Source organism: Oryx dammah, unplaced genomic scaffold (genome assembly GCF_014754425.2).
Source record: "Oryx dammah isolate SB20612 unplaced genomic scaffold, SCBI_Odam_1.1 HiC_scaffold_7, whole genome shotgun sequence".
Classification (NCBI taxonomy): Eukaryota; Metazoa; Chordata; class Mammalia; order Artiodactyla; family Bovidae; genus Oryx; species Oryx dammah.
The window spans coordinates 19,320,411-19,392,499 of record NW_024070191.1 but is presented as its reverse complement, the minus strand read 5'-3'; positions in this window follow the sequence as shown (position 1 = coordinate 19,392,499).

The window sequence follows — 72,089 nt, the reverse complement described above, 5'->3', positions numbered from 1 at the left end:
CCTATCAGTAAGATAAATGGTTTAAGCAGAGATCAATTAAGAGCTATGTAGAGTATTTAGTGCTCAGAACAAGTGTCTGGGAATAGGCTGGTAGACAGATAAAGCTATGAAAAGTGCCAGGAAAAAGCCAATAGGTTGTCAAACAAGAAACCAGTATTGAGAAAATCTGAATATTTATGCTAGTGATAGAATATCTAATTGAACTATAGAATTTGTACTTCTTTTAGCACTTTTTCTCAGTGCTTGTTTCTACTCATGTGGACTAAAGGGGAGGCAGACATGCACCTGAGAAAAGGTTAATAGGATCTTGGGAGAAGGTGATGGGAAGAGGGGCCATATACATATAGTTTGAAAAAACATTTGAACTACTATTTTAGAAATATAAAATATAGAATGAAAAGATCTACAAAACACTGCAGACTTTTGAGAATAGATGAAAAATATTTAAAATTATTGCAAAACAATGGGATACCACTAAAACTATTAGAGTGTCCAAAATCTGAAGCACTAAAATCACCAAATATGGCAAAGATATGCAGTAAGTTTCATTCATTGTTGATGGGAGTGCAAAATGGTACAGCCAGTTTGGAAAACAGTTTGCAAGTTTTTACAAAACTAAACATATGGTAACATACAATCTAGAAACCGTTCTCATTAGTTACCCAAAAAAGAGCTGAAATTTTCTTTTCATGCACAAACCAGCCTATAGATGTTTACAGCAGCTTTATTCATAATTGACAAAACTCACTTTGGAACACATATAAGGCTGGCTTCAGGGAAGGAAGATATTAGCACCTACTAACTCATCATCTACAGCTGGGTATTGTTTTTGCTTTGGTTCCATCCCTTCATTCTTTCTAGAGTTATTTCTCCACTGATCTCCAGTAGCATATTGGGCACCTACTGACCTGAGGAGTTCCTCATTCAGTATCCTATTATTTTGCCTTTTCATACTGTTCATGGGGTTCTCAAGGCAAGAATGCTGAAGCGGTTTGCCATTCCCTTCTCCAGTGGACCACATTCTGTCAGACCTCTCCACCATGACCCGCCCGTCCTGGGTTGCCTTAGTTTCATTGAGTTAGACAAGGCTGTGGTCCTAGTGTGATTAGATTGACTAGTTTTCTGTGAGTATGGTTTCAGTGTGTCTGCCCTCTGATGCCCTCTTGCAACACCTACCATCTTACTTGGGTTTCTCTTACCTTGGGCGTGAGGTATCTCTTCACGGCTGCTCCAGCAAAGCACAGCTGCTGCTCCTTACCACCGCCTTTCCTGACCTTCAACGTGGGATAGCTCCTCTAGGCCCTTCTGCACCAGCGCTCCTTGGATGTGGGTTGCTCTACCCAGCGGCCGCCCCTGGCCTGGGGCGTGGGTTTGCTCCTCCCGGCTGCCGTCCCTGGCCTCAGACGCGGGGTGGCTCCTCTCGGCTGTTCCTGCCCCGTCACAGCTGGGCACTCTCGGCCGCTGCCCCTGACCTCAGATGTGGAGTAGCTCCTCTCGGCCACTTGTGCTTAGTGCACTGGCCGTTGCAGCTGCTTGCGCTCAGCAGTGGCCACAGGAGTGGAAAAGGTCAGTTTTCATTCCAATCCAAAAAAAAGGCAATGCCAAAGAATGCTCAAACTACCGCACAATTGAACTCATCTCACATGCTAGTAAAGTAATGCTCAAAATTCTCCAAGCCAGGCTTCAGCAATATGTGAACCGTGAACTTCCTGAAGTTCAAGCTGGTTTTAGAAAAGGCAGAGGAACCAGAGATCAAATTGCTAACATCCGCTGGATCACGGGGAAAGCAAGAGAGTTCCAGAAAAACATCTATTTCTGCTTTATTGATTATGCCAAAGCCTTTGACTGTGTGGATCACAATAAACTGTGGAAAATTCTTCAAGAGATGGGAATACCAGACCACCTGACCTGCCTCTTCAGAAACCTGTATGCAGGTCAGGAAGCAACAGTTAGAACTGGACATGGAACAACAGACTGGTTCCAAATAGGAAAAGGAGTATGTCAAGGCTGTATATTGTCACCCTGTTATTTCACTTATATGCACAGTACATCATGAGAAACGCTGGACTGGAAGAAACACAAGTTGGAATCAAGATTGCTGGCAGAAATATCAATAACCTCAGATATACACATGACACCACCCTTATGGCAGAAAGTGAAGAGGAACTAAAAAGCCTCTTGATGAAAGTGAAAGAGGAGAGTGAAAAAGTGGCCTTAAAGCTCAACATTCAGAAAATGAAGATCATGGCATCTGGTCCCATCACTTCATGGGAAATAGATGGGGAAACAGTGGAAACAGTGTCAGACTTAAGTTTTGGGGGCTCCAAAATCACTGCAGATGGTGACTGCAGCCATGAAATTAAAAGACGCTTACACCTTAAAAGGAAAGTTATGACCAACCTAGATAGCATATTCAAAAGCAGAGACATTACTTTGCCGACTAAGGTCCGTCTAGTCAAGGCTATGGTTTTTCCTGTGGTCATGTATGGATGTGAGAGTTGGACTGTGAAGAAAGCTGAGCGCTGAAGAATTGATGCTTTTGAACTGTGGTGTTGGAGAAGACTCTTGAGAGTCCCTTGGACTGCAAGGAGATCCATCCAGTCCATTCTGAAGGAGATCAGCCCTGGGATTTCTTTGGAAGGAATGATGCTAAAGCTGAAACTCCAGTACTTTGGCCACCTCATGCGAAGAGTTGACTCATTGGGAAAGACTCTGATGCTGGGAGGGATTGGGGGCAGGAGGAGAAGGGGACGACAGAGGATGAGATGGCTGGATGGCATCACGGACTCGATGGACGTGAGTCTGAGTGAACTCCGGGAGTTGGTGATGGACAGGGAGGCCTGGCGTGCTGCGATTCATGGGGTCGCAAAGAGTCGGACACGACTGAGTGACTGAACTGAACTGAACTGATCATCATGCCATAAATTGAAATCTGACAAACTGACTGTTACTGACAAAGATATATCCATTCCTACTACTCTCATTGTATAAAATCCTTATTGCCCACAGAACAATAACCAACTCTGGCTACACATGTGAAATATTGCTTTGATTCTAATTTTAAATTTGTTTTTATAATTGGAACAGAAGTTCAATAACCAAAAATACATTTATTTCTAAACAAAACATGCAATATAATCCATAATAGTTTGATATTTTTGAGAATTATTATTGCCATGTTAAAAGGAAATGCCCTTTTAATGCACTAGTAGAAAAGGTTATTTTCTACAATATAAGCTAAACAACGATAGAATGAACTCATCTTCCATAGATATCTGAGCATTTTAAAGTTTCTTTCATACAACAGAAAGTCAAAAGATTATTTTCTTTATATTATTCCTTAATTGTATTATTGTTTCCCATTTAAATATATATATATATAGTGCTGGAAAGCAATATTAAAATACAAGATCTTTAAAACATTTCTCCATATATCTACTTCAAATTCCTGTGAAACATTATTTTTCATATATATTCCTAAGTACATTTATTCCATTTTTTTCTCAGAAAAATGCTGTATCTTTCAATGTTTCACAACCAGTTAGATTTATTTAGTGTCTTTTCTCTAAAGAATTCCAGTATCCTTACTCTTGTAGATTTAACTCAAAAAAATTCGCAACTAATCACTGGATGCAATGAGATATATTCTATTTTATTTTTCTTTTTATATATTATTTAGAGTTTTGAATTTTTCATCCAGCAAAGTTCTGCCTGGCCGCCTTGTTGATTATAAATCAGATCCCTTCAAATAGAGCATTGCTCTGATGAGAACTTGAGAGTACTTGTAGTTGTATTACTTACTGAATTGCACTCCCATATCCTGACAGAACAAAACACTGGGAAGCACACCATAATTTACCATAAAGAAATAACTCCAGCAATAAACCCTATTTAGTGGTGGAAAAGAAGAGAATAACAGGGCAAACCAAATAAACATCATCACAACACAGCACATTAAGTGACATTTTTACAGCAATGTATAAAAACGTATAAAAATGACTTTGTAGATTCCTGATAGGGACTTCCAGCAAAAGTTTCTTCTGTGAGCATAAAACCATCTTGCTATCGTGAAAAGCTATGGCTGTTCTCAGCAAAGTTGCTTTTTGAGGAACAATATTATTCTGTTCGAATATGGATGTAAATATTTTAATTAAAACACATTTATAGAATAAGTAGGTCATAATCAATGTAATTAAGCTGATTAATGGATGATGAATTAAATCATTAATGAAATTTAATGGCAGAATAATTTTATTTAAGTTCTTATACTGATTTACATGATTGAATGAATGGATTTAATGGAATGATATTCAAGTGTAATTTAATCATCTATAACTAACAGCAAGAAGGAAAAATAAGTATCTAACACAGATTTTATCAGTGAAAACAAAGGACATTCTTGTAGAGTAACTCCACTTGAAGGTAAAAAATATATACAGGCTGGAAAAAATTTAAATGCATCATTAAGCTAGAGACTGTGAGGAAACTGCAGTGGACTAAAATAAGGAATTAGAAAGCAAAGTGATTGTATCAAATCCAGCTTTCATTCTGAAGACTTCTGCCAAATTTTGAGAGACTTTGAAGTTTCTCCTTCCCTTTAGACTGCATGGGTTAGAAAAAAAGATAAAAGATTTTAATGTGTCATAAGGAGTTTAATATGACATGCCTGATGAATTTGGAACCTCAAAGGGCTATATTTTTTTAAATTTAAAAACACATCATTTTCTTTCACGACAACTTTTTTATTCTTTTTATTATTGAAGTATAGTTAATTTGCATTGTATTTGTTTCAGGTGTACAGCAAAGTGATTCAGATATATATATTATTTTTTTCAGATTCTAAATATAGTTCCCTGTGCTATATAATAGGTCCTTTTTGGTTTATCTATTTTATATATAGTTGTATATATTTATTAATCCCAAACTCCTAATTTATACCTCACCCAACCTTCCCTCTTTGTTAACTATGTGTGGTAACCTTTAGTTTGTGAGTCTATTTCTGTTTTGTAAATAGGTTTATTTGTATAAGTTTTCTTAGACTTCGCTTATAACTAATATTATATATTTTTCTTTCTCCATCTGACTTCATTTAGTATGATAATTTCTAGGTGCATGTATGTTGATGAAAATAACAATATTTCATTCTTTTCTATACCTGTGTAATATTCCATTCATATATACATATATGTGTGTGTGTATGTGTGTGCCTGTGCATGTATACATCACATCTTCTTTATCCATTCATGTGTTGATAGACAAGATTGCTCCCATGCCTTGGCTGCTGTAAATAGTACTGTGTACTGCTATGAACACTGAGGTGCATGTATCTTTTTGAATTAGTTTTCATCTTTATCAGATACCTGCCCAGGAGTGTGACTGCTGGATTATTATGGTAACTCTACTTTTAGCTTTTTAAGGAACCTCATACTGTTCTCCATAGTGGTTATACCAATTTACATTCCCACTAATACTGTAGAAAGTTTCCTCAGCAAGTGGTGTTAGGAGAGGTCAATCTGTTCAGTTCAGTTGAGTCGCTCAGTCGTGTCCGACTCTTTGCGACCCCATGAATCACAGCATGCCAGGCCTCCCTGTCCATCACCAACTCCCGGAGTTCACTCAGACTCACGTCCATCGAGTCCGTGATGCCATCCAGCCATCTCATCCTCTGTCGTCCCCTTCTCCTCCTGCCCCCAATCCCTCCCAGCATCAGAGTTTTTCCTAATGAGTCAACTCTTCGCATGAGGTGGCCAAAGTATTGGAGTTTCAGCTTTAGCATCATTCCTTCCAAAGAACACCCAGGACTGATCTCCTTTAGAATGAACTGGTTGGATCTCCTTGCAGTCCAAGGGACTCTCAAGAGTCTTCTCCAACACCACAGTTCAAAAGCATCAATTCTTCAGCGCTCAGCTTTCTTCACAGTCCAACTTTCACATCCATATATGACTACTGGAAAAACCATAGCCTTGACTAGACGGAGCTTTGCTGGCAAAGTAATGTCTCTGCTTTTGAATATTCTATCTAGGTTGGTCATAACTTTTCTTCTAAGGTGTAAGCGTCTTTTAATTTCATGGCTGCAGTCACCATCTGCAGTGATTTTGGAGCCCCCAAAAATAAAGTCTGACACTGTTTCCACTGTTTCTCCATCTATTTCCCATGAAGTGACAATAGCCACACGTAAGTCAAAGAAATTAGAACACTCCCTCACATCCTATACAAAAAATCAACTCCAAATGGCTTAAAGACTTAAATATAAGACATCACTTATATTACTTAAAACTCCTAGAAGAAAACATAGACAAAACATTCTGACATAAATCATAAGTCATAGCAATACTTTTCTTAGATCAGTCTCACAAGGCAAAAGAAATAAAAGCAAAAGCAAAAATAAACAAATGGAACATAATCAAACTTATTAGTTTTGCATAGCAAAGGAAACCATAAACAAAATGAAAAGACAATCTATGGTCTGGGAGAAAATAATTGCAAATGATGCAGCTGACAAGAAATTAATTTCCAAACTATACAAATAGCTCATACAGCTCAGTATTGAAACCATAAACAACTCAATCCAAAAAAAAAATGGGCAGAAGACATAAATAGATAGTCACCCAAAAATATACAGATGGTCAACAGGCGCATGAAAGATGCTCAACAATGCTAACTTTTAGAGAAATGCAGATCAAAACTACAGTGAAGTATCACCTCACAACAATCAGAACAATCATCAAAAAGTCTATAAAGAACAAATGCTGAAGAGGATATGAATAAAAGAGCTATACTTTTGAGTTTTATAAAAATAAAATGAATGAAAGGCAAACTCTTTACATGCAAGAGACCATAAAAAAATACATATCCACTTTAAACTTAGAACTAGATAGAAAAAGAATTCGCCTGTGAGAATTTTTAATCATAAACTGGATATCACATGGATTTTTGCTTGAATTTATGCTCGTCATGTATTCAAAAGTAACACATCATTTATAAAGTATGCTTTATTAAAAGTAACACATTTAATTTATAAAGTATGCTTTGGTTTGCAGTGCTCCTTGATGACTGACAGAAGAAAATATAATCATCTCAAGAGAAGTACATCATCAGCTCAAAAATAAAAAAATTTCCTAGCTATAAAGTTACAGGGGAAATGAGCAGTTTATGGTCAAAGTTTCAAAAGAAACAATGCATTACAATAAGAATGAGAAAAAAAAATATGACAGGAAATATATGAAGAATGTTAATATCATAATTATCAGACTTTTTCACACATCTAAAGAAAGCAAACAGAATGAGCCTATAGAAAATAACTAAATTGGGGAAAGAATAACTGAGTTTTTATACAGAAAACTTGAAATTTAATACTTAAAACACAGGTAATATAAAAATAACAACATATATAATTTAATTAATGAGCTGGAAGACAGATGTAAAGAAATGATTTACAGGAGTAATGACTTTGAAAAAAATTCAGATTAAACATGGACTTCCAGCATTGTATTGTTATTCAGTCACTAAGTCATGTCCATCTCTTTGTGACCCCATGGACTGCAGCACGCCAGGCTTCCCTGTCTTTCACTACTTCATGGAGTTTGTTCAGATTCATGTCCATTGAGCTGGTGATGCTACCTAACAATCTCATCCTCTGCCACCTTCTTCTCCTTTTTCTTTCAGTCTTTCCCAGCATCAGGGTCTTTTCCAATGAGTCGGCTCTTCACATCAGTTGGCCAAAGTATTGGCACTTCAGCTTCAGCATCAGTCCTTCCAATGAATATTCAGGACTGATTTCCTTTAGGATGGACTGGTTGGATCTCCTTGCAGTCCACGGGACTCTGAAGTCTTTTCCGGCACAATTCAAAAGCATCAATTCTTCAGCACTCATCCCTTCCTTATGACGAAATTCTCTTATCTGTACATGACTAAAGGAAAAACCACAGGACTTTTGTCAGCAAAGTGATGTCTCTGCTTTTTAATATGCTGACTAGGTTTATCATATCTTTTCTTCCAAGGAGTGTCATTTAATTTCATAGTTGCAGTCACCATCTGTAGCGATTTTGGACCTCCCCACCCAAAAAAAATCCACCACTGCTTCCACTTTTTCCCTTCTATTTACCATGAAGTGATAGGACAAGCTGCCAAGATCTTAGTTTCTTTAATGTTGAGTTTTAAGCCAGTCTTTTCTGGCATGTTTGCCTGTTTTTGTCTCTCCACTAGAATATAACCTCCAGGATGGCAAAAGAACTCCATCTCTGTGGCTCATTAATGTACTGCCAGCACACAGCACAGTCCATACATAGCACATGCTGCTGCTGCTGCTGCTAAGTCGCTTCAGTTGTGTCCGACTCTATTTGACCCCATAGACGGCAGCCCACCAGGCTCCCCCGTCTCTGAGATTCTCCAGGCAAGAACACTGGAGTGGGTTACCATTTCCTTCTCCAAGGCATGAAAGTGAAAACTGAAAGTGAAGTCGCTCTGTCGTGTCCGACCCTTAGCGACCCCATAGACTGCAGCCCACCAGGCTCCTCTGTCCATGGGATTTTCCAGGCAAGAGTACTGGAGTGGGGTACCATTGCCTTCTCCACACAGCACATGTAGATACAGATACTCAAAAACATTCATTTGATCAATTAATAAATTAAAAAGTGTAAAGACCTCCAGTAAGCTTTTGGCTTTCTGACTGAGCAGATAAGCCATGATCGTATAACAGAAGGACAATATGTTGTGATAAAAAATCAAAACGACAAGGAATCAATGCAAGGAGATCTAATTAAGTCTGAGCGGTCCATCTAACATTTAGCTATGGAAGAAGGACCTAGAATTGAGACTAAAAAGCAAATTCAATATTGGAATCATCACCTTTTTGACAGGGTTAAAACTGTGGGAACAGATGAGAAAGCAAGATGTAATAATACAGAAACAAAAAACAAGGAAACACAAAATGAAATCAATTTCTGAGAATATGAAAAGTGATCAGAGAACTAGAAGTAGAACCACAGCCAAGGAATTATATTGTTTCAAAAAGAAGCAACTGGTGTAGTCAGATAAGAGCAGGAGAGATCTGAAAAATGACCATTGGACTTCACAATTTAGCAGTCCTTATGACTTCAGAGAGTGAGTAGTTTAATGGCATTGTGGGAGTAGAAGCCTGATTTTAGAGAGCTGTGCAATAAAGGGAAGGTCAGCAAATAAAAGGGTAAATAAAACCACTCTTTCAAAATGACTGATTGTGTAGTGAATAAGAAAATCAAAGCAGGAAGGAATTCAAGGACAAGAAGGTGTGTTCTTTGTATTTAGATGCAATAGATTTCTACATGCTTATCAGCTAAGGGAAAGAGCCACTGGTGAAGAAAACATTGAAAATATAAAGGAAATAGGGGATATTCAAAGGATTCCTTATCTGAGACCTTGAAAAAAAACTGAATGAATATGCATGGATAAATGCAAACACAAAGGGAGCATTAGGTATCATCGGGGAGGCACAGGCATCTCCTTTTGAGGGACTTTCAATGACGCACAGAGATTGTTTTTAATGATAAAGGTTTAAAGGAATTTATGTCAGAAAGAGAGGATTTATCATAGTCAAGTAAATGTATTCTTCAAAAGTGTGGAGACTCCCTTGATCTTGGAGACCACTTACAAACCATGGCAAAATGAGAAAAACAATGCTTATCTATGGACAGTCTCTCTCACTGTTCAGTTCTCTAGGTAGAAGATAGCATAAAGAGACAAAAAGATGAATCTGGGGCTGAAAAAGTCAGGAAGGAAGACGTAGAAGAGTGATGTGAGAAAGGAGAAGTAAAGGATGCTATTTTTATAAAGACAGAAGGATAACTAGTCATGCAATGTGATGGGATTTACCCAAAATGAAGACACAATGGGAAAAACTATGAAAGAAGCAGATCTGAGAGGGAGGATAAAGGCCAGTTTGGGATTTGCTGAATAGAGAGAGGCCCAGTATCTATCCATCTCAAATACATTTGGGGTACATAAGTATATAAGCAATGCCAAAGAATGCTCAAACTACTACACAATTGCACTCATCTCACACGCTAGTAAAGTAATGCTCAAAATTCTCCAAGCCAGGCTTCAGCAATACGTGAACCATGAACTTCCACATGTTCAAGCTCGTTTTAGAAAAGACAGGATCAAATTGCCAACATCCGCTAGATCATGGAAAAAGCAAGAGAGTTCCAGAAAAATATCTATTTCTGCTTTATTGACTATGCCAAAGCCTTTGACTATGTGGATCACAATAAACTGTGGAAAATTCTGAGAGAGATGGGAATACCAGACCACCTGAGCTGCCTCTTGAGAAACCTATATGCAAGTCAGGAAGCAACAGTTAGAACTGGACATGGAACAACAGACTGGTTCCAAATAGGAAAAGGAGTACATCAAGGCTGTATATTGTCACCCTGCTTATTTAACTTATATGCACAATACATTATGAGAAACGCTGGGCTGAAAGAAGCACAAGCTGGAATGAAGATTGCCGGGAGAAATATCAATAACCTCAGATATGCAGATGACACCACCCTTATGGCAGAAAGTGAAGAGGAACTAAAAAGTCTCTTGATGAAAGTGAAAGAGGAGAGTGAAAAAGTGGGCTTCAAGCTCAACATTTAGAAAACGAAGATCATGGCATCCGGTCCCATCACTTCATGGGAAATAGATGGGGAAACAGTGGAAACAGTGTCAGACTTTATTTTGGGGGGCTCCAAAATCACTGCAGATGGTGACTGCAGCCATGAAATTAAAAGACACTTACTCCTAGGAAGAAAAGTTATGACCAACCTAGATAGCATATTCAAAAGCAGAGACATTACTTTGCCAGCAAAGGTCCATCTAGTCAAGGCTATGGTTTTGCCAGTAGTCATGTATGGATGTGAGAGTTGGACTATAAAGAAAGCTGAGCACCGAAGAATTGATGCTTTTGAACTGTGGTATTGGAGAAGACTCTTGAGAGTCCCTTGGACTGCAAGGAGAGCCAACCAGTCCATTCTGAAGGAGATCAACCCTGGGATTTCTTTGGAGGGAATGATGCTGAAGCTGAAACTCCAGTACTTTGGCCACCTCATGCGAAGAGTTGACTCATTGGAAAAGACTCTGATGCTGGGAGGGATTGGGAGCAGGAGGAGAAGGGGACAACAGAGGATGAGATGGCTGGATGACATCACTGACTTGATGGACGTGAGTCTGAATGAACTCCAGGAGTTGGTGATGGACACAGAGGCCTGGGGTGCTGCAATTCATGGGGTCGCAAAGAGTCGGACACAACTGAGCATCTGAACTGAACTGAACTGAAGTCTGGCTTCAAGGAAGAAGTAGCAACTGGAGTCCAGATTTGGATTCATCAGAATTAAATATTATTAAAATATATCAGCATGTTGTGATTATTTAGGGAGTGAACAAATACAGCCAAAGGCTGAACCGTGGGGTCCTGGAGCACTGAGAGTTTGTAAAGATGAGAAAGGTTCGGAGAAGGGGACTTAGCAGGTGTGTGGTAGATGGAATTCTATGAGGACCCCCAAATCCCTGCTCCCTGATGTACACAATTTGCATAATCCACCCTCTTTGGTTGTGGGTGAGACTTCTCAATGTGATAAAATCTTACTCCCATGATTAGATTACATCATAAGTCAAAGGCAAAGGGATTTTACAGGTATAGGCAAGGTCCTTAATTAGGAAACTGAAAGGTAATCAAAAGGGAAATGACTCCCTGTGGCCTAACCTAATGAGTCAACCACTTTGATTGGGAGTCCAAGCCAACTTTGATGGAAACTGTTCAAGGAGAGACTCAAAGTGTGAGAATCTCTGGTTAGAAGAGAAGAAATCCACAGTCATGTTCAGAGGGGGTGTGTGAGAGAGCCATGTGGCAAGGACCCCAACAAACCCTAGGAGAAATAGTAATCCCAAGCTGACAGCCAGTAAAAAGGGACCTGTTCACATGCCATAAGGAATGAGCTCTGACAACATAAATAAACATGGAAGTGGATTCTTCCCCAGTCAAACCTCCAGATGAGAATGCAGCCTAGCCAGCCAACACTAGTTTCAGCCTTAAGAGACCCTGAGCTAGACTTCTAATCAAAAGCAACTGTAAGATAATAAGGGGCGTTATTTTAAGGCACTAAGTGTGTGATAATTTGTTGTGTAGCAACAAAACAAAAATGAAGGGAGTAATCAGTGACTACTGGAAAATTATAAGCAAGTTGTTGTGGAGGCCAGATGATTAAAGAAGGATGATTAACTGACTATATCAAATGCTACTCACAAATGCAATGCAATGACACCTGAATATTGATTAGTAGGTTTATTAAAGAGGAATTTCTAGAATTTTTATATAATTCAAGGAAAAGTTTGTGATTGAAGCATAGAAGTGAAGCTCATGGGAGACAAAAGTGTGAAGGGTTAATAAATGAAAGTTTTCAAATGAATAAAATTAAAGTTAATAAATGAATAAAATGAAATTTTCTCATCTTGACTGAGTAGCGTGGTGTATGTTTTTTGACTAAGTAGCATGGTACATGTTTCTGGAGTGTGGACATGTCTGACTAAAGGTAAATTTTTGTGCTTTGGGTTGTTTTTTGTCTTCAAAGGATGATGTCATCTTTGATTATTATCTAAAATAAATAATTAAAAGGACACTCTTGCTCTTGCAGTATGTCCAAAATTACATTAAAAACAGTGGAGCATCTGACCAATAAAATATACACAAATAAAATTTTCCATATAATTAATATTTTGTGTGCTTTACAAACTCTCTCCAAAATATACACACACACTTTTAAATTCTTTCTTTATCAAGTCTAATTACTCTGCATAGGAGTTATGAGGTCTAGAGATTTAAAATACAGAAAATACCTTGCTGAGGAAGAAAAAAGAAACCTATCTGTTCAAATTAAGGAGTAATGTATTATCTTTACATGCAAAATTTAGCATATAGCAAGTTTCACACATACACACACACACACACACAAATGCAAGCATAAGGTAAAACAGATTCACTACAAAGACAAACAATAAGCTGCACCCATGTAGTTAAAGAAATGTCACTGTGGAGTCACTAACTGGGCTGATGCTAATGTGTGTTTTTTTGAAGCAAAAATACTTTACTGTCAAGCTTGGAGAAAAACACAGAGTAAAGCTAGTAACTCACCACTCCTTTGCTGATTTCTTTTGAAGATTGATAAAAGTTTGGCAATACTGATTTTATCCTCTAATAATCATCCTGTAAGCAGTATTTTAGAATGTCATTACAACCCCAGGAAAAGAGAGCGAGAACAAGTTTAATGCTCTGTGTACCCATTTGTGTGGCACTAGTGGTAACAATTTCTGATAATGCGCCTACATTTATAGAGCAGTCATTTGAGTTTTCAGCATGGCTGGAGTAATTTTTTAGTTTACAAGAAGGCAGTACCAATGCCTTTCAGAAAGGATATGCGTTAATGTGAATCTATCCTGGAAGAGCAAACACGGCTCATCCACAGGAGGCTGGTGTTTAATCTAAAAAGAGAAGCAAATGGTATCTCAGTTCTGAGAACTGTTTCTCACATAAAATTGTGTTCCCTGGAAAATAATGAAAGTCATTTTTGGGAATCTATTCCTGTGAATCAGTAAAGTACATACTTTATCTTCTCATCATAAAAGATGTAAACAACACTCTTCTGTGAGTTTGCAGGCTATTGAGGGGAAGACATCATTGGAGCGGAATTTATGTTAAAGTGTATCTCCCCATTCTCTTATTCAGCAACCCACCAATGTAAGAGGGAGTCTGCGCTAGTTGCAGAATAAGTACATTTAAATAGAGGTTATATAAAATAAGTTCTTTCCTTTCATTTACTTTTTGGATGATTGTCATCTCTCCTTGGAAGAACATAATATACTTTTTGTCTTGCTGTTGGCTCATAGAAAGAAAGCACTGACATGTGTTAAGTTAGTATCATGGTGAATAGGGAAAAAAAATACCTTTTTTTTTTCCTTTTAAATCCTAAGACTAGTACCATAAATTTTCATAATACATAAGATGATATAAGAGTAGTATTTGGATTTTCATGCAGTAGATTACAACACTGAAATTTAAAATAATTAGAGATTAAAAAAGCTCTGTCACTGAAAAAACATTTACAGGCAGCTGTATGAGTCAGGGTTCTACTAAGGAGCAGGGTGAATTAAGGTTTCCTTGATTGTGGGGCTGGCAAATCTGAAATCTGTAAAGCACATTTCTCTCTGGCTACAGATGATCCTGCAGCCCACAACACTGAGGATATCTTCTTCCTTGAGGGAGCCTCAGTTTTGCTCTTACAGCCTTTCAACTGATTAGATGAGACTCAGCCAGAAAGCCAAGGATCATCTTCTTTACTAAAAGTCTACTGATGGTATATGCTAACCACACCTTAAAACATCTTCACAGCAACAAGTGTTTGACAGAAGAGTTGGGCACTGTAGTCTAGCCAAGTTGACACTTAAAACTGACCATCACAACACAATGACCTGAAAGCACAAGCAAGTCTAGCACAGGCAAGTCTAGACTGAGTTAGCCATTCAGGGTTTCACAGTCTAACAGAGAGAACTACATTTAGAAAAGGACAGAATAAAATGTGCTATAAAAATACGGAAAAGTCCATCATTCAAAATCAGATTAAAATGTAATACGTGTTATAAAGCTATCACATGCTTAGCACAAAAATAATGCATGTAAGAAAACATTCTGAGTGGAACCTGTGATATATCAAATTATTACATGGTGTAAGAAGTATCACCATCTAATCCAAAATGGATAAGATTACTGAGGAAGTTGTGCTAGAAAAAAATGGTCCTTGAGAATCACTGAACTTGACTCTATATCTCAAAATTGATTTGAATTGTTTTGAAAAGTTAAATGTAGAAATTCTAATAAAATGGTTAGTAGGCAAAGCATCTGCCATTCTTCACCAAACCTCTGTAACGACATGAACATCCCACCACCACCATAGGTGTTTGACAAAAGTCACAACTAAATATTAAAAAAATAAGTAAGGCTATATCAACATTGAAAGCCAGCATTGTGACTTCTTAGGTAGTCACAAATTTTGAAGAAGTACAGCTCCAGAGAACACAAACAGGGTGGGAGTGAAAGAGACAATGAATCTAAGACAGCTAACCATCAAAGTCTCCCACCCAATTCCACCAGAAAACTAACAGCAGACTCCAAGACCCTTTATTTCAGAAAGTTGGGAGCATCCAAGGAAAAGGATTAACAATCAGCAAAGTGAAAACTACCATGATGCTATTTCAGTCAGTCAGTTCAGTCACTCAGTCGTGGCTAACTCTTTGCAACCCCATGGACTGCAGCACTCCAGGCTTCCCTGTCCATCACCAATTCCTGGAGGCTGCTCCAACTCCTGTGCCTTGAGTCAGTGATGCCATCCAACCATCTCATCCTCTGACGTCCCCTTCTCCTCCCACCTTCAATCTTTGCCAGCATAAGGGTTTTTCCAGTGAGTCAGTTCTTCACATCAGGTGGCCAAAGTATTGGAGTTTCAGCTTCAGCATCAGTCATTTCAATGAATATTCAGGATTGATTTCCTCTAGGATGGACTGGTTAGATCTCCTTGCAGTCCAAGGGACTCTCAAGAGTCTTCTCTAACACCACAGTTGAAAAGCATCAATTCTTTGGTGCTCAGCTTTCTTTATAGTCCAACTCTCACATCCATACATGACCACTGGAAAAACCATAGCTTTGACTAGAAGGATCTTTGTTGGCAAAGTAATGTCTCTGCTTTTTAATATGCTGTCTAAGGTGGTCATAGCTTTTCTTCCAAGTAGCAAGCATCTTTTAATTTCATGGCTGCAGTCACCATCTGCAGTGATTTTGGAGCCCAAAATAAAGTCTGTCACTGTTTCCACAGTTTCCCCATCTATTTGCCATGAAGTGATGGGACCAGATGCCATTATCTTAGTTTTCTGAATGTTGAGCTTTAAGTGAACTTTTTCACTCTCTTCTTTCACTTTCATCAAGAGGCTCTTTAGTTCTTCACTTTCTGCCATAAGGGTGGTGTCATCTGCATATCTGAGGTTATTGATATTTCTCCTGGCAATCTTGATTCCAGCTTGTGCTTCATCCAGCTCGGCATTTCTCATAATATACTATTTAGGGCTTCCTCTTTTCCTGAGTGGCTGTATAAAGGTTATCAAAGAACTTCCTATCAAGTAAAGCCAGAGGGAAGACACATAAATAAGAAAAGCAAGAACTAAGATACAGAGGGAATGTTAGAAGATTTAAAAGAATATTCTGCAATACTCTAAGCTAAAACATTAAGAAATATACATAGGATCATTGAGAGTTTAAGAAAAATGTTTCAACAAAGAACCAGTAAGTGTGAAAAAGAATTTGTCACATAAGTGAAAAAAAACATTAATTCCAAGAAATATCAGGTTTGGACAGTTTCGGGTACATGGAGTTTTCCCAGAGCTTACAAATATAAGAAAAAAAATCTCAATTTTTGCATCAAGCATATTCTTAAAATGAAAATCCAACAAAATGGGCACAAAGTAGAAGAAATGCTTATTGATTTTACTTAAGAACATAGATATGAAAAAGTATGTAAAATATTCAATCAAATACTGTGATTATATTAAGATAATAATCCTTAGATAAATTTTAGCATTGCAAAAGCAGTTCCTTAATAAAAATATTATTTTTTGTTCACAAAATCATCTTAATGGATGCTGTAGAGACATCTGTTATAACTCAATAAGCATGCCTTATTTAAGTGATTATTTAAGTGATGTACAACAAAATTGAAATACAACACAAAGACATATCTGTTACATGACACAAAGTACTTTTTACACAAATCATTAGCAAAAGTATACTGAAGAAGCAGTACATTTTCAGTGACAGGAGAAAACTGTCAAAATCTTTAACATTGCCTGACTTTTCCAGATAATTCAATAAGACAAGATGGACACACACAAAAATTAATTTTTCATTTGCGTGTTTTAAATCAACCACTTTATTTGAAAATGCAATTACTGCTTTAACACTGTGTGTCTTTTCTTATGCAGGTAACTGATGGGACTATAGATACATCATCCCTGCTAAGGCAAGCAAGGTAGCCATTGTCTTAAGTTCCATTAATTTTGAAGGCAAAAGAGAATACTGCCCTTATTTACATATGTATTTTTAAACTAAAAACCAAGAGAATCAACTGAAAATAAAGTAACTCAAATAAGAGTTCCCACTCTGGGAAAGGAAGAAAAGGCCATATTACTCCCTTTTAAAGCACAACCCCAAATTTCATATCTCAATTTCATTCTGGTTACATTAGACAAAATTGAGTAATATGCCCATCCTTACCTATGCAGCTGACTAGGAAACAAATATCTAGCAATGCCAAGTCAAAAAAGCCTATTATTTGGGAAAAGGGGTGAAGGAATATTGAAAGAAAACTAGCAGTTTGTATTACTTATAAGGTATGTGTGAGTGCTCAGATGCTTAGTCATGTCCACCCACATGGTCTACAGCCCATCAGACTCCTCTGTCCATGGAATTTTCCAGACAAGAATACTGGAGTAGATTGCCATTTCCTCCTCCAAGGGATCTTCCTGACTCAGGGATCTAACTTGCATCTCTTATGCCTCCTGCATTGGCAGGCTGATTCTTTACCAGTAGTGTCATCTTATATGATTCATACATAGAATGATGAATGAACCAAAACAAAATTTGCCAGACAGAAGCAAAAAATTCTAAGAAAGAAAAGTCATCAAAAAGCATTTGAAAATTAAAACTACCTAGCAAAACAAGAAATGCAAATTAAAACAATAACCACAGATGTCTTAGTTCAGGCTGTTATAGCAACATACCATAGACTAGGTGATTTCATAAACAATAGAAATTATTTCTCACAGTTCTGGAGGCTGGAATTTTGAGAACAGAGTGCCAGCATGGGGTGGGAGTGGGGATGGGGGTCTCCAGGACTGAAGACAGCCAACTTCAAATCCTCTTGTGGGATAAAGAATGAAGTAGCTCTCTGGCTTCCTTTCATAAGGGCACTAATTCCATTCACCATGGCTTCATCCTCAATATCTTTCAAAGGCCTCACTTTCAAATACCATCATGATGGGGATTAGACTTCAACAAGTGAATGAGAGTGGAGGGGGATAAAACATTCAGCACATAATTTTATATATATATATATTTCTATCAAATTTAAAATACTCTAAAAAATTATACTTGCTGGCATCAGGATTTTAGCAAGATGTACATTCCCACAAACCGTTGATAAACTGGAACAAACTAGAAAAGCAAAAGCAAGTTGGTCATCTTTCTCTAGTGTTAACATACGCAGCCCTTTTTTTGTAGCAATTTCTAGCAACCTATCATAAGGCAACAATAATAAATGGGATAAGGATTTTTATGGGAATGCTCACTGTAATTATATGTAGCAAAATTAAAATAGCAAAAATTTTAAAAGTCTAAACGTCTATCAAAAGAGAAATGATGAAAATAATTATGATACAGACAAATACCAGCATAGTAATCAGTTGCTAAAAGTAATTTCTATGTAGAATATTTGACAAACTTCTCTATAGACACTACTTAAAATAAAAAAAACTACAACATTCTGTCTTCACAGTGGGATCCAAATTGTGAGAGGATATTAAATTTCATATGATGATATTTCAAAGTGTTAACAATATTTATCCTGGGGTGAAAAAATTATAAGGCAAATTGTATTTCTCCTTCATAAAAATTTTTGCATTTCCATGTTTTCTACAACGTATATTTTTTACTTTAATAATTTAGAAAATTAATGATATATTCAAAATTATTAAGATTACTATTTTCCCCATAATGCAAAACTAACTCAGCAGATGGTCTAGAAATAATTAGCATCTTCATTTTCTCAGTTCATAACTGATCTCTACTATTTGTGAATATTTTGTCGTATCTCTCTTTGTACTGAACAGCATTTTAATCCAATACCACTATAAATATTTCAAAAATGAATTTCATATTAAAGAAAATGCCTTTATTCAGCTTCCTTCAGTTGATAATTATTTTTTTAAATCAGTCCAAATGCTGCCCACATGCATAGCAGCCTACTCAGGGTCTTCTCTTTGAGTTCAAACAACCAGAAGCTAATTTTTTTACTTTTATGGTTAATTTTTTATAATAAATGAAGTGAGTCAGTGGCTTTGAATTCTGTTTTTACCAACTGAAATGATGAGGAAGAAAGTTAAATGCAAAAGATTGTTTTAATCAGTGAATATGCGCTCAGTCGCTAAGTTGTGTCCAACTCCTCACCATCCCATGGACTACAGCCCACCAGGCTCCTCTGTCCATAGGATTATTCAGGCAAGAATACTGAAGTGAGTGTTTTAATGGATATGGAAAGTATAAGTAATCAAAGGATAGCAAAGGTTAACATTCCTACTTGTGCCAATAGCTGCTCTAAGAGTTTGGCAGTCATTAGTATATAGAGTCCTCATTCAACTCCGGGAAACAGGTACTACTGTTAGCATCACTGCATAGGAAGGAGTCTGAAGCACGGAGACGTCACGTACTTGCCCAAGCTTGCTCCGGAGTACGGAGTGGTATGAAGACCTAATTCTAGACTACTTGGCTGTGACATCTGCACACTCACTTACAACCCTATGCAGCCTCATCACACCAAGAACAACAGAATCACTCATAAGTTTTCAACAACCCAGCCTTCTGTAACAAAAGGAAGTGCATCCTCTTTTATTATAGCTAAAGAAAATAAATAGCTTATATACTGTTAATCTGGGAGAGCTTCTAGTTTTCACTTTTAGTGGATCTGCTCTGTTATATTAGATAACATTACCTGAATTCAATACAGGGAATGACAGAGGGAATTATCAGATTCAGAACTGACCTAGTGGTCAGTGGCAAGAACAATAATAAAATATTTTATCACTTTGAGTCATAAATACTATATATCATCAAGATATGCGTTCATAACTCATGTGTATGTGTGTTGAGATGCTGTGTATCTGCCTTTTGAAGTTTCTTCTTCCATTCATCATCCAACTTCACATTCACACCTGCAAAAATGCTCTAGGCAAAGAGTGTCCTTTCAATTGATCTGTTTGTTATTGTAGTGATAGCACCTTTTCCATGCACGGCCCAGTATTTCAGAATTAAGAGCACAGTACAAAAACAAGATACAATATTCAGTGAAATGTCCATAAAATCACTCAGCTGCACCACAAGCAGCTTTTGTGATTTTCAAAAAACAACATCAAATTCACTGGAGCAATAAGACAATTACACTTACATAACTGACATTTGTTGAGGTGAGATAAATGCTTCTTCAAAATCAGGAAGCACCGTAGGTTGGCATAAAGCTGTGTATGTGTGCGTGCACTGACACATCTGCTGCTGGATGGTCTAATCATTGGAACCCAGTTATCGTGGCCGTGATGCTCAGCTCTTGTCACTGTGTGCAGCCAGTGACTCTGACCAGTCATCTTGTGCATGTGCCTGAAGATGTCCCTTCAACTGCAAAGAGTTGAAAATAAAAGTTATTTCTCAAGCTTTTGGGGTCTCAAGGCCATTTCTTCCAGTGCCATGGCTCCAGGTTCTCAGGAGTCTTTATATGTCCTTTATATTCTATTTAGAGTTTGACTGAAATCTAACCGTATTTCACATCAGACCGAGTGAGGAGTTCTAAAGTGGTTTTGAAACATAGCAAATATCTTAGACTATTCCAGAGATGGTTTTAACATGCCCAGGATCATTTTATCATTAGGCCCTACTGGCCCAATGTCTACCAACTACTAGTTTCATAGTTGTTTGAAAAAAGTTAGAATCTGGGGAAAAAAAAACTGAAATATGAAAATATTTTAAACTAAAAATTTTTAATTATATAATTTCTGCAGACATAGCCTTAATCATCCTTTGAGCTACAAGTCAATGATTCATTATATATGAATTATACTGAATTTGTGATATTGTATATATTTTAATGAGTGAGATAATATACAGTTGTTCTCAGAGACTGAAGGAGCCTGGGTGCCTAAGCTCTGCTTGCATTAATGGTAAGTGAAGTGAAAGCGTTAGTCACTCAGTCATGTCTAACTCTCTACAATCCCATAGACTCTAGCCCTCCAGGCTCCTCTGTCCATGGGATTCTCCAGGCAGGAAGACTAGAGAATAGCCATCCCTTCTCCAGGAGATCTTCACAACAGGGATCAAACCCAGGTCTCTTGCATTGCAGGCAGACTGTTTAGTGTCTGAGCCACAGGGAAGCCTGTATTAATGGTAGGTTTGTCACAATTCTTTCCTGTGGTTCTCCAGATGTTAAAGTTTACAAGTTGATCATTTAACCTAAAAGACATAAATCCTCATGGCCTGGTGAAAAGATGACTGCTGCTGCTGCTGCTGCTGCTGCTGCTAAGTCACTTCAGTTGTGTCCAACTCTGTGCGACCCCATAGACGGCAGCCCACCAGGCTCCCCTAGCTTGAGTTAAAAAAGTAACTTCAAAACCTGGCCTGTGCCTCCAGTTAAATAAACAAGGATACTTAGAATGGTCATGAAAATACTACTATAAAGCTAAAATAGTTTTTGGTTTCTGAACCTGATGCTATATTCCTGCATGCATGCTCAGTGGTTAAGTCACGTCTATCTCTTTGCAACCCCACAGACTGTAGTTCGCCAGGCTCCTCTGTCCATGAGATTTCCCAGGCAAGAATATTAGAACAAGTTGCCATTTCCTACTCCAGGGGATCTTCCCAACCTAGGGATCAAACCTGTGTCTCCTGCATTGGCAGGCGAATTCTTTACCACTGAACCACCAGAGAAGTTCCTGTTATATTCTTAGCTACCCCAAAATACCTCTTTTTTTTTATTAATAGAACTCACCTCCATGGGATCTGTGGTTCTCAACCCTGAGATTCCACACCTCAGAATTACATATAGGACTTTTAAAAATCTCTCATAATTAGGCCTCTCCCAACACTTTTGAATCAGGATCTGAAGTGGGATCAGGCAATTATCTGGAGAAGGCAATGGCACCCCACTCCAGTACTCTTTCCTAGAAAATCTCATGGATGGAGGAGCCTGGTAGGCTGTAGTCCATGGGGTCACACAGAGTCGAACAGGACTGAGCGACTTCACTTTCACTTCTCACTTTCATGCATCGGAGAAGCAAACGGCAACCTACTCCAGTGTTCTTGCCTTGAGAATCCCAGGGACGGGAGAGCTTGGTGGGCTACCATCTATGGGGTCACACAGAGTCGGACACGACTGAAGTGACTTAGCAGCAGCAGCAGCAGGCAATTATCTGTATTATAAAAAATTCACAGGTGATTCTGAAGTGCTACCACTGAAGTAAACAAATAGTCAAAAAAGTTAAAACTGTCACATTTCACTTATCATCAAAATGAATTTTGTTGTTGCTGACAGTGTTGTTAACCATGCAATGTGTCAAATTTGGCCACGTTTTAAATGGCCATTTCTGGTCCTGTTGCTGCCTGATTTTAAAAGAACTGTTTTCCCAAACTTTAGCTGAAAACAATGCTTTCTGTGAGTACCTGAGAAATATCAATTTCCCTCACAGACTATACCACCCAACAGACTGAAAAGCCACTATTTTATTTTCTTTAATGCTGACAAGGCATCTGGAGAAACACCATTTATCTTCCCTGATAGTTTTAGATAGTTAAGACAAATGTACTGTCTCCATACTTTACTATCAAAACCAAACAAACAAAAACCAAATTAACTTATCTAATTTCTAAAGCAAGGGCACACTTAATAAGAAATATTTGAGGTGATAGAATTAAAATCTTAGCTGTTAAAATGGATACACAGCACTTTGAACAGAACAACTGGCATTATTCTCTTATATCCTACAATCTTAAGGAAGATTTGGTTTTTCCTTAATCTTCATATTCTGTAGGAATGCTTACCAACATTCAAAAATGAACTTTTCCCAAATTGTACCATCAAAGTAATGACATGTTGGAAGGAAAGAAAATAATAATCTGAGTACATTTTGTCTTCCCGCAAATAAGAATTTGGCCTTTTCAAAATAGTAAGTTAAAAAAATTAAAGCTTCTGCTTTAGTGTCCTATGGCTATGATCAGAAACTACCAGCAACTGGGTGGTTTCAACAACAAAAATGTAATCTCCCATAGTTCCCCTGGCTTCTGGCAGTTCCTGGAAGTTCTTGGTGTTCCTTGATTTGGACATGCACCACTGCAAACTTTGCCTCCATCTTCACGTGGCCTTTTCTTTGTGTGTTTGTCTTCATATTGCTTTAACATTTTATTTTATATTGGAGCATAGCCAATTAACCATGTTGTGATATAGTTTCAAGTGACCAGAAAAGGGACTCAGCCATACATATACATGGCAAATAATTCTAATTAATACATAAAATATGAATCAAAAATTCTAGATTTATGTGTTTATGAATATCTTCAAAGTGCATTATTGCCAGTTTTTCTGTGTTCACATCCACGGATTACAGAAAATAATAGACTGATGTGCAGACAAATAAATGAAGACTCACTGGACTGTGGAATTGGAAGGAAGTTCAGTTTCCCATGGCACTTGAGGTGAAACTCTCCCTACGTCCTACAAGACCTGCAGGGCCCAGCTTTCTCATGCTCTCTCTCTCTTTTTTTTTTTTTCTCTCTCACTCCCTAAGTTCCTCCTCCTCACACTGAGCCAGATCCTTCTTTCTCAACCAGGCCATGTCCCCGTACGGGCCTCTCAGCCTGGAGGGATCCTCTCTGGCTTTTGCATGGCGCCTCCTTCCAGCCCTCAGATTAATATGCCACGTCTCAGAGAAGACTTCACCCATGACTCTCCCTTCAGCATCCCTCAAACTCTCAACCACATCACCATGTAAATTTAGTATAGAGTACCACAGCCTGAAAGCATCTTTTCTTTGATATGTGTTTTGTAAGATTTTAGATCTCTCGTCCACACGCCCTTACTAAAACCTACTACAGCAGATGTTCTCAAACTCTTCCAGCCATAGTACCCTCACACCAAAATAAACACCTGAGTTGGATGTACCAGGTCACATTCAAATAGTAGTTCCCAGGGGATCCCATAGATGTTGCTGGTTTCCCTCCATAAGTTCAACTTTCTGATGGGCCGCAGAGTTAGTCTTCTCCGGAGTGCCTTCCTCAGCAGGTAGGAGAAGCCCTCACTTGCTAATGCCTCCCAAGAAGATGAGTTTGGCCTCTTTTGCCTAATTCTGTATCCTCAGGCACCAAAAAATATGGGGCAGATAGAAGGCTGCTGCTGCTAAGTCACTTCAGTCATGTCCAACTCTGTGTGACCCCATAGACGGCAGTCCACCAGGCTCTGTTGTCCTTGGGATTCTCCAGGCAAGAACACTGGAATGGGTTGCCATCTCCTTCGCCAATGCATGAAAGTGAAAAGTGAAAGTGAAGTCGCTCAGTTGTGTCCGACCCTCAGCAACCCCATGGACTGCAGCCTTCCAGGCTCCTCCGTCCATGGGATTTTCCAGGCAAGAGTACTAGAGTGGGGTGCCATTGCCTTCTCTGAGATAGAAGGCTGCTGTTGCTGCTGCTGCTGCTAAGTCACTTCAGTCGTGTCCGACTCCATGAGACCCCATAGATGGCAGCCCACCAGGCTCCCCCATCCCTGGGATTCTCCAGGCAAGAACACTGGAGTGGGTTGCCATTTCCTTCTCCAATGCATGAAAGTGAAAAGTGAAAGGGATGTCACTCAGTCATGTTCAACTCTTAGCAACCCCATGGACTGCAGCCTACCAGGCTCCTCCATCCATGGGATTTTCTAGGCAAGAGTATTGGAATGGGGTGCCATTGCCTTCTCCGAGATAGAAGGCTAGTGTTACTTTAAAGAACACAGCCCTGGAGGAAGACAGACGTATATTCTCACCTGCATTTGGCCACATCAAGGAGCCAAGTGACCTTGAGCAAACTACTTAGGCTTGTTTGGCCTCAGTTTACCCATTTGTACATGGCAGGGAGGGGGAAATTTTCCCCACCCTACTTGAGTTCTTGTGGCTAGACAAATAATAAAATTGACACAAGGCTAATGGGAGTAAAGGAAACAAATTTTAATTCACGCACATGAAGGTCTCATAGAAATGAGACCTAAAAAGTGACCAAATCAGGCAGCTTTTATACTTTAAAAAAAATAAATAAATTTATGAGAAACTGACTGGACAAAGAAACTTAGGTTCAGGGTACACAGTTAGTGAAGAATCTAAACAAAAGTTGAGGTTTAAGAAATCACAAAGTTTATATACACAGGCTTCTTGGCCTGAATTCTCTGTCTTTGTCTATAAGGGTGTCCTCCTGCCTCCAGGTGCAGGGAGAGCAGCATCAGAGATTATTTCCCACTTTCAGGGAGACAGAGAGGAGAGTCTGAGTATCCCTCCTGTCATTGCTTAAGTAATTTTAAATAAAAAATAAGACATACTGAGACATATTTTGGGACTGCCCAGTCTGTACCCCAACATAGAAGATCATCTTACAGAATTCTTATGAGACTGAACCTTGGCAAAATAAATTATTTCTTTTCTAATGAGTGTGAACACGTAATAATACCAAGCACTTACAGAAGACTTATTGTCTGTTCCAAAACTCATTTCTTTTAAAGAAACAAATTAATACACTAAAGATTTTGATTATTTACTCATGGCACAAGATCTAGGGGTAAAAAAAATCTAAAATAAGCACCAGGTCTTTTAAATCTATAATATTTTTCACTGCATCATTTTGTGCTTTCAGGACTGTAAAATACTGATTTTTTTTTTCCCTTTCAGTTCTCAGTGTTATAAATGTTAATGAATCTCCATCAAGGGAATGATGTACTTTAAAATTTGCTTTGGAAAGCAAGAAGCAAATAGATATTGTACAGGTGTCCTTACTTAGAATCCTTAGTCTTCCATTCTATTATATCAGTCCTTTATTCCACTGCGTGTGTATAGATAGATAGATAGATATAGATATATGTGTTTGTCTATTGTTATCAAGTAAATAACAATCATAATTCAATGTTTTTCTCTTCTACTTATACTCTAGTATCCTTATTTCTGAATGCTTTCTTCCAAAATTTAAATTTTATTCAGCTTCAAGGAAGCCTGAAGCATCACTGGCCTGCCAGTTCAGTCAACTTTAATGGAGGCAGCCAGATAGAAGATTTGAAAGCAGCTCATGACCCAACACTCTATCACCCAGAAGGCTTTTAAATCTGGTAACTGCAAGTAGGACACATACAACTGTGCCATCTTCACTTATGCAATTAAGTTTACTAACTTTGAAAAAATTGTCTTTAAATCCATTGGTGAAAATTTAAACTAGGCAACTCAACTGAGTCAGATATAAATGTAACACATTTAACTCTAAAAGTGTCAACTTAGCTAGAACGAACATTATCAGAAATGATGTTATTTCACTATATATCATTAACATGAAATGGAAATCATTTGATTTTAACCATATTAGTTAATCAATTCAGTATTTCTTAAATATTTTTCTCTTTCATTGCACAGTATTACTGAAGAAGCTGAAGTTGAACAGTTCTATGAAGACCTACAAGATCTTCTAGAATTAACACGCAAAATGATGTCCTCCTCATTATACGGGACTGGAATGCAAAAGTAGGAAGTCAAGAGATACCTGGAGTAAAGAGAAATTTGGCCTTGGAGTACAGAATGAAGCAGGGAAAAGGCTAACAGAGTTTTGCCAAGAGAACGCACTGGTCATAGCAAACACCCTCTTCCAACAAGACAAGAGAAGACTCTACACATGGACATCACCAGATGGTCAACACAAAAATCAGATTGGTTATATTTTTTGCAGCCAAACATGGAAAAGCTCTATACAGTCAGCAAAAACAAACCGGGAGCTGACTGTGGCTCAGATTATGAACTCCTTATAGCAAAATTCAGACTTAAATTGAAGAAAGTAGGGAAAACCACTAAACCTTTCAGGTATGACCTAAATCAAATCCCTTATGATTATACAGTAGAAGTGACAGATTAAAGGGACTAGATCTGATAGACTGCCTGAAGAACTATGGACAGAGGTTCATGACATTGTACAGACAGGGATCAAGACCATCTCCAAGAAAAAGAAATGCAAAAAAAGGCAAAGTGATTGTCTGAGGAGGCCTTACAGATAGGTGAGAAAAGAGAAGCTTAAGGCAAAGGAGAAAAGGAGGATATACCCATCTGAATGCAGAGTTCCAAAGAATAGCAAGGAGAGATAAGAAAGCCTTCTTCAGCAATCAATGCAAAGAAATAGAGGAAAAGAACAGAATGGGAAAGACTAGAGATCTCTTCAAGAAAATTAGAGATACATAGGGAACATTTCATGCAAACATGGGCACAATAAAGACAGAAATGGTATGGACCTAACAGAAGCAGAAGATATTAAGAAGAGGTGGCAAGAATACATAGAACTATACAAAAAAGATATCCATGACCCAGATAACCACAATGGTGTGATCACCCAACTAGAGCCAGACATCCTGGCATGTGAAGTCAAGTGGGTCTTAGGAAGCATCACTATGAACAAAGCCAGTGGAGGTGTTGGAATTCCAGTTGAGCTATTTCAAATCCTCAAAGATGATGCTGTGAAAGTGCTGCACTCAATATGCCAGCAAATCTGGAAAACTCAGCAGTGGCCACAGGACTGGAAAAGGTCGTTTTCATCCCAATCCCCCAAAAAAAGGCAATGCTAAAGAATGCTCAAACTGGTACGCAAATGCATTCATCTCATAGGCTAGCAAAGTAATGTTCCAAATTCTCCAAGCCAGGCTTCAACAGTACATGAACTTTGAACTTCTAGATGTTCAAGCTGGATTTAGAAAAGGCAGAAGAAACAGAGATCAAATTGCCAACATCCGTTGGATCATTGAAAAAGCAAGAGAGTTCCAGAAAAACATCTATTTCTGCTTTATTGACTATGCCAAAGCCTTTGACTGTGTGAATCACAACAAACTGTGGAAAATTCTAAAAGAGATGGGAATACCAGACCACCTGACCTGCCTCCTGAGAAATCTGTGTGCAAGTCAAGAAGCAACAGTTAGAACTGGACATGGAACAACAGATAGTTTCAAATTGGGAAAGGAGTACGTCAAGGCTGTATATTGTCACCCTGCTTATTTAATTTCTATGCAGAATACATTATGCGAGATGCCGGGCTGAATGAAGCACAAGCAGGAATTAAGACTGCTAGGAGAAATTTCAATAATCTTAGAAACCCATATGACACCACCCTAATGGCAGAAAGTGAAGAACTAAAGAGCCTCCTGATGAAAGTGAAAGAGGAGAATGAAGAAGTTGGCTTAAAACTCAACATTCAGAAAACTAAGATCATGGCATCTGATCCCATCATTTCATGGCAAATAGATGGGTAAACAGTGGAAACGGTGACAGACTTTAATTTTGGGGGCTCCAAAATCACTGCAGATGGTGACTGCAGCCATGAAATTAAAAGACGCTTACTCCTTGGAAGAAAACCTATGACCAACCTAGACAGCATTTTAAAAGCAGAGACGTTACTTTGCCATCAAAGGTCTGTCTAGTCAAAGCTATCATTTTTCCAGTAGTCATATATGGATGTGAGAGTTGGACTATAAACAAAGCTGAGCGCTGAAGAATTGATGCTTTTGAACTGTGGTGTTGGAAAAGACTCTTGAGAGTCCCTTGGACTACAAGGAGATCCAACCAGTCCATCCCAAAGGAAATCAGTCTTGAATATTCACTGGAAGGGCTGATGCTGAAGCTAAAACTCCAAAACTTTGGCCACCTGATATGAAGAACTGACTCGCTGGAAAAGACCCTGATGCTGGGAAAGACTGAAGTCAGGAGAAGGGGATGACAGAGGATGAGATGGTTGGATGGCATCACCGACTTAATGGACATGAGTTGGAGTAAACTCCGGGAGTTGGTGATGGACAGGGAGATCCATGAGGTCCATGAGGTCACAAAAGAGTTGGACATGACTGAGTGACTAAACTGAACTGAACCAATATATCTGGTGCTGTAACTTGGATTTAACTTGGCTAAAATAACCTCAACTTGGCCCCCTCGAGGTAGAGGTCAAGCACAGCAGAAGCCCAACTCATTGAAAGTTCATGCTGTGGAAGCTGAACACAAAGGTAACCCAGTGCAGTGGAAATGACAAGAAGCCTAGTGTGCTGGAAACCAGGACAACCAAAACAAACTTGGCGGAAAACTCAAGCGGCTCAGTCTTAAGTCTCCAATTAAGGTAGGAGGTTCACCCCTATGGCTATAAGGACATATGGCTAACAAAATCTTACTTCCTTTACAGTCTCTCGTTTCTTGTTTCCACGAACCCCTGTGAACAGGTGATCGGCAGTGGGTGCAGTTTAGGGACTCTGGCAGGGGCTACTCCCCACTGTGTCCCAAAGGCTCTACTATCTGCTGCGCCTACCCAAGCAGGTGAGGGTTCCTCTGTCCTTAATCTCTTTGTGCCAAGAATCAGGCCAGTAGAAACTGTAAGCACAGGTCAGGTATTTAGCAGGTTTTCTGGCAGGTTATTAAGGGGATTCCTTGGCATGTTTTCCCCACACTTTTTCCTCCCATCCTTCAGCTCCTCTCTCCATCTATCCCACTGTTTGATTAGGCAGGTCATCATCTTTCCATTTCTGAAACTTTTCTTTGAAACCATTTACCTACGATTGGGACTCACACCCACGTGGCAGGGACTCTGTGCTACGCTTAGTCACTTAGTCATGTCCGACCGGGACTTGAGCCCAGCCAAAACCCACCGTGCCTGGTTTCAGGATCTATTAAAGCTTAGGTTCTTGATGTCTCGTTGCAAAAAATTCAGTGAGAGACACAGCAACAGGTAAGAGGTAGATTTGTTCAGATTCAAAAAGAAGCACAGTCCACAGAATGTGTGCAATCCCAGAAGGTATATGCAGCAGCCATGGAATGTGGTATGGTTAGTTTTTGTGAGTTGGGTGATTTCATATGCTAATGAGTGAGAAGATCATTAAACAATTGGGGAACCACCTACTCCTTGGTAGTGGAGGTGATGGAATTCCAGTTGAGCTGTTTCAAATCCTGAAAGATGATGCTATGAAAGTGCTGCACTCAATATGCCACCAAATTTGGAAAACTCAGCAGTGGCCACAGGACTGGAAAAGGTCAGTTTTCATTCCAATCCCAAAGAAAACCAGTGCCAAAGAATGCTCAAACTACCACACAATTGCACTCATCTCACATGCTGGTAAAGTAATGCTCAAAATTCTCCAAGCCAGGTTTCAACAATATGTGAACCGTGAACTTCCTGATATTCAAGCTGGTTTTAGAAAAGACAGAGGAACCAGAGATCAAATTGCCAACATCCGCTGGATCATGGGAAAAGCAAGAGAGTTCCAGAAAAACATCTATTTCTGCTTTATTGACTATGCCAAAGCCTTTGACTGTGTGGATCACAATAAACTGTGGACAATTATGAAAGAGATGGGAATACCAGACCACCTGACCTGCCTCTTGAGAAATCTGTATGCAGGTCAGGAAGCAACAGTTAGAACTGGACATGGAAAAACAGACTGGTTTCACATAGGAAAAGGAGTACGTCAAGGCTGTATGTCACCCTGCTTATTTAACTTATATGCAGAGTACATCATGAGAAACACTGGGCTGGAAGAAGCACAAGCTGGAATCAAGATTGCTGGGAGAAATATCAACAACCTCAGATATGCAGATGACACCACCCTTATGGCAGAAAATGAAGAGGAACTGAGGAGCCTCTTGATAAAAATGAAAGAGGAGAGTGAAAAAGTTGGCTTAAAGCTCAACATTCAGAAAACAAAGATCATGGCATCTGGTCCCATCACTTCATGGGAAATAGATGGGAAAACAGTGGAAACAGTGTCAGACTTTATTTTGGGGGGCTCCAAAATCACTGCAGGTGGTGATTGCAGCCATGAAATTAAAAGACGCTTGCTCCTTGGAAGGAAAGTTATGACCAACCTAGATAGCATATTCAAAAGCAGAGACATTACTTTGCCAACAAAAGTCCATCTAGTCAAGGTTATGGTTTTTCCAGTGGTCATGTATAGATGTGAGAGTTGGACTGTGAAGAAAGCTGACTGCTGAAGAAATGATGCTTTTGAACTGTGGTATTGGAGAAGACTCTTGAGTGTCCCTTGGTCAGCAAGGAGATCCAACCAGTCCATCCTAAAAGAGATCAGTCTTGGGTGTTCTTTGGAAGGACTGATGCTAAAGCTGAAACTCCAATACTTTGGCCACCTCATGTGAAGAGTTGACTCATTGGAAAAGACCCTGATTTGGGGAGGGATTGGGGGCAGGAAAAGAAGGGGACGACAGAGGATGAGATGGCTGGATGGCATCACCAACTTGATGGACATCGAGTCTGGGTAAACTCCAGGAGTTGGTGATGGACAGGGTCGCCTGGCGTGCTGCGATTCATGGGGTTGCACTGAACTGAACTGAACTGACTAGTCTGTCACCTTGGGCCCATTTGATTTTAATGGGTTTATGTTATGCCCTTGGGCATAACAAAAGTTATGTCAAAGCTTGTACCCTTCCCCCTTCCCTCCTGATTCATGCTCTTTTTCCTGAGCCCCGTCCAGGCCCACAATGTTGCCTCTACAATCTTCTGGAGGGACAACCAGAAAATAGCTGGCCCTTGGGAGGGAAATACTGTATGATATCCAACCCCTCTAGATATTCAGGCCTTCATCTTCCATGTTTCCTACAACATGTGCAACAACAGCATCTCTCAGCACACCCGCTAAGCTGGGTGACAGGCACACAGTGTCTGCTAGAAGTCCATCTGTTGGTGGCATCTCTTCAAGGGCAATTGGGTTTCCAGGGATAATGTTTGTCACTTCAGGAGTTAGCCCTGCAGGCTGTTTGGGCCCATACCCTTACCACCCTTCTCCTAAAGGTACAAACGTATCTCCACTCCACTTTTTTTGGCCTGTTGCCTCTTATCAATTTGTTCTTAAGCCACTTAGTAACTCTTCCAACCAGGACCCTGCCCCCTTGTAGGCAACATCGCTCCACCCTGCTTATTATTATTAAAATACTCTTAATGCCCCTAATGGGACCAGATAACCCACTCCCTTTGTCATTACTTCTGTTATTACCTAAAGTGGGTCTATGACAATGAAATGTTTACCAGTAGAAACACCCTAAAGTGTTCTTTTGGGGTACTGGGGGAAGAAATGAGTGACTTACATTTCCTCAGAGCAATAAGAGGATAAGGCTTATGGCTGTTTCACTAGGTTCCCAGTTTCAGGGCACAGGCTTGGATTGCTTTACATCATGGTATCTATTCCCATCAGCGGTGGACAAACCAGCTGTGAGTTAAGACTATAACCACTTAATCCTACCCAGCTCTGGTCACACTGGAGATCTTGGGGTGCCCAACCCCAGCCTGGACTCCCGCAGTTCGACCTGCCTTGACCTGCCTAGGTATCTGGTCCTCAGGAGGTTGTCACACCTCAACCTGCTCAAGGATCCACCAGTCCAGGGGTCCCAGGAGGTCAATATGCCTCAGCCTGCCCAGAGACACAATTCTCAGGAGGCTGACATGCACCCTGCCCAGGGATTCTATCTCCAAGAGGCTGTCACACCTCAACCTGCCTGGGGATCTGCACCCTGACCCGGGGATGCCAGCTCTCAGGTTGCAACAGGACTGGGTAGGATAAGCTTCAGACTCACCCCTAAGGAAGTCCAACAATAAAAATAGAAGGAGGCCTATTAGTTTTTTTCTTTTTTGTTTTCCTCCCTGTCATCACTGTCTTTCAGATGGGAAATAACCAATCCACTTCCCAACAGAAGCCCTTGAGATGCATCCTTGATAACTGGAAGCTGTTTGATCCTCTAACTCTAAGGAGAAGTCACTTAAAATTCTTTTGTGCCACTGCATGACCACGGTATTCTCTGGGCGGGATAAGGAACACTGGCCTGAGGATGGGAGTTTAAATTACAATACCATACTACAGCTAGACTTATTCTGCAAAAGAAAAGGGAAATGGACAGAGATCCTTTATGTCCAAATTATCTTATGAGTAAGAGATATGAAGGAACTCTGTCTTAAATATGGGATTGTTGTATGCCCTAAAAGTGAGCCTACTAGGCAAATGGTGTTAGGCACAACCAAGAAGAAGGAAGCCCCTGTGAAGGCTCACCTGCCATGGCTCCCAAGTTGCCTGCTGCTCCTTCCTCACACCCAAACGTGCTCCCATATCTGGGAGCACCCCCTCCACAGAAGCTAACTCAAGTATGTCCTTTAGTTGAAACTGGAGGAGAATTCAGACCAACTCGTTTCCATAAGCCCTTCTCCCTCTTAGAACTAATACAGATCAAACAAGACCTGGGAAGCTATACAGATGACCCAGGCAAATATATAGATACTTTCCAACATATTACCTTGGTCTTTGACTTGACGGGGAAGGACATCATGGTCATATTTAGTCAAACTTTACTGACCCTGAGTATGCTAGGGTCTTAAAGGAAGCCCAAAGGTATGCTATAGGGCTTCACATGTCAAAGTGATAAATACCCAACGGGGGAAACTGCGGTCGCCTCCTCAGATCCTAATTGGAATTATAATGATCCTGAGCACATTTGGGAAAGGGATCATTTTCTGATCTGTGTAAAGGCAGGAATAAAATCAGCCCAGCAAAAAGTAATCAGCTATGCCTGGGTTTCAGCAATAACTCAGGAGCCCAATGAGAACCCCACTGTCTTTCTGAAAAGGCTAAAAGAGACCCTCCAAAAGTGTACCAATCGGGACTTAGACTGTTACAAGGGACATGTGATTTTAAAGGACAAATTCCTGCCCCAGTGTGCATCAGACATCAGGATAAAGTTACAACAGCTACAGCAGCAGGACCCTGCTGCCTCTGTAGATGAGATGGTCCAAACAGCCACCAATACCTTTTATAACAGAGAAGAGGAAAGGGAGGCCAAGACCCAGGAAATGGAGAAAAGGAAAGAGACAAGGCATGCCCAGATGCTGGCTGCCCTCTAGGGAAGCCCTACAGCAAACCCCAAATCCTTAAAGGACAAAGCACAAGGCAAATGCCTAATGTGTAGACAGGAGGGGCATCCAGCCAAAGAGTGTCCAAACCATGACAAGTCTCCTAAAAGGGCTTGCTGCAAATGCCATCAACTGGGACATTAAGCAGCTCTCTCCCCTCTGGACTCAAGAGCTTCAAGGTCAAGCACCAAGACTTCCCTCACAATGGTTCAACAGGACCAAAGCAGCCCACTCCAGACAGCCCGCCTGTCACAGCTAACCATCAGAGGCTGGAGCCAAGGGTGCAACGAGATGTGGCAGGTAGGTCTGAGAATTTCTTGGTTAACACAGGGACTGCCTAATCTGTCCTGACCTCCTAATCCGGAGCCTTCTCCTCCCAAACCTGTACTATTTTGGGTGCTACAGGAAAAACAATTACAAAAAGATTCACCCAAGCACTTCTTTCTTGTTGGGACAGACAAATATTTTCCCACCAGTTTTTGGTGGCCCGTGAGTGTCCTACTCCCTTATTGGGAAGAGATATGCTCACTAAAGTGGGGACCACTCTTGTGATGGGAAGCTTTTCAGCCCCTAGAGCCCTACAACTTTTGGTTACTACTGAGGAACCCATTATACCCTCTCCAATAGGGAGGGACCAAAAATTATGGGAGGACAAAATTAACTCCTAGGTGTGGGACCAGGGAATTCCTGGACAAGCCCACTAAGCTGAACTGGTTGCCATTGTCCTCTGAGATCCCATTCAATTTCCAAACCAGAAATAATACCCCCTCAGAAGAGAAGCTTGGGAAGGACTACAGCCGCTAATAAGTAAATTCCTTACCTGTGGGCTATTGGTCCCCTCCAATTCACCGTGTAAGACCCTGATCTTCCCTGTAAAGAAAAAGGATGGGACCTAGTGAATGGTTCAAGATCTCCAGCTCATTAATGAAGCTGTAGTCCCCCTCCATCCCACAGTACCCAATCCCTATGCAATCTTGGAGAAATCCCTCCCAGTCCCAAGTGGTTTACAGTCCTGGATTTCAAGGATGCATTCTTTTGCATACCACTGGCTAGAGCAATATCTTTTTGACTTCAAGTGGGAGGCTCCAGGAGAAAAACATCAACAGATGACTTGGACAGTATTATCTCAAGGGTTCAGAGATAGCCCTCACCTGTTTGGGCAGGCTTTTAGCCAGGGTCTCCTAGATCTGGACCTGGAACCTAATGGGAAAATATTACAGTATGTAGATGACCTACTAATCTGCTCTACAGATGAGAAAAATGCCCAACAAGATGTAATTCAGATTCTAAACTTTTTGGCAGAGAGAGGATATAAAGTCTCCCATGCTAAGGCACAAATGGTTGAGACAAAGGTCACTTACCTGGGAGTTCAGATTACGCATGGGTCCAGGAGGCTGTCCTCTGATTGAGTACAAGGAATTCTCCAGTTGCCCTCCCCGACAACTCTAAAATAATTGTGAGCTTTCCTGGGGCTAACTGGTGTTGTAGAATCTGGATACCCAACTATGGTCTAATTGCCAGCCCTTACATGAAAGCTTGAAGGAATGGGATGATTCAATACCACTGATGTGGGGAACTCCTCAAAAGAAGGTACGCTAAAACAATCCTTAACTCAAGCACCCGCCTTGAGGTTGCCAGACCCAGAAAAGCATTCCAACTTTATGTCCATGAAAAGGAAGGAATAGCCTTGGGAGTATTAACTCAAAGGTTGGGACCTGAGCCCCAGCCTGTAGCTTACTTATCCAAGAGGTTCGACCCAACTGCCCGAGGCTGGCCGGCCTCCCTGCCTTCAAATTCTTGTAGCTATTGCACTCCTGATATAAGATGCTTTAAAACTCTCTTTTGGGGGCAGATTAACTATTTTTTACCAGCCATCAAGTGAAACAACTCCTGGATGGGAGAGGCCATTTATGGATGTCTGATCAAAGGATCCTCAGTTATCAAATAGTGCTCATGGAAAATCTAGGCCTGACTATACCCTCTTGTGAGGTTCTTAACCCAGCCACCCTCCTGCCTACCCCTGAGGGCTCTCTCCCCTTTCATTCTTGCCTAGAAATTTTAGACCACTGGACAAAACTCCAAGAGGGATTGTCAGAAGATCCTCTGACCAATCCTGAGGAAATCTGGTACACTGATGGAAGCAGCTTTATCTTGGATGGAAAAAAGAAGAGCCGGATATGCAGTAGTCTCCAGTTTTGAGACCATAGAGGCTAAACCTTTGCCACCAGGTACTTCAGCCCAATTAGCTGAGCTCATAGCCCTGACTCAAGTTTTAGAGCTGGGAAAAGGAAAAAGAGTAGCCATTTACACTGACACCAAGTATGCCTTTCTGGTGCTACATGCACATGCTGCTATTTAGAAAGAAAGAGGCCACTAGACCACCTGAGGGTCCCCAATCAAATATGGTGATCAGATCCTTAGGCTCTTGGAGGCAGTCCATCTGCCGGCTGAGGTTTCAGTCTCCCACTGTAAAGGACACCAAAAAGGGAGCACAGAAGTGGTACGAGGGAACCTAGCAGCTGATCAGGCAGCTAAGAGAGCAGCATTACAGAACAACTAAGATTGCCACCTTAGTTCCACAGACTAATTTGCCAGAAACTTCATACTAAAGGTGAGACTCTTAAAGCTAAGAGTGAGGGTTTTCAAGATCATATGGGGTGGTTCCAAAAGGAAGGAGTCCTTTTTCTGCCTGGGAACCTCCAGGGGAAGTTGGTTAATTTGTTACATGCCACTGCTCATTCAGGGGAGAAGGCCCTCCAAAAAGTACTAGAAAGGTCCTTCAGAGGAACAGGACTCCAAACAACAGGTCTCCTCTTCTCCCACTTGCCAATTAAACAACCCCCAAGGAGGTTGAAGACCCCAGCTGGCCTAGCCTGTCCAACTGTGTGGGACCTACCCAGGAGAGGACTGGCAGAAGGACTTCACCCAGATGCCAGTTTCTCAAGGGTATAAATACCTACTAGTCATGATATATACATTCACAGGATGGATTGAAGGCTTTTTACCCAGACTGAGAAGGCTGAGGAGGTGGTAAAAAAATTGCTCCATGAAATCATTCTGAGATTTGGCCTGCCCAGGTCATTACAAAGTGACAATGGGACATCATTTACTTCTAAGGTCACCCAAGGGGTCTCTAAAGCATTGGACATTACTTATTATCTCCATTGTGCTGGAAGCCTCAGTCTTCAGGAAAAGCAGAAAGAGTCAAATGATCCTTAAAATCAGTGATAAAAAGATAACCCAGGAGACCTCCCTGGGATGGAAGAAGGCTTTACCAATAGCTCTCCTCCACACCCATATTGCCCCTAAGGAACAGGTTGGTCTTAGTCCTTATGAGATGCTATATAGGAGACCTTTTGTTTATGTCAATGACCTCTTCCTAGATCCAGAGGCTCAGACCCTCCAGTCTTATACCATGGCCATTGGGCAATTCCAACAAGATATATGCTTGTGGGGTGTCAACAAGGACCCAAAAGAGTCTAAAGAGCCACCACTATATGCTCCAGGGACTGAAGTCCTAAAGTCTGGAAAGATGGATCCCAAAATGCTCAACTCCTGCCCACATGGAGGGGCCCCTACCCTGTAATACTTTCTACCCCTACAGTAGTCAAGATACCAGGACATGACTCCTGGATTCACTGCTCACAAGTTAAGCCATGAAAGAAAACAGAAGAGGACACTCAATACACCTGTGAGCCCTGGGAGATAAGGACTACAAATGAGTGCCATTCTAACGAACACCACCAAAATCAAGTTTCTGGGGATAAGATTTCTCAGGATAGCTCTAAAGAGCCAACACAGCTTGGCAGGGGTTGTCCTCCAAAAGAGACAGGAGATAGATCTCCCGATCCCTAAACAAGGAGACATTTGAGCCATCTTGAATGAGACGTGTTGTCTCTGGGTAAGTACCTCCAGCTAACTTAAAGAAAGTCTCAAAATCCTAAAGAAAAACATTCAGATCCTACAGGATCTCAAAGAATGAGCTGGAGAGTTCTCTGGGTGGCTACAATCTCTCTTTGGGGGATCCTTCTCCTGGCGAAGGGGAATTTGGAGTTGGCTAATGCCCCTACTGATCCCTGTTATCACCATATTGATGCTGCTTATGATTGCTCCATGTTTTATCAATTGTCTAACCCGTTTTGTCTCTTCCCAGGTCAACAAGCTACAACATGCAGTGCCAGTTCAACAAGGATATATAAAACTACACCCGACCACAGAAAATGTCACTCACCCTAGATGGACACTGCTATAAGGACTCTGAGGTTTGAGACTAGCAAGATGGGGAGGCCTAATGCCCCTGACCATCCCAGCTCAGCAGGAAGTAGCCAGAGAGACCTTGATGCCCCTTCTCCCAAAGAACTGGGCCTCCCATCTCTTAAGGGGGGAATGTTAGGTAGTTAGAATAGGAAAAAGGAGTCCAAAATGGTGGTGGCTAAAAGACAAAGAAAGGAAAAGCCTGCAAAAATGGAACAAAAGAAAATCCAAGGACCAGAGTGAGAACCTCAGATGAAACAAACAGCCCTCCTGGCTAGCCCAGTTTACATAGGGTAGGCTCAGGGGGAGGAGAAAAAACATATAAAAGAGGAGCCAAAATTGAGCTCCTCTCTTCTTCTGGGTTGGCCCTCCCTCACACATTGTTTTTCTGCTTTATCCATGATATTGCATTTTTTATTATTGTTATAAATAGGGGCTTCCCTTGTGGCTCAGCTGGTAAAGAATCTGCCTGCGATGTGGGAGACTTGGGTTCAATCCTTGGGTTGGGAAGATCCCCTAGAGAAGGGAAAGGCTACCCACTCCAGTATTCTGGCCTAGAGAATTTCATGGACTATACAGTCCATGGGGTCACAATGAGTCAGACACAACTGAGTGACTTTCAGTTTCAGGCTTAAACTAGATCCCACCGTAGGCCTACGTAACACTTCAGTTATCCATTCTATTGAGCATCTGTGTTTTTTCCAGTTTAGAGCTATTCTGATTAGTGTCACTTATAGAGATGATTTAAAATCATCCACTACCCTCTTCTTGACCTTATTGTCCCTTCATGGCCTAGCATCTCCAGGAGAGAAACCAACTAAACACTACCTGAACACAAAAATCCATGTTTGTGTTAAATCATTTTAACATTTCTACAGGCCTGCAATGTCATTCAAAAAGCTTTTTTCCTCAGTCTCTCCAGTCAGTGATGAAATTGTTCCTCTAAAATCAGGCAAGCAAAGATGAAGAATGGTGGTACTGAAAACAGTACCAGACTAGACTACAAGCAGCAGAGAAGACTGAGATTAGCTGATGCTAAAACAGCATTGCTTGGTTTAATAAGCAAGCATTTAACACTAAAGGATAATCCAAGTAAACAAAAAATGTCTTGACCAAAAATTAATGCCTGTTCTTTGACATTTTACCAAGCTACCACCACAAAATATCATTGGACTAATAAGTAGGCCCATTTCACTGGTTATAAAGACCATTTACAAGAAAAGGAAGATTTCCATGTTCTTCCAGGGATGCGTAGGTGGGGTGCTATGTTTGTTTATGTGTGTATTTTTGCAAATCCCCACATCTGAAGCAGAATCTTGTAAATTACTACATAAGCCAACTGTCCCAAAGGCACAGAAAAAGATTCTTCTAAATCCCAAATTTATCTGTGAACATCATTCCGAAATTTTCATGTCAAGTATATTCACTGAAGTCTGAGCAAGAGCCTGTGAGAAAATGGTCAAATATGCATATTCATTTGTAGCATCTATTATTTATAGTAGTATTTTAAGATAAATTTTAAGGGAGAAATGAATTATAGATTCTGAGATTTGAAATTGCCATTAGGTGACTTCAATTGCCAAGTATATTCAGAAAGCTTTTTAAAAAGAAAAAGAAAAGATTATTTTCAATAATTTCCTCTACCTTGACTCAAGGAAATAACTATGAGGGCCCCAACTTCTTCTGAATTTAGTAAAACTGATTACAAGGTTTTTTACCTGTGTTTACCAGGGGCTAAAGATTGCAATCAAAGTTAAGAACTTTCTTTTACAATACATGTGAAAAAGATCTTCGTATAGAGAACTTAATGAATAGGTGCTCAGAACTGCAGGTATTTTTGATCCTCATAGAAGGGACATCTGTGAGATAGAGAAAATGTTGGCCAAAATTTTGAATCCTCAGTTCCTTACTCCGATGTTATCTCCCTGATAGATAAACACATGGAGGAGAGTAGCTGATAAAGGAACATTTCCAATGACTAATAATTATTGAATGCAAAATCTTGTCCCTCCTACTGTTGAGACAGCTGGACCAGGTGGGTAAAGGAATCCTTTTGCCCTTTGAACTTATAAGGAGAATAGGCCAAATTCTTATGAGGGCTGAATATTTTGCTAAGTAAGAAGGGCTTTAAAACTTATGGGTGATTTGAGTACATAGTAAATGGCAGCAATCACTTGAAATATTCCACAGGCTAACTTCCTGATTCCATCTCATAGCTCTCAATATTCTCATGGTGCTAAGAGGCATAAAAAGATAAATCAATAAAACTAGCTTTCTCACTGAGGCTTCTCATTCTTTGATTTCTTCTAGCTGTACTTTTGATCAATTTTGACTCCTACAGTGGAAGGAAACTCATCCCAAACTATAGATAGCTCCAGCCTGATTTTACCATATCAGTTGCATGCAGCCCTGAAGAAAAGCAGCAATCTAAAGGGAGAGAGATGATGCAAAAGAAGAGACATCCTTTAAAAAGATAGCAAATGTCAAGCATCCCTTAAATAATGGTTTTACTGAGTATTATGCTTTATGATAAATAGTTCTGATACTGGTGCAGGAGAGAAAAACCAAAGGCTAGGTGGGCGGAGGGTAGGGGGAAGGCAGGGCAACAGATGATCCTATAATGAAGACAGAATTGTGCTATTTGAACTTGGGGAGACATAGTTCTATAAGCTAGGGCTTATACGTGCTGCTCACAAAATGTTTTCTGTATCTTGAGGACAAAAGTACACTCTTAGAATCTGCAAGGTAAAATACTGTTGTTGTTTTTTTCCCAGTAACTCTGTCAACCCCATTACCCCAACCAAGAAAGAAGATCAAGGTGTCAGTTAAATAAAATACTTATACCATAAACCCTATTCCTAATCACTCTATGAATCTAGCCAACAGTTCCAATCTTTCTGTTGCCTTCCAAATATTTCCTGATTTCACTATTTCCATATTTGAGGTTTCTCACATATTTTGACACAAACAATTCAGTAACTAAAACCCCAAAACCTACTAAAGCAACTCCAGGAAAAAAAAATAGGCATTGTTAGTATTGGATACATACCACACACAACGTGTGAACATAAGCAAATCATTAGGGAAATCTTCATCTTCTCTCATCTTCTCATTTTGATACAACTGGCACAGAAAACAAGTACCACTGTATGCAGAGGGTAATGCATCAACTGAAAGAACAGTACACATCACACAATGCCACAAGCCTTCAGAGATGCCTGAAACAATAGCGGAAGTCCCTGAAAAGTTTAAAAATGGGGCTATTCTGAAGCGCTCAAATCCTTGGGGACTTAAGAGTAGCTAGAAAGGCAATGTATTACTTTCTACCGCTTCCAACACTAAAGGATTTAGGAATGCAAATTTTATATGCTACTTCTATAAGGCTGGTTAACACAAGAGGTCAGAGTATTTTCTTTTCAGCAATTCACTTATGTGGAACTATTGAAATTATGCAGACTTGAATGCCGGGGGGAGAACAGAAATTTCTATGTCACATGTTTGATAACAAGCATTGCAGATAAAAGGTCAGTGATCCATGTTCTGGCCAGTGGCCTACAAGGCCAAGTTTTTAGAAATAATGCCAAGTCCTTTTCTTCCTCAAAAATAATGACTTGAAAATGAGAAAGGTCTTCCAGTTGGGGTGGCCAAGGGAGAAACAGATGAGCTCATGCCCTGCACTTAAAAGTCACCATGTGACAAATAGCAACTCTTTTCAGAGCTCTAGAGCAAGGAGAGACAAGACAACTGAGCCATTGTCTTTATACATATGTTCATAGTTTGTCTTGGAATGTATGATATTGTACTAAGAAATCATGAAATCTCATTTCTCAAAGTTTCCCATCTAAGGAGATAACAGGAAACAAGCAGTTACCAGGTGCGTTTGTACTTAGTCACTCAGTCATGTCCAACTTTTTGTGACCCTAAGGACTGTAGCCCACTAGGCTTCTCTGTCCACGGGATTCTCCAGACAAGAATACAGGAGTGGGTTGCCATTCTTTTCTTCAGGGGATCTTCCCGACCCAGGGATCGAACCCAGGTCTCTTGCATTGCAGGCAGATTCTTTACCATCTAAGCCACAAAGGAAGCCCAATTACCAGGTACCCACAAGAAAAAACTTCAACAAAGAAAAAAAATGTTAAAATCTCACACATTAGAAAAAAATGATTTGTACAAGAGTAAACTCAATCTAAATGTACAAAAACATTGAAATGCTAAGGCTATCAATTGATAACAGTATGTAGCTATTAAAAATGGTAGTTAGGTACTTCTAGGCTATGATATTAGCACCAAAATCTAACCATTTCCTCAAGTTTCTATTGCAATAATTAAAAACAAATACATTGGAGAAGGAACTGCAGCAACACTGAAGACCAAGGCAAGATGACATTCCCATGCTGTAAGCTTTGAGAAAGTGTCATCTCAAGTCCAAAAGATCCAGTAAAGTCTTGGAACACCTCATATTTAAAGTATGAATGCCAGGAGCATGGGACATATAAAGAACAGATAGGAAATGCCTGACAAACATTTCTGACAGCCACAACACTCAGGGGCACATACAGACACATGAGGAAAAAGAGGACCCATGGAGGAGAGTTTCCTGACACAGTGATCAGTTGTACCACAAGGAAACAGGTGTTATGCCCACTTCCTGCAAGGTACACACAGCTAGAGTGAAATTTAAGTCAAGAATTAGATATGAAAAGCTGACCTCTGCCAAAGAAGCATCCCTGGATACAGAGAACAAGCTATACTGAAATAAAGTCCATTTGTTTGGAAGGCCCAATTTCAGCTACTGGACCACACAGTTAAAAATGCAAAGCAAATCTTCAAAGAACCACATTACCATTTGTTTAAGAGACTGAAAAGAGATGAAAATTTTTTCATCATCATCTCAACTTGGAATATAAGAAAATGAGAACCAAGTATTACCTATATATTTGTAAGTATTTTCTCCTTTTATAGAAAGAGAGATAACAGTTGAAATGACTATGGTTAGGTTACAAACTGAGTATATTTATTTTCAAATATATAATGAATTAGTGATCACTGTGTACTTATCAAGAAGATTGGGGCAGAAGAACATTTGATTTGGTAAAAACAATTGAGCCAATTAGACTGTCCATTTCTTTACTTGATAATTCTAAGGAAATACTCCAATGAGAAACTCAGTGTCATGTCATAGACAGGACAAAAATAGACCAAGCCCCCCGCCCTTCCCCCAAAAAAAATATCAGCCTGTTCTGACAAGGACCAAATTTCACTTTCACTTTCAAAGTCCCCACCATAAGGGATCTGGAGGTAGAGCTGCTGAAGTGTGTCTTCAGACGCTATTAGGAGACCGAACCCAGTGGTTTCACCAGAGAGGTGTCTAAGACCTGAGGTTCAGCCTAACCAGAGTCAAAGACAGTCAGCAGGACGATAATGTTTGACAGCCACACTCAAAGGGAAGGGCCAGACCATGAACTAGTGGGCCAGGGCAGGGAGAATGGGGGACTGAGTGGGACTAGGATTAACCTTTCATTCTTTCTCAGTTTCTCCAAAGAGCACAAGAGATGTCTCTATTTAGGAAAAAAAAAAAAAGATATTTTTAGGTGGTGGTTGTAGATAATATATAACATGGGCCATGTTTATGATCTAAGTGCTAAAGCATGTTATAAAGTGGTATAAATTCTACACAACTATGAGGAACATATAAGTTTGGAAGGAGATAAAGCAACAAAATGATATGGACAGTAAGATTATAAATGATTTTTTTCCCTAAAGTTTAAACATTTTGTAATAGTCCTATTTTTAAAAAGTATTTTAAATAATTTGTGTCACCCTGCTTATTTAACTTATATGCAGAGTACATCATGAGAAACGCTGGACTGGAAGGAACACAAGCTAGAATCAAGATTGCCAGGAGAAATATCAATAACCTCAGCTATGGAGATGATACCACCCTTATGGCAGAAAGTGAAGAGGAACTAAAAAGCCTCTTGATGAAAGTGAAAGAGGAGAGCGAAAAAGTTGGCTTCAAGCTCAACATTCAGAAAATGAAGATCATGGCATCCGGTCCCATCACTTCATGGGAAATAGATGGGGAAACAGTGGAAACAGTGTCAGACTTTATTTTGGGGGGCTCCAAAATCACTGCAGATGGTGACTGCAGCCATGAAATTAAAAGACGCTTACTCCTTGGAAGAAAAGTTATGACCAACCTAAATAGTATATTCAAAAGCAGAGACATTACTTTGCCGACTAAGGTCCATCTAGTCAAGGCTATGGTTTTTCCTGTGGTCATGTATGGATGTGAGAGTTGGACTGTGAAGGAAGCTGAGCGCCAAAGAATTGATGCTTTTGAACTGTGGTGTTGGAGAAGACTCTTGAGAGTCCCTTGGACTGCAAGGAGATCCAACCAGTCCACTCTGAAGGAAATCAACCCTGGGATTTCTTTGGAAGGAATGATGCTGAAGCTGAAACTCCAGTACTTTGGCCACCTCATGCGAAGAGTTGACTCATTGGAAAAGACTCTGATGCTGGGAGGGATTGGGGGCAGGAGGAGAAGGGGACGACAGAGGATGAGATGGCTGGATGGCATCACGGACTCGATGGACATGAGTCTGAGTGAACTCTTGGAGATGGTGATGGACAGGGAGGCCTGGCGTGCTGCGATTCATGGGGTTGCAGAGTCGGACACGACTGAGTGACTGAACTGAACTGAACTGAACTGAATCATTATGCAAAAAATATAAATGAATGACCTTTGTGATTTATGTGTCAAATAATATCATACTTTACAGCCTTTAAGCAGATTACCTGATGACCAATGAGTCTTATTAAATGCATATTACAATTATTTTTTTTAAATTTGGTACATTGAAAAATAATTTTTTAAACTGGAGACTTAAAATGGAGGCAGTTTCCAAGCAAGCATCCTTCTGGTTTTATCCTTTAAAAAAGTGGAGTAGTCAACCACTGATTGATTGACTGTTGGTATTATCAGAATTTTACATGTGACAAATATTCATTCAAATGAACCAAATCTTACTGCTAATCTAAAATGACACAGTCACCCAGAGACTAGTTATATTCCAACTAAAGCAATCAAGCTAAAACACACTGTTTTGGGTGTGGTAAAACCTTTTACGAAAATTTGGTGTTCCTTGCTGGGAGGAATATCCACAAGGCCAGAGAACCTTATCCCCTGCAACTATTGTACTCCAGAGTATTTCAAGAGCCCATTGTCGGAGAAATTGAACTTGATCCTGCTTTTGATTTAGAGCAAGTTCTTATCATAGAGCTGTCACTTCCCGGCATTCCAACCTCGGGCACGTGACGAGCTGTGACCTGACAGGGCTATAATCAGAGGTAAGGCAACTGATGATAAAGTATGAGGTGCCAGGAGTTTTGATATAAATCAGTGGAGAAATCCCATCTCTATATCCAGTTAAATCATTTATAACTTCATTGTCTTACAGAAAATACAACCTGTGTCAAACGAAAAGCAAAGTCAGAAACTGCAGCTAGAATTCCTGTAATATCTATATTCTTAACAGTGTTCTAGCAAACTCTTTTGGTCCTGAGATTTGAAAAGACCATTACTAATTCAAAGTACCTCATCTTGACCCTACCCTGGTTCTGAAGGTAGAATCCCATTGTGCTGGCAGTGAAGAGCTCACGGTTGCCCCCTTTTCCAGAAACTGCTCTCAGGAGGTAGGAACCGCCTTGTCCTTCCCCTCCTCCTCAGTCACTGCCCCCAGCTAATGACTAAGTGATTCTGAGGTTCAAAAGGGCAACTACCTCACCTTTGATGCAGTTAATACTCCAGAGTCCCCACTCCCTGAGCCCCGACCTACACATCCCATCTCCATGGACTGGACCAAGACCAGATGTCATCCTTCTGGGTTCTTTCTCCCTTCCTTCCTGCCTTTTCCTGCTTCACCTTGTTAACTTCAAGGTTTTCTCCAAAATGCATTTCTGAATAAATCACAGGCACACAAACTCCTGTTTCAGGCTTGCCGTTAAGAGACAAACAGTCCAACAAACAAACACTGGCTTCTCAGGCATACGTGACAATGCTTAAGTTTACTGAAAGCCTGACCTTAACTTGGGGGATGATGTAATGACAAGATTCAACTCATCTACTTGGGCCTGATTTGTGTATCCAACAAGAAAGAATACCCTCTCTGCCCTCCAAAGATCTTTCTTCTTCACAAAATAGAACTGCAGAATGCCCAAGTGTTTGTGTAGTTTCTTGCCCTTCCTTATCTTTATGTGATTTCTAAATCAACCATTTAATGTATGTATGAGAAGTTTGTTTTGATTTGCTTTAATTCCAGCTAAAGAGAATTTTAATTTCTATTTCAATCAGTGGGGAAAAAAAAATTTTGAGGGCATCTGCTCTGTACCCAGGCCCTGGGGATAGAGCAATGAACACAACGAACAAAATCTTATTTTTATGATGCTTAAATTCTAATTGTGGGATACCAAAAATAAAAATAAATAAATAAATAAATAAAAATGACACTTTCTAATAAATAAGAAATTTCCCCAAATAATATATTCAACTTTTTCTCTCAATTTTATCAATGACTCATTAAACAAACCATCTTTCTGTCCATACATTGCATTCTAGGCCAAGGAGCTTAATAGCCACTGAAATGTTTTAATGAAATATAGATTGACCAAAATGGTGTAATTTCTATGATGTAACTCTTCACTGGTGGTAAGTTGAATGACCTTTGAAAGTAGATGGTAGGTTTATCCAATAACTGCATTGCCCAATTATTTGCATACTGATGGTGCTTTGGGAATATCAGAGTCTGCAATACAGCCTTTTTTCACAATATACATCAAGATTGTGCTTCCAATTAGACCACTTGAGTAACAGACACATTTGATGGGGAGATAAGGCTAGGTCAAAACAGGGAATCACACAGAACTCTAGCTGCAAGAGAGATGTGAACACTACCAAACACTGAAATGCTTGAGGACGGTACCATGCATCTTCAAAGAGAAGATACTAAATTAATAACATTAATGAAAGAATAAATAAATACCTAATAGACTCATATAGTGAAAGCTAGCATTTTATGCTCTTTTTTGCTCCTCACTGTCTCTGAGGAAATATATCATGTAATCTTAGGGCTTCCCTGGTGGCTCAGATGGTAAAGAATTCACCTGCAATGCAGGAGACCTGAGTTCAATCCCTAGGTTGGAAAGATCCCCTGGAAAAGGGAATGGCTAACCACTCCATTATTCTTGCCTGGAGAATCCCATGAACAGAGGAGCCTGACCAGCTATAGTCCATAGTGTCACAAAGAGTCGGAGATGACTGAGCAACAAACATACACAGTTTTAGACAATCGTTTCCTCAGAGAACAACAACAAAAAAATCAGTTAATCTCTTATCTACTCTTTTTCATTGCTGAACCCCCAAATGAACAAGAGGTCCTATTGATTCTCTAGCTAGCCTCTTTTCTTGACTATTTATGGATCACCTCGAGTTTGCTTTTAAGCCCTTTGCAAGTTATTGCTCAAATTTTTTTCAGTCCAATCTGTTTTCCCTGACCTTTCAAACTTTGTAGACATTTAATTGTCTTAAACAATGTTTAAGTTTTGAAGTTATCTCTTTTCTTGTAGTAGTTGTTTTGACTTTGCCCATTACCCATACTAGGAAAATTAAGTAACGTACTTTTCATACTTAATACACTTATGCTTATCAATTAATACAACTATTTTGTGCTTTGCTTAGTTGATCAGTCATGTCTGGCTCTTTGCTATAATTATAAAATTTATTCTCATCAAATATGAAGATTTCACAGAGCTGGAAAAAGCAGAGTGCTATAATAAAAGCAAGATTAAATATCATTCACTAGGAGAGGTTGGGTCTCAAACTCAAAACATAAATTCAAAGCCCTGTATTTATATGCAAATAATTAATTTCATAAGTATAGAAGGGGAAATATGAAACATAGCCAAAATTTACTTGCAAAAATAATAAGTGGGAGATTTAACTGTAAACTCAATGGGATCAATATTGAGATGGGGCAGCTTAAAAACTAAATCCAGTTTTAGCTATGCTGATAGCATCACATGAAATCCAGTTCTACTATAATACTTTTTAATGTCTCTTCAGGAATATCTCTCATCTAAATACCACTTTTTTTTTTTAATCACCAGCAATGTTAATGCCTGATCAGCTTGACTCACTGAAGTATGTACCGGAACAATTGGAGCTACTTAAGAGTGAGACAAAGTGCTACACCGGGGATATCCAAAGAGGAGAGAGAATGAAAGAGTGAGTAGAAAATGTGAAGTCAATGAGGTGAAAAAGAAGACCTGAACAAAAGGCAATAAAATACTCTTCAATCAAATACAGATGAAATACTCTCCATTTTCCAAGAGAATATCATATGCCAGCAACTGAATGACACTATCAAGTCAATGAACTAAGTACATGTATCCATAATTCACAAATAACTAAACAGGCATCTGCATTTATCTTCCCTCTCATTGCCTGGATTAGATTTATCATTGCAAGTATACACATTGTTATTGCTTGTAAAACTGCCCCTGATAACATGAAATGTTATGTGGTTAACATACAAGTAGGTCCTAAAGATACATTTCAATGGTATATCAATGACTGCTGATTGATATCAAAATTATTTCTTTTCAGAAAATTTGACTCCTATAATATAAATTTCAACAAAGGTGTTATTAATGGCATTTTTTAAATTGCATATAACTCTTTCTCCACCTCAGGGGTCATATGCTATTTCCTCAAAAAATGATTCTCCCACCCTCTGAAGAATATATTTGAAGGTATATTCTGTGTTTGGTGTGTATTTGAGAGATAAAAGTGTGTAATTTTTTACATTTTATCTGCGTATTGACTTAAAATATTATTAAAATATGTATTTTGCAATAATTACATCAGGACTCCATTAACATCCACCCAGCAGTTAAAAAAACGAATCATAGTTTCCTGTGATCAGTAATTTAGCATTTTGTTTTCTACTAAATACAATGAACCTCACACAGTTGTAATATTTGAACAATTCTTTTCTTATACTCCTGCTGCTTCTCCAAGACGTCTCAGGTCAAGCAACTCTCTAATTAAGGAGAGACAAATAAAGTAGCAGGTATTTTGGCAAGTTGCTTTTGAACACTCAATAATATCATCTTTCTAAAAAAAAAAAAAATCTTCAAAGACTCTTACTTTCTTTATTCTAGTAGTAGGAGAAGTTCACAAACATGGTACAATATCAAATTCAAATGCACTAATACTATAATAATAAGGCTCATTCTTAAAACATTACTGAACATTAGGCTATAACTTGATGCCTGAATGGCTAAAAGAATTTTATTTCCTTCCTTCCACATGGCACAAGAATTGCTGCTACTCCCAACATCAGGTCCAGCAGTTGGAGAAAAAATGTAGCTTGAGGAGTATAACAGGTTTCACCAAGTCTAGAAGGAAGCAGCTGTCTTAAATATATTCAGTTCAGTTCAGTCGCTCAGTCGTGTCCGACTCTTTGCAATCCCATGAATTACAGCACGCCAGGCTTCCCTGTCCATCACCAACTCCCAGAGTTCATTCAAACTCATGTCCATTGAGTCGGTGATGCCATCCAGCCATCTCATCCTCTGTCGTCCCCTTCTCCTTCTGCCCCCAATCCCTCCCAGCATCAGAGTCTTTTCCAATGAGTCAACTCTTTACATGAGGTGGCCAAAGTACTGGAGTTTCAGCTTTAGCATCAGTCATTCCAATGAACACCCAGGACCGATCTCCTTCAGAATGGACTGGTTGGATCTCCTTGCAGTCCAAGGGACTCTCAAGAGTCTTCTCCAACACCACAATTCAAGAGCATCAATTCTTCAGCACTCAGCTTTCTTCACAGTCCAACTCTCACATCCATCCATGACCACTGGAAAAACCATAGCCTTGACTAGATGGACCTTAGTCGGCAAAGTAATGTCTCTGCTTTTGAATATACTATCTAGGTTGGTCATAACTTTCCTTCCCAGGAGTAAGCATCTTTTAATTTCATGGCTCCAATCACCATCTGCAGTGATTTTGGAGCCCCCAAAAATAAAGTCTAACACTGTTTCCACTGTCTCCCCATCTATATCCCATGAAGTGATGGGACCGGATGCCATGATCTTTGTTTTCTGAATGTTGAGCTTTAAGCCAACTTTTTCACTCTCCTCTTTCACTTTCATCAAGAGGCTTTTTAGTTCCTCTTCACTTTCTGCCATAAGGGTGGTGTCATCTGCATATCTGAGGTTATTGATATTTCTCCCGGCAATCTTCATTCCAGCTTGTGCTTCTTCCAGCCCAGCCTTTCTCATGATGTACTCTGCATATAAGTTAAATAAGCAGGGTGACAATATACAGCCTTGACATACTCCTTTTCCTATTTGGAACCAGTCTGTTGTTCCATGTCCAGTTCTAACTGTTGCTTCCTGACTTGCATATAGGTTTCTCAAGAGGCTGGTCAGGTGGTCTGGTATTCCCATCTCTCTTAGAATTTTCCACAGTTGATTGTGATCCACACAGTCAAAGACTTTGGCACAGAAATAGATGTATTACAAGCACATAAAACCATCATTTCCCTTCCCAGGAATGTTTTGCTTTGACATTGCCATCTCTTGTTTTCCCCTCAAAGGAAAGATAAATCAAAATCCAAAGAGGTATCTTTATTAAATTCACATCATCCCCAATTACTATAAATATGCAACTAAATGTATGCAAGTTTTAGACACATAAGTTGAATCAATGGGGAAGAAATAGGAGAGACTGAGGCTATAATTCAGAGATTAGTTTGTTATTTTTGGGTCAATCTAGACTAATTTTTTTCCCCCTTACAAAATGATTTGAAGAAATTTCTCTACAATATTATGATCTCAAAAGGAGAATAATGAGAAATGGGGCAATGAATATGAGAATATGATACGACAAACATTATCAGCATGTTACTGATTACATCATCCACGAAAACATACAGAGCCCCTCTATGAGTACCCACGGGGAAAATTCCTGTATGATTTCAGTACCAGAGCAAAGTTTTACTTTTACTTTACAGACACAGTGATTCTTCCAACCCTTATGTTTCTCTGTTTGTTCTAGTTAGTGGAAAGTTCAAGCCAAAGTTTTAACCCCCTCTCATACATAAAAATGACTTTCTGTATGCTTTCATCCCCTAATTGTCCATTTAGTTTTACATCATTATCTTATTACTTCTTCCCTCACACCTCACATATGTCTGAAAGTAGACCCAAATTCTCTCTTTAAAAAAAGTATGGAACAAAGTGCAACAGAAATAAATAGTACATTGGGATTCTTATATTTTAAAGGAAATCATTATAATTCTTTAAAAGATAGAAGCTTCTCCAATTCCTACTTTCAATGGAATGCCTTGCAGTTTTATCCACAAAGTTCATCAAGCAACAAACACACAAAATATCTTCCAAGAGAATGTTACAGAAAGTGAGGGGCTAGTTCTACATAACTCTTTGTTTTAATCTTTAATCAACAGTGGAATATACTTTGCCTTATGAGTAACATATAAGTAAACCTAATTGTCACCATTAGCTCACTGTGAAAGGCAATGAAGACAGAAGAATCTAACCCCACACAATTCACAACTTTGAGAAGAATGTCATGACCATCCAAACCCAGGCAAATTTCTACTGTTTTTGTTTTTAAGCATACTACTTCCAGGAACAAGAACAAAAGGACATAGGCTAGTTTATGGAACTCTCCGAAAACTCTTCTTATATTAAAGTGTGATTACATGTAATGGGGAAAAAAGTTGAACTATATGCTCAGTCTCTAAAATTGGAAGGGCAAGTGCCCTGTGTTCCACCAATAGTTCACTTTCTCCATAAAATAAAAGCCGTAATTTTGAGTAACTATTTTAAGTGAAAGTGAAAGTTGCTCAGTCGTGTCCGACTCTTTGTGACCCCATGGACTACACAGTCCATGGAATTCTCCAGGCCAGAATACTTGAGTGGGTAGCCTTTCACTTCTCCAGTGGATCTTCCCAACCCAAGGATCAAACCTAAGTCTCCCATCATGAATAAATATGATTAAAGTAGTTAGACATCTCAAGATTGAAACACGAACTAGGACCCAAATCAAGAAGCTTTCATTGTCTGTGTTAATGAAGGGGGACACTAAAATGTGAGACAGTGAAAAACACATGCACATAAATCCATTCAGACACACACTGATCAGTCTTCAGACATCCTTTGCAGTATCTTTCTTTTTTTTTTTTAATTTATTTATTTATTTTTAATTTTTACTTTACAATTCTGTATTGGTTTTGGCATAGATTTCTTTTCATTCTGTTTGGCTGTCACTGCTCCTTGCATTTCCCACCACCTTATAAAACAGCCTTGCTACAAAGCTTCCTCTCTCTCTCCTTGCAGACTTCAGGGTTTCCTCCTCTTTAATTAATTTTCAGACAGCCTCCTCAAGCATCATTTTACCTGGAAACACCTATGATTACTAAAACATTCTCCCTGACTTTCAGAGCCTCCAAGGATTTACCCTCAACAAACATATTCAAATTTACTTCTCACTGGACCATGAGCATCAATAGGAAAATCCAACTTTAATCAGGCCTGTTCCTTTAGTAACAGTGCCCATGTCAGCAATCATCAGGACAATGACAAGCCCTCTGTGGCACTGTGGCTAGGCTCCCCTCATTCCAAGGGATGTCCTCCTCACCTGGCACCCACTGCATTCCACTCAGCCAAATCTGGCCTTTAGGACCTGACTCAACTCCATGGAAAATTCTCTCACCCTCCAGATCCCAATTCTTCACCATTCACATAGGTGTTTTCATAGTTTTCACTTTTACTTCCTTAGGTTTTATTTATTTTATCATCATTTTTACTTGTTTACTTTTGCCATAAGACCTATGGCCTTGGAAGACAAAGCTTACCATCTTTAATTCTTAAAAGCTAGTCTATTATAGCAAAGTGCTAGTGGGCAGTTAGTGTGTGTATTAGAGCATGTATTATAATTCTTAAAACTTTTTTCCTGATGCCTCAACACCCCTGCAAACTGGCTGTGAGCACCCCTCTCTGGGGCCTGGGTGCCTCAGTGTGATAAGGTTGGCACTTACCACAAGTTCCTCTTCTTCCCCTCCCCAACCCCTACACAGTGAGCTAGTGATATTCAAATACACTCATAACACTGCACTCTGACACCCAACAAAGGCACCCTCCCATGGGTCCTCCGTCTCCCTCAGCTCCCCACTTGCTTTTGGTTGAGCCTACCCCTTGGCGCTTCTCCCATATGGTTTTTTTTATAGTGTGTCCTGCCTCCCAATTTAGGGCTGGTGTGTATAACACATCTCTCTCACTTTCATATGTCTCCCCCCTCTTCTTGGTGTTATTTCAGGTCCACACAAGAATGATCATCAAAAGCAGCTCATTTTTAATTCCTTACAATGCAGGGTATATAAATCATACTCCAGTAGAAATATATATATATATACACACATAAATATATGTTAGAAAGTTTATTTCTTTAGTCACTAAATTTGCCAGCTACAGTTGGTTTTCATTTGTCAACACGTGTTGATGTTGACAATAAATGTTACAATATAGACTGCTCCATTCAGATAACAGAACATTATTGATGGCCTACCAAAAGCTTCACACAGTGGTACATTATCTGCCAGACTGTTAAATTACTGTTGCTCTCAATAAGCTCACATCCAGAAAGAACACTACAATATAGATGCTCATTAAAAATGTGTTGAATAATTGCTCCTGTGGATGCTTGCATGAGTGAGAAAAAACAAAAAAATATGTTACAGGTCACAGGAATACTATGTTTTGAGAATGAATGACTTTTTACTGAAAATTTCTTTTAATTTATATTTAATTTAAATATTTAATTTTTATAAAGCAAGTACCTGTGACACAATGTCTATGTGTATTTTTGACACTTAAACATTAGGCACTGTGGAAAGTGAAAGTGTTAGTTGCTCAGTCATGTTCAACTCTTTGTAACCCCATGGACTGTAGTTCTCCAGGCTCCCCTGGTCATGGAATTCTCCAGACAAGAATATTGGAGTGGTTTGCTATTTCCTACTCCAGGGGGTCTTCCTGACCCAGGGATGAAACTCAAGACTCCTGCATTGCAAGCAGATTCTTTACCATCTGAGCCACCAGGGAAGCACACAGTACTGTGTGTGGACCAGATGCTATTTGAAGAACATAAAAATAACATAATCCTCATAATAACTTCATGTCCATTTTATGGATGAGACAGCAGAGGCACAAAGTTCTCAAAGCCTCATAACTGGTAAGTGGCTGAGCAAGGATTCAAACCCAGATAGTCTGACTTCAAAGTCTGTGCTCTTAGTGACTATTCAATGTTACCACTCTGAGATTTTATTTTTAAAATAAAATATGCAATGCCTCCCAATTGCAAAATGTAAGTAATGCATGTTTCTGACTATACATGCCATGAGTTTTTGAAAGTCTTATGACTCAAATAGAAAATTTTATGGAGTGTTCTATGAGTGAAAAGCATTTTGAGAGCTTATTCGGCAGCCTGGTCCTCTTAAAGAGTCGGAGAATTCTCTTAATTTCCTATATCATGAGATAATTAATGCATCAAAGATAAGCCAATTTCAGCTTACATGATTACACAAGTGCTACCAAAAATTCCTCTGAGCCTTATTTGTATTCATATCATACAACTGGTATGTATACCAAGCAGCTGCAAAACAATTTTACCCAAGAAGATACACTTCACCTGATGTTACTAGATAAAGATGCCCTAAGAGAAGTTAGTGCTTCAAACTAGGAAAGTCTCCATACTTTCATCACAAATACAGCAGAAAATAATTATTTAAAGCCACTTCTATCTAATTTACTAATATAATGTTTATTAATTGTGACTTTGGATTTGCAAAGAAAAATGCAAAATACTCAGAGATGACCATTTTGCTGTTTTTCTCCGTGCTTTCTGATTAACTAGATCTAGTTCATGGTCAGAGTTCCCATCCACGCTGTTCCTATCCATGCTCTTGACCGGCTTATGCAGCAAAAGTATTTGTTATGCTCAGCGGCCTTGCCATCCCATCCCATTCTTCCTTGTCAACTCAACTCCAATGTTGTTGAGACGGCAACATTCTCAGGGCAGGGTGCAGTCCCAGGAAATGAATCATGATTTTTCCCAGCCCCTCACAGTTCTACGCTTCCCTCCCCAGACCCCTGTTCGAAAGTGGTTTGCACATAGGCATGTTATTCACTTCTGAGCAGGGAGGCGAAGTCTGCTAGGAGCTTTTGACTTAAATATTCTCCCGCAGAAAAAAAGAAAGATACAGAGCTCTGACACCACTCAGCAGTAAATCAGCCCTGGAACTTCCTGTCTCTGAACTTCTTTTTATGTGACATTACAAGGCTCTGTCACCAAAATGCCATTTAATATGCTACACTATCACTTGCAGCCCAAAGTACCTTAATTTATATCCCTTAGCTGATTTGCTCCCCATTCTTCAAGGCCATTCTTCTAAGTATGTACATGCTACTGTACCTGAGAAAGTGAAAGTGTTAGTCCCTCAGTTATGTCCAACTCTTTGCGCTCCTATGGAATGTAGCCCACCAGGCTCCTCTGTCCATGGAAACCCCCAGACAAGGATATATACATTAACAGAACTTCTCCTCACAGGTACTTGGGTCTTTTCACTTTCTTTCTTTTGTAAATTATATTGATGAAAATATAATAATTAACAAATAAAATATATTTGGAAAATTTTTGATGTCTAAATTGTTATGATGACTGCCACAACTCATTAAGATGGATTAAACTGTCCCTGTCAGCAGGTAAGAGAAACCCAAGTAAGATGGTAGGTGTTGCAAGAGGGCACCAGACGGCAGACACACTGAAACCATACTCACAGAAAACTAGTCAATCCAATCACACTAGGACCATAGCCTTGTCTAACTCAATGAAACTAAGCCATGCCCACAGGGCAACCCAAGATGGGTAGGTCATGGAGGAGAGGTCTGACAGAATGTGGTCCACCGGAGAAGGGCATGGCAAACCACTTCAGTATTTTTGCCTTGAGAACCCCATGAACAGTCTGAAAAGGCAAAATGATAGGATACTGAAAGAGGGACTCCCCAGGTCAGTAGGTGCCCAACATGCTACTGGAGATCAGTGGAGAAATAACTCCAGAAAGAATGAAGGGATGGAGCCAAAGCAAAAACAATACTCAGCAGTGGATGTGACTGGTGATAGAAGCAAGGTCCGATGCTGTAAAGAGCAATATTGCATCGGAACCTGGAATGTCAGGTTCATGAATCAAGGCAAATTGGAAGTGGTCAAACAAGAGATGGCAAGGGTGAACGTTGATATTCTAGGAATCAGCAAACTAAAATGGACTGGAATGGGTGAATTTAACTCAGATGACCGTTATATCTACTACTGTGGGCAGGAATCCCTCAGAAGAAATGGAGTAGCCATCATGGTCAACAAAAGAGTCCAAAATGCAATACTTGATTGCAATCTCAAAAATGACAGAATGATCTCTGTTCGTCTCCAAAGAAAACCATTCAATATCACAGTAATCCAAGTCTATGCCCCAACCAGTAACACTGAAGCAGCTGAAATAGAACGGTTCTATGAAGACCTACAAGACCTTTTAGAACTACCACCTAAAAAAGATGTCCTTTTCATTATAGGGGACTGGAATGGAAAAGCAGGAAGTCAAGAAACACCTGGAGTAACACGCAAATTTGGCCTTGGAATGTGGAAGGAAGCAGGGCAAAGACTAATAGAGTTTTGCCAAGAAAATGCACTGGTCATAGCAAACACCCTCTTCCAACAACACAAGAGAAGACTCTACACATGGACATCACCAGATGGTCAACACAGAAATCAGATTGATTCTATTCTTTGCAGCCAAAGATGGAGAAGCTCTATACAGTCAACAAAAACAAGACCAGGAGCTGACTGTGGCTCAGATCATGAACTCCTTATTACCAAATTCAGACTTAAATTGAAGAAAGTAGGGAAAACCTCTAGACCATTGAGGTATGACCTAAATCAAATCCCTTATGATTATACAGTGAAAGTGAAAAATAGATTTAAGGGACTAGATCTGATAGATAGAGTGCCTGGTGAACTATGGAATGAGGTTCATGACACTGTAGAGGAGTCAGGGATCAAGACCATCCCCATGGAAAAGAAATGCAAAAAAGCAAAATGGCTGTCTGGGGAGGCCTTACAAATAGCTGTGAAAAGAAGAGAAGCGAAAAGCAAAGGAGAAAAGGAAAGATATAAGCATCTGAATACAGAGTTCCAAAGAATAGCAAGAAGAGATAAGAAAGCCTTCTTCAGTGATCAATGCAAAGAAATAGAGGAAAATAATAGAATGGGAAAGACTAGAGATCTCTTCAAGAAAATTAGAGATACCAAGGGAACATTTCATGCAAAGATGGGCTCGATAAAGGACAGAAATGGTATGGACCTAACACAAGCAGAAGATATTAAGAAGAGGTGGCAAGAATACACAGAAGAACTGTACAAAAAAGATCTTCATGACTTGGATAATCACGATGGTGTGATCACTCACCTAGAGTCAGACATCCTAGAATGTGAAGTCAACTGGGCCTTAGGAAGCATCACTACGAACAAAGCTAGTGGAAGTGATGGCATTCCAGTTGAGCTGTTTCAAATCCTGAAAGATGATGCTGTGATAGTGCTACACTCAATGTGCCAACAAATTTGGAAAACTCAGCAGTGGCCACAGGACTGGAAAAGGTCAGTTTTCGTTCCAATCGCAAAGAAAGGCAATGCCAAAGAATGCTCAAACTACCTCACAATTACACTCATCTCACACGCTAGTAAAGTAATGCTCAAAATTCTCCAAGCCAGGCTTCAGCAATACGTGAACCGTGAACTTCCTGATGTTCAAGCTGGTTTTAGAAAAGGCAGAAGAACCAGAGATCAAATTGCCAACATCCGCTGGATCATGGAAAAAGCAAGAGAGTTCCAGAAAAACATCTCTTTCTGCTTTATTGACTATGCCAAAGCCTTTGACTGTGTAGATCACAATAAACTGTGGAAAATTCTGAGAGAGATGGGAATACCAGACTACCTGACCTGCCTCTTGAGAAATCTGTATGCAGGTCAGGAAGCAACAGTGAGAACTGGACATGGAACAACAGACTGGTTCCAAATAGGAAAAGGGAGTACATCAAGGCTGTATATTGTCACCCTGCTTATTTAACTTCTATGCACAGTACATCATGAGAAATGCTGGACGGGAAGAAACACAAGCTGGAATCAAGATTGCTGGGAGAAATATCAATAACCTCAGATATGAAGATGACACCACCCTTATGGCAGAAAGTGAAGAGGAACTAAAAAGCTTCTTGATGAAAGTGAAAGAGGAGAGTGAAAAAGTTGGCCTAAATCTCAACATTCAGAAAATGAAGATCATGGCATCCGGTCCCATCACTTCATGGGAAATAGATGGGGAAACAGTGAAAACAGTATCAGACTTTATTTTTTGGGCTCCAAAATCACTGCAGATGGTGATTGCAGCCATGAAATTAAAGGACGCTAACTCCTTGGAAGAAAAGTTATGATCAACCTAGACAGCATATTCAAAAGCAGAGACATTACTTTGCCGACTAAGGTCCGTCTAGTCAAGGCTATGGTTTTTCCAGTGGTCATGTATGGATGTGAGAGTTGGACTGTGAAGAAAGCTGAGCGCCAAAGAATTGATGCTTTTGAACTGTGGTGTTGGAGAAGACTCTTGAGAGTCCCTTGGACTGCAAGAAGATCTAACCAGTCCATTCTGAAAGAGATCAACCCTGGGATTTCTTTGGAAGGAATGATGCTAAAGCTGAAAGTCCAGTACTTTGGCCACCTCATGCGAAGAGCTGACTCATTGGAAAAGACGCTGATGCTGGGAGGGATTGGGGGCAGGAGGAGAAGGGGATGACAGAGGATGAGATGGCTGGATGGTATCAAGGACTCGATGGACGTGAATCTGAGTGAACCCCGGGAATTGGTAATGGACAGGGAGGCCTGGCGTGCTGCGATTCATGGGGTCACAGAGAGTCGGACACAACCGAGCGACTGAAATGAACTGAACTGTTAACTAAAAAAAAACTTGCCAATATTCTGACTACACACATTCACTTTGCAAATATTCAAAATAAGGTCATATTTTTGTCAAGCACTTGCATGAATCCCTGGGAGCACACGATTTTCCTTCTCTGAATTCTGAAGCATATTACCACCTGCAGATACTGAGAAAACTGACAAATAGCTTCTGACAAATAGGCAACTATTCTATAGCAACATGACACTGGGAAATATATACTGTGCCAAATAGCATTTCATATTGGAGAAAATATACAAAATTTTCCCACTGTAAGTCAAGTTTATATACTTCATGATATCATATTCAGAGAAAAGCTTCCCTCTTCCTTTTCCTTTTACAATACCCTTGTAACAATCTCGATCAGAAATCTGAGGGAAAACTAAACGATATGCAGTGACAGTCTAAAATTAGAAAATTGTTCCCTGGCTGGACCTCTTACTGAGTTTGCTAGGACTGTGTACTTCAATTTGAAAAGACAACAATGGTCACAGAAGACGTGCAGGCTACAATAATGTCTCCACGTTTTGGAAACAAACATCAGGAAGGAGAGGCAAGGTTATTCAAACATGAAATAAATATTGTCAGAAATATTTCGGTGAATAAACTACTGTATATTAAAGTACTGGGATAACACACTTCAGATTCCAAATAGATGAAAGTGGTGCCTAAAATCCATAAAGTGTAATTTAGAGAAACAATATCGAAAGGAAGATTGGCTCCTGAAGAAGAAAAGCACTTTGCAATCAACAGACTCATTGTGCTGGATGGCAAGAACCAAGCGGGACTGAGCAGAGACTCAAAACAGAATTCAACTGGAGCAAACATGTCCAGGTAGGACTAAAGCCACCCTTTGTAATGTCAGTATACAACTTCAGAAATACAAAACACCATCCTACAACAGAGACTTAATAAGAACTGAAAAACTGAGACTGAGGCCTTAGGCTTGTACACCATGCATGTTACTGTCAGGGTAAGCCCCTCACATAAATATGAAAAACATTAAACATTCATTAAAATCTTTCTATCAGCTGCCCACTTCTTAAAGATTTCATTTTTATCTCCAACAGATGGTAAACCTATCACAGTGTGTTTTTTATGACTAGGACATAAACAGTCTGATTAAATCATTCTGAAACGAATTAAAACATATTTACAATAAGAGGGAAATGAGCAAATGTAGTCAATCTATGGCCCTACCTCCTGAGGAAAATTTGACATCATACAATGTATTAATAGAAGAAATAATTTACCTCAGTTTAGTTGTCTGTTTCCACCTGAGGTCTCGAAATTGGCCAGAGACGTTAGAATTCCTTTCTCAAATACATACTGGAATTCCCCAATGAAAAAGATAGCAAACGCACACACACATGCTAATTTTAAATCGTGATTCCCACTATAGAAAATAAGTAAAGCTGATGCTGCTCCGGCATGAGTCTGGGTTTGGCCTACCTTGTACCTACCTGAAGCCCAAATATTGAAAACCTCCTATGTATTAGGTACCATAACACACTGACTATCTTATATTATTTCATTGACTCTTCATAATTACCTATTGTTGTTATTGTCTGAGCTTCCCTGGGGGCTCGGATGGTAAAGAATCTGCCTGAAATGCAGGAGACCTGGGTTTGATCCCTGGGTTGAGAGTTATTGTCTAGTTGCTAAGTCATGACAGACTCTTTCTGAATCCATGCAGTGTAGTCTGCCAGGCTTTGCTGCCCATGGGATTTTCCAGACAAGAATACTGAAGTGGTTGCCACTTCCTTCACCAGGGGATCTTCCCAACCCACAGATGGAACCCAGGGCTCCTGCACTGGCAGGTGGATTCTCTACCGCTGAACCACGAGGGAAGCCATAACCACCTATTGCTGCTGCTGCTGCTAAGTCGCTTCAGTCGTGTCTGACCCTGTGCGACCCCATAGACAGCAGCCCACCAGGCTCCCCTGTCCCTGGGATTCTCAAGGAAAGAACACTGGAGTGGGTTGCCATTTCCTTCTCCAATGCATGAAAGTGAAAAGTGAAAGTGAAGTCTCTCAGTCATGTCCGACTCTTCACGACCCCATGGACTGCACCCTACCAGGCTCCTCCGTCCATGGGATTTCCCAGGCAAGAGTACTGGAGTGGGGTGCCATCACCTTCTCCGATAACTACCGATTAGGAAGGAACTAATTTTTATACCATTTTATAGATCAAGAAACTGTCTTCATATGGTTAAGCAACTTGCCCAAGATCACACGGTTTAGTTATGAAGGAGGCACGCTTTGTTTTGTATCCATGAGTTTTGATTCCAAAAGACATGCTTCAAACTACTACACTCTATTCCCTCTCTACGAGAGAGTAAGTTTTGCTAAACCCTCTTTTAGAGAAATAAAATTAACAGAGGAAGCTCTTTAAATCTAAGTATTGCTAGAATAAATTGTTTTCATGCATGGCATACAAATAACTGAAATATTAATCACAAATCATTCTCATTTCTTCATTAAAGCATAATGAGATTGCCTTTCTATTCAAATTACTATATATACTTAAAACAAACAATGACTATAAATATTATATAATTCAGATTAGACAAAAACATGGATATAAAATATTCATACTTTAGCTTTTTCATATATACTATAAAATATAAATTTTAAATAGTACAAATGTCATTTTAAAATGTAAATGAGAATCTAATATACCTCAAATTCATCACCAGAAGAGCATACATTATTGATACATGATGTGTCCTAACTATATACAATTCTAGGTGCTCGAGAAAGCCTTTGATTTAAGACTAGAAAAATGCTGGAATTGTGAAACTGGGAACAAATATTATTCACTTAATCAGGTGCCAAATTTTTCCTGTAACTTGAGAATAACTTAAAAACAGTTTGAGTGGTCAAATATGACAAACTTCTTATACTTAACTTTGCTTGATCTGAGAGATACAGCATCACTCAGTTATCTTCACATGCAGCTGTAACTGATATATCCAGTATCTACCACTTTAACACATATTTCACATACATTCTGACTGGAGGATGTAAACTACAAATTGTGGCATCTATGTTGTTTGGCTAAAATCATCTCGCTAAGGTCCATCTGAGGAAAGGTCCTATAGTGCAAAGCCAAAAAGACTACAATTATATTTTACTATTGATATTTACTTGATGGTAGCAAAGATATTTCAATTAAGTTAAAGTTGAATTTAAGATTGAGTTTCACTATTTCATGGCCATGACAAATAAAACTAGGGTTAGGCCTAGCCTCTTCATAAATTTGTCCCAGTGACAACAAATTAAACTAGGAAAATAAATTGACTTAATTAAATTCATCACAACTAGAATAAAAAATAATTATAAGTGAGAAAAGAAATATAGCATAGATCCTAGAAAATAATATTACATTAAGGGAGATTCTCCCAAAATATTACATGTAGCATACCTTTCCAGAAATTTACATACAACTAAAAAAAAAAGAAAGAAAAACACGCTTTTGAAGGGATACATATAAATGCAACATAATCATATAAAAAAGGAAAGAAAGAAATGGCTACCTAAGAAGTAGGAAAGAAGTAAGGGTACAAGATGGTTGTGGGTACCATTTGTTTAGTGTCACTTTGTAAGTCATAGTGCTTAAGTTATTTTACACAAAAATAAATGAATATATGAATGAGTAAAATCAAGCCACACCTGGAAAATGAAATGAGTGTGTCATGTAATAAAGATTACAATATTCCCAATTCTGAGCACTTCCCAGGTGGCTGAGATGGTAAAGAATCTGCCTGCAATGCAGGAGACCTGGGTTTGATCCCTGGGTTGGGAAGATCCTCTGGAGGAGAGTGTGGCAACCCACTCCAGTATTCATGCCTAGAGAATTCCATGGACAGAGGAGCCTGGTGGGCTACAGTCCATGGGGTGGCAAAGAGTCGGACACAGCTAAGTGACTAACACACACACAAAAGCTCCTATGGTGCAGACCGGGTTTTCCTTCTCCATCTCTCATTGCTTCCTTCATTGACTCCTCCTGTTCATGCTAGTCCCTGGTCTTGGATGCTTCCCTGTCATTCAGCATCTCCTTCTTCCTAAGCCCTACTTACCTAATAATAAGGCCTGGCACAACGGCCACCACATCCACAAATTATCCAGTCTGACATCTGTCTACACTCTGTGCCCCAGAGCACAGTATATGTATCTCTATACCTGAATTTATCTACACTATTTAATTACATAATGCTAACTTAGCAAATTGTTGTTGACTATTTACCTCTATTATTGAGGCAATACACAAGTTTGGAGAAAAGATAAACACAGCATATGCAACATCCTCAAAGGATTTATAATCTAGAATTATATGCCTGGTGGCTCAGATGGTAAAGAATCTGCCTGCAATGCAGGAGATCTGGCTTCGATCCCTGGGTTGGGAAGATACCCTGGAGAAGGGAACAGCTACCCACTCCAGTAATCTGGCCTGGAGGATTCCATGGACTGTATAGTCAGTGGGGTCCCAAACAGTTGGACACGATCAAGCAACTTTCACTTTCTCATAATAAAAGAGGCACTATCAATAGATCTCACCTCTGACTGTTTCCTAGCACTTAGGAATGTCTCACCACACTAGGCAATGCTTGTCCTGTTTCAGAGAAGAAGAGCAGAGGTGCTCCTCTTCATTCAGAGCCGCTTTCCCAGCTAGCCAGACACATTCCTGCATTTGTAGCTCTCTTTTTACATGTAATGACAGAAATTCAAATATTAAAAGGCTTTGCACTTGTAATATTGGTCTTAATCCCTGGTTTTTTGTTTAAAAGAAAAAAAAAAAAGCTGCACCAGCTAAATATACTCATGTCCTCAAACTCCACTGCAGCTATAGGTGATCATGTGACATGGTTGTTAGCAAAGAAATAGAAATGTCCTGAGAAGAGCTTTCCCAAGTAGACTATTTTCCTAATAATGATAAAAAAAAATAAATGGACACTTATACCTTCCTATGTCCTTCCCCTCTTCAAGATACACATCAACAGTAAATCAATTATACATCAATAAAAATTTAAAGAACAAAGAAAAATACATATCTATTATATAAATGGGCTTTCCTTGTGGCTCAGCTGGTAAAGAATCCGCCGGCAATGTGGGAGACCTGGGTTTGATCCCTGGGTTGGGAAGATCCCCTGGAGAAGGGAAAGTATATCCACTCCAGTATTCTGGCCTGGAGATTTCCATGGACTATAAAGAGTCGGACATGACTGAGATCAAGGACAGGACTGGATTCAAGATTGCCAGGAGAAATATCAATAACCTCAGATACACAGATGACACGATACTCACAGCAGAAAGTGAAGAAGAACTAAAGAGCCTCTTGATGAAAGTGAAAGAGGAGAGTGAAAAAGTTGGCTTAAAACTTAGCATTCAGAAAACAAAGATCATGGCATCCGGTCCCATCACTTCATGGCAAATAGCTGGGGAAACAATGGAAACGGTGACAGACTTTAATTTGGGGGGCTCCAAAATCACTGCAGATGGTGACTGCAGCCATGAAATTAAAAGACACTTGCTCCTTGGAAGAAAAGCTATAAACAACATAGACAGAATATTAAAAAGCAGAGAAATTACTTTGCCAGCAAAGGTCCGTCTAGTCAAAGCTATGGTTTTCCAGTAGTCATGTATGGATGTGCTACCACTGCTGCTGCTGCTAAGTCACATGAGAGGTAGACTATAAAGAAAGCTGAGCCCCAAAGAATTTATGCTTTTGAATTGTGGAGTTGGAGAAGACTCTTGAGAGTCCCTTGGACTGTAAGGAGATCAAACCAGTCAATCCTAAAGGAAATCAATTCTGAATATTCATTGGAAGGACTGATGCTGAAGCTGAAATTCCAGTACTTTGGCCACTTGATGAGAGGAACTGACTCATTTGAAAAGACTCTGATGCTGGGAAAGACTGAAGGCAGGAGGAGAAGGGGATGACAGAGGATGAGATGATTGGATGGCATCCCCAACTTGATGGACATGAGTTTGAGTAAGCTCCAAGAGTTGGTGATGGACAGGGAAGCCTAGGGTGATGCAGTCCACAGGGTCACAAAGAGTCAGACATGACTTAGCGGCTGAACTGAATTATATAGATACATACATTTATATACATGTACATACAGACATCTATCTATTAGAAAGAGAGAAAAACGATGTCTAGAATTGGTATAGCCACTTTGTGACTATAACAATAAAAGTCACCCTAAGGTTGAAGGCTGAGAAACCAGAACCAGCCTAGGTCGTCAGTTACTTCTTTGACCAGCTTTGTTGGCTCTAGACTGCTTACCTCTAGACTTGTGATCACCTCAGAATAAAAGGCTCTATCTGGTTAAGACACTGTGATGCTTTCTCTTACCTTAGCCTAAAGCAATTTTAACTAAAGTAATATCCCAGTTTAGAGGTGATAAGTAGGCTGAATTAACTTCCTCTTCAAAGAAAGAATAATAAATGCAAAGAAGGTGTGAGGATCAGAAAATTTTTCTTGAACTTAAAAAAACATAGCTTTAAGAATGGAATCCTTTAAAGGATACTTCAGAAAATGTGACTTTAGAAAACTGTCTTCTGTTCATAGTAGAATTCAAAGTATAGACCTTTGAAATAAGAGCTGAGAGATGAGAGGGTAAGATAATGTACTGATAAGAAAAAGGAATTTGACTAGGAGGGGAGTTAAAATAAAAAGGATATAAATTAAAAGTAAAATGGCCAAAGTAATATATTCATGAGATTAGGATCACTCAAGATGCGATTCACTGAAGAAAAAAGACAACAATGGTGAAAACTGAACACTAGTGTGTGGAACAAAGCAGCTGTCTCCAATATGTAAGAAACTATCAGAGATTAAAATCATGAGAGAAGAAAAGGCAGATGCAATTAATGGAAAATGATGTGTCAGCTACAATCACTTCTGTTCTTAAAGAAGAAATCATCTGAAGAAAAACTTATGCTGAGTTATAATAGGACTATATATTACAGCATAATTATATAATTTAACATAATAGTGCAATATCTTCCTTTAAAAGAAAGGCTTAAGTCTGCAAGGCTTTGAAAGCTTGTAGCTATTATTTATAATACATAAAGATTAGAAACATCCAAACGACTAGATTTGCAAAACTGGTTAAAAGAATTTTTGTACCACAAATGACAAAGATATTTTACTTTTAAACTACGTATTCAAAAACAGTGAAAAATATGAGCAACCACTGAAATATATTGAGAAATGAAGTAACAATTACCAAGTGCATGTACAGAATGATAGTAATTATTTCAATAATATGTGCAATTGGTTAGAAAAATATTGAAAACAGAACAAAATTGTTACTCTGGTTTAAGATTTGCAGATTTTTTCTTCAATTTTTTTCTACATTTTCTCTAATAAATGAAAAATAAATCCTATTTTTAATCACCTCTCCCCATCTTACTTTTGGGTAAATCTGGAGCAGTTTAGTTCTAGTGTCTTCCTTGTGGCTTTGGAGGCTTCTTTCTATCACTTTCAGTAATGTTTAGAGTTTAGATAAGAATTAAAATCATATCACTTATTAAATAAAATGACTATGGTCTGATCTGTTTTATCACAACTATCTTCATAAATCAAATTTGTGATTTTTGCCTAGGACAAGAAAATACTGGGCAAGTTATGTTTTAATAACTTTGTTTAAAAACTGTGAAACTCCAGAATCTAAGCATGTTTTCAATATGCTGACCTATTCTGGGGTACTTTTTGTTTTCAGTATGAAGCCATAAATATTTTGGAACCGTAAGTTTGTCTCCAGCTTTTCCATTTATCCTATCACTCTGCCTTTTCAATTTTGCTAAATTTCACTTAGCTGATTGATACTTTTATATACTTAATACAGGTTGGTTTTTAAAGAACATATGTAGGATCACAAATCTTTATTTAGTAAGCATTGCACTTTTCTGGAGTAAACAGAGCTATAGGTTTAATTGAAGAGAAAAATGTCATATTATTTCCTCTCAGCTGTTTTCTAGAGTGAAAAAGATTTTCATGGTAAAGCTCAGCACAGTATTAGCCTTTGGCAGTAAACTAGGGAGATGAGGCTGTCAGTTCAAAGAAATATATGAACTTGAAAAAATGGATTGTTGATGTTATTATCTGGAGGTTAGTTTACTGACTCCTGAGTTCTTAACTCCCAGTAGAAACACAGAAATTCACAATGACAGCCTCAGGCAGACCCAGGTAGCACTGCTCCCCCCCCCCCACCTTTGCTTCCCCACTTGCCATGGTGTCTGCACGGGAAGTAGTGAGAATGCCTCAACTAAATCCAAGATAAAGCATCCAGAGTGTGACATTCTAATTCCTGCTCTGCCCCTGCCTTGCCAGCAAGCTCAGATAAGGTGCTTATCTGGTCTTTGCCTAAAGCAACCTGCAAAGTGTAAAGCATATTTTGATACCAACTCTCTAGGATGCTGTGATGGTTAACTAATAAATTATCTTGAAGCTGAGAAGAAACATAGCTATGCTTAGAGATCTCAGTTTATTCAAATAAACTCTTTAAATTCCTAGCTATCATGACATCCCTATGCCCAATTATCCTGCAAAACTGAGGAGGAAATAATTTAAGGAGGAAGAGGACTCCAATAAGTAGAACCACATGTTAATTTTCTAGATCAACAAATCCCTACTGGAACTTAACACAGAAAAGATTATATCATCTGTGAATAAGCTTTAACAGATTTAACCGTTATTTTATTTTTACAAAATTTACCACACTAACATTTACATTATTTTGTGGTTCTTCCATCATCAGTTTTGTTTGTTTGTTTGCTTGTTTTTGCTGTTGTCACTTAAGTTTGAACGAGCAAATCAACTGCATGTATCTCTGTAACCTTACCTCAACAGCCTTCTTTTCTTCCAAAATAGCCACCCCATTAGTGGTTATACTGATACAGATTTTTAACCAATGGTTGTCCTTAAAAACAGGTCAGATACTATGGAGAGTATATCTTCTGAGAAATAACTCTAGAAAGAATGAAGGGATGGAGCCAAAGCAAAAACAATACCCAGCTGTGGATGTGACTGGTGATAGAAGCAAGGTCCAATGCTATAAACAACAATATCGCATAGGAACCTGGAATTTCAGGTCCATGAATCAAGGCAAATTGGAAGTGGTCAAACAAGAGATGGCAAGAGTGAATGTCAACATTCTAGGAATCAGTGAACTAAAATGGACTGGAATGGGTGAATTTAATTATATCTACTACTGCGGGCAGGAATCCCTCAGAAGAAATGGAGTAGCCATTACGGTCAACAAGAGAGTCTGAAATGCAGTACTTGGATGCAATCTCAAAAACGACAGAATGATCTCTGTTCATCTCCAAGGAAAACCATTCAATATCACAGTAATCCAAGTCTATGTCCCAAGCAGCAACACTGAAGAAGCTGAAGTTGAACGGTTCTAGGAAGACCTACAAGACCTTTTAGAACTACCACCTAAAAAAGATGTCCTTTTCATTATAGGGGACTGAAATGCAAAAATAGGAAGTCAAGAAACACATGGAGTAACACGCAAATTTGGCCTTGGAATGTGGAAGGAAGCAAGGCAAAGACTAATAGAGTTTTGCCAAGAAAATGCACTGGTCATAGCAAACACCCTCTTCCAACAACACAAGAAAAGACTCTACACATGGACATCACCAGATGGTCAACACAGAAATCAGATTGATTCTATTCTTTGCAGCCAAAGATGGAGAAACTCTATACAGTCAACAAAAACAAGACCAGGAGCTGACTGTGGCTCAGATCATGAACTCCTTATTACCTAATTCAGACTTAAATTGAAGAAAGTAGGGAAAACCGCTAGACCATTGAGGTATGACCTAAATCAAATCCCTTATGATTATACAGTGGAAGTGAGAAATAGATTCAAGGGCCTAGATCTGATAGATAGAGTGCCTGGTGAACTATGGAATGAGGTTCATGACACTGTAGAGGAGACAGGGATCAAGACAATCCCCATGGAAAAGAAATGCAAAAAAAGGAAAATGGCTGTCTGGGGAGGCCTTACAAATAGCTGTGAAAAGAAGACAAGCGAAAAGCAAAGGAGAAAAGGAAAGATACAAGCATCTGAATGCAGAGTTTCAAAAAATAGCAAGAAGAGATAAGAAAACCTTCTTCAGCGATCAATGCAAAGAAATAGAGGAAAACAACAGAATAGGAAAGACTAGAGATCTCTTCAAGAAAATTAGAGATACCAAGGGAACATTTCATGCAAAGATGGGCTTGATAAAGGACAGAAATGGTATGGACCTAACACAAGCAGAAGATATTAAGAAGAGGTGGCAAGAATACACAGAAGAACTGTACAAAAAAGATCTTCACGACCTGGATAATCACGATGGTGTGATCACTCACCTAGAGCCAGACATCCTAGAATGTGCCGTCAAGTAGGCCTTAGAAAGCATCACTACGAACAAAGCTAGTGGAGATGATGGCATTCCAGTTGAGCTATTTCAAATCCTGAAAGATGATGCTGTGAAAGTGCTGCACTCAATATGCCAGCAAATTTGGAAAACTCAGCAGTGGACACAGGACTGGAAAAGGTCAGTTTTCATTCCAATCCCAAAGAAAGGCAATACCAAAGAATGTTCAAACTCCCGCACAATTACACTCATCTCACATGCTAGTAAAGTAATGCTCAAAATTCTCCAAGCCAGGCTTCAGCAATACGTGAACCATGAACTTCCTGATGTTCAAGCTGGTTTTAGAAAAGGCAGAAGAACCAGAGATCAAATTGCCAGCATCCGCTGGATCATGGAAAAAGCAAGAGAGTTCCAGAAAAACATCTCTTTCTGCTTTACTGATTATGCCAAAGCCTTTGACTGTGTGGTCACCCTAAACTGTGGAAAATTCTGAAAGAGATGGGATACCAGACCACCTGACCTGCTTCTTGAGAAATCTGTATGCAGGTCAGGAAGCAACAGTGAGAACTGGACATGGAACAACAGACTGGTTCCAAATAGGAAAAGGAGTGCGTCAAGGCTGTATATTGTCACCCTGCTATTTAACTTATATGCACAGTACATCATGAGAAACGCTGGACTAGAAGAAACACAAGCTGGAATCCAGGTTGCCAGGAGAAATATCAATAACCTCAGATATGCAGATGACACCATCCTTATGGCAGAAAGTGAGAAGGAACTAAAAAGCCTCTTGATGAAAGTGAAAGAGGAGAGTGAAAAAGTTGGCTTCAAGCTCAACATTCAGAAAACGAAGATCATGGCATCCGGTCCCATCACTTCATGGCAAATAGATGGGGAAACAGTGGAAACAGTATCAGACTTTATTTTTGGGGGCTCCAAAATCACTGCAGATGGTGACTGCAGCCATGAAATTAAAAGACACTAACTCCTTGGAAGAAAAGTTATGATCAACCTAGATAGCATATTCAAAAGCAGAGACATTACTTTGCCAACTAAGGTCTGTCTAGTCAAGGCTATGGTTTTTCCAGTAGTCATGTATGGATGTGAGAGTTGGACTATAAAGAAAGCTGAGCACCGAAGAACTGATGCTTTTGAACTGTGGTGTTGGAGAAGACTCTTGAGAGTCCCTTGGACTGCAAGGAGATCCAACCAGTCCATTCTGAAGGAGATCAGCCCTGGGATTTCTTTGGAGGGAATGATTCTAAAGCTGAAACTCCAGTACTTTGGCCACCTCATGGGAAGAGTTGACTCATTGGAAAAGACTCTGATGCTGGGAGGGATTGGGGGCAGGAGGAGAAGGGGACAACAGAGGATGAGATGGCTGGATGGCATCACCGACTCGATGGACATGAATTTGAGTGAACTCTGGGAGTTGGTGATGGACAGAGAGGCCTGGCGTGCTGCAATTCATGGGGTCGCAAACAGTCGGACACAACTGAGTGACTGAACTGAACTGAACATATTTGTCCTAAGTTGTTGTTGTTTAGTCATTAAGTCATGTCCGAGTCTTTGTGATCCCCACAGGACTGTAGCCCACCAGGCTTCTCTGTCCATGGGATTTCCCAGGCAAGAATACAGGAGTGGGTTGCCATTTCTTTCTCTAGTTTGTCCAATAATTTCTTATAATATAGTCTTCTTTAAGTCATATGATTGAAAAAAACAATAAATACTGAAAAAGAATTCAATTACATAAACACAAAACCCAAATGCTATATTTTTATTGACAGGCAGCATAGCATTTGGGGAAAGCCTTCAATTTCTTCCTCTGTAATTGGGGATAATAAGGTAGTTATTACAAAGACTCAATAGACCTAATATTTTAAAATGATTACAATAGAGTCTGACACATAATAAGCAATCAATAGATGTTATCACTATTATTCTATTACAAAGATATATAAATCCTGATCATACTGAAGTTCTGAATATCTAATAAATGAAATCCAATGTTATAGGCAATTTCAAATACTATAGAAAACTAATGATGTGATAATATTTCTAAAGTTCTTGATTTAAAGACGGGAAACAAAATCATCTACAAAATCAACCAATAATTAGATTATTTTATTCAATGTTATTTTTATGCAGACATCATGATATGGAGGTATGATGACTTCAAACACATTATTCTTACTTATTGGGAGTTTTTACCTGGGTTTGGCTACCACTGTGCCTAGCATATAATGAATACATACTACAAGCTACCTAATATTACTTATATTACTCCTAATATTTAAACATATATAATAAACT